Consider the following 70,712-nt stretch of genomic DNA (forward strand, 5'->3'; position numbering starts at 1 on the left):
AAGAGTCCCTTGTAATTCCACTCGATGAGATGGGGGACATTTTCACAATGGAAGTGATGTTGCACTGAATTTTGAAGGATGGCAATAGATTTCAAGTGCAAGCAAGAAAGGGTGGGGTGGGTATGACTTTGGTTGAGGGAATAAGATGCCCAAAAGCTTTCTGGCACATCAGGGTATGCTTTGGTGGCAGTATATTTAGTCTATGTGGCTGAAGTATGGAGACATGGTTGGAAGCTTGAAAGACGAGGCTGGAGATCTAAGAAGATCCTTGATTATCAAGGTTGATGTAACACTTCTTGAGTGGTATGAGGGGATGGTGGATTTATTTAGTTGTAATATGGAGCCAAGGATATGATCAGATTAAAAGGTTTAGGAAGATCAATGTGCAGTATGAATTTTGTAAGATGGTCAGTGTGACTTGTCATGTCCTGCCATTCAATATCCATGATAACCTTGTTTTCAGGTGCAGTTGAGATGGTTCTAAGTGACAGCAACCCTATCTACAGCAGAATGCTCCTATATTATCATTGTTATATCTGAGCCCATTGTTATAATCATTATTTTGCTACTCTTAACGGATTCAGCATTGTGAAGCATTATATGTCCTTCTCCAAGGACTCGTTCCACCTGATAACATGACCAAGGAATTTGAGATGAAGTCTCACCTTTCTCCCTTTTAAGGCATCCTTGATGCACTTCTTCCAAGAAAGTTTTGTTTATTCTTCTGACAGTCCAGTCAATAATCTCTAGCCCAAGTCATCAGTTCTTTGTTTCTTCCTAATTCACTGTTTAGGATTCCCAGGTATATTAATTAATTGAAAAATACTCTGATTTGAGTTAGGTGTGCCTGAGTCCTCAAGGTAACATTCTTGCTTTTGAACACTTTTGAAGTAGGGTTGTCCAACAAAATATGCTCTATCCATAGCTTATTTTCTGTGGAGTCTATCTTCTCAGATTATTTGCTAGGCACACAGACTGAATAGGTATGGTTAAAGGATACAACCTTGACACACACCTTCCCTGATTTTAAACCAGGCTGTATCCTGTGGTAATAATAGTCATGTCAATAATAGGTACATAGTGTATAAAATAAAAGAGATGAGTTGACACAGTTTCCAAGACACTACACTCTACCTTGTAGGATGGTGCAGGGTTGCACAGTGTTTCATTCTCTTGTACCCAAGATGAATGTGACTCAAAACCAACTCAATGGCCCCTACGAACTGCAATCTGATTAAGAGGGAGAAAGATACAAGAAGATGAGGTTGTTGGGTTCTAGGTATAAGATGAAGAGCATCTAAATAGAAGCAGGGTAATTTGGAAGGTGTGGAGTAGAAACCCTTATTTGAAAAACTGATGAAATAGTAGGAGGTGGGTAGCTCAAATCCACCCAGAGGTGCTTATGTGAAAGCCCTGGAGATCTGCTTCTGAAAGCTCCCAGCCATTGGAACTTCTCTGGAACACAGTTCCACTCTGAAGCATAAGGGGTCGCCATAGGTCAGATTCAACTTGATAGCAACAAGTTCGGTTTGGAGTTCAGATGGGGGAAAGCTGGTTGTGCTCAAAGAATATGAGACATCACAGTGTGGTAGGAATGTAAAAATTCAAAATGAGTTCAAGGAAGTAAGGACAGTTCATATCATGTAAAGCTTTGAAGGGCAACATAAGGAGCTGTGTTATTTTTACTAAGGGCCACATAAAGCCATTGGAAACCTTGAATCAGAGGTGTGATATGATCTGATGCACATTTAAAAAGTACACTCTGATGTCTTCCAACAGAGTGAGATAGCATGGCATATTAGATATCTTGAGTGACTCTGACACTGAAAATAACTCACAATTCTGGATACGTTTCTATTTTAATGCTTTATAGATCTTTAAAAGATTAAGGACTTGCAGATGCCAAAATGAATTAAAGTAGGAATCTTGGGGGGTATATCTCTGAAATTAGCTTCTATCTTAGTAATTGACTTAATTCAGCAGAATGTTAACCTCTTTTGGATTGATACAGAGGACATAAAAAGAAAAGAGTGGCTAGGCCCCACTTAAGGTGGGAGAATAATATAAAATACTTTTATCAAAAATTCAAAGGAGGGGACTGGAAAGGTGCATGAGAATTAAAATCATAGTACAGAGTGAGAAATAAAACCATATAAAAACAAAAGGAGATAGCAGGTGCTCCCATACAATGTTGATTGAAGAATAACACGGAGTATGACATTTGGGAAGAAAGTCTGGAAATTTTGTATAAAATTAAACACAACTTTAACCTATGACCCAGCAATTCGACTCCTGAGGACTTTACCCAAGAGGAATGAAAACACATGCCTTCCAAAATGACTTGTATGGGAATGTTCATAGAAGCTTTATTTATAATAGCCCCAAATTGGAAGTGCCCCAAGTGTTCATTAACAGAAGAATGGATAAACAAATTGAGCTAGATGTATACAATAGAGTGCTCAAACCAAAAACCCAAACCCACTGCCATGGAGTCAATGCTGACTCATAGCGACCCCTGTGGGTTTCCAAGACTGTAACTTGAGGAGTAGAGAGCCCAGTCTTTCTCCTGCAGGGCTGCTGGAGATTTCAAACAACTGACCATGTGGATCATAGCCCAACTAATAACCACTACACAACCAGGGTTCCTAATAGATACTAGTGAGCAATAAAAATAAATGAGGTACATGAATATGAATATGTATATGAATACAACAGGATACTAACTATCAATAAAAGGAAATGAGCATGCACCAACATGGATACATTTAGAAAACCTAACACTGAATGAAAGGAGCCTCTGGTTCTGTGTGATTCCATTTTTAGGGCATTCTAGAACCAGTGAAACCAATCTCAAGAAGAATATTGATACCACTGAGCTAGTTATGGGTGTAGAGAAGGAATCTGAGGAAATTTTCTGGGGTTAAGTTAATGATCTATATCTTGAGAAGGTGAAACTTGAAAAATCAAGATTAGGGTATTTCATTATGCTTAATCTTAAAAAAAATTATGTGTGTGTTCAGTCTTTATCTTCCAACTGTAAACAAGCACTGAACTCAATTAAAAATGCATTACATAGTACTTAGGAGTGAAATGTGCATCACATGCAACAGGAAATAAGATGAAGGGTTGGATGGCCCAAAGAATGGATATAGATAAAGCAGTAGATATGTGATATCTATTGGATGTCACACAAATAGATTTATGATAAAGCAAACTGATTAAATTTTGTAATACAGGCATTAGGTGGTGGGTATAGGGGTATGCACAGCACAATTCTTTCAACATTTTTATATGTTTGAAAGTTTTCATAGTAAAATAATTGGAAAAGATAAGACTAAGACAGTATGGGAATGTGTCTATCTTGACTTTAGTGGTAGATGGGAGTGTGTGTGTGTGGGGGGGGGGAGAACATACATTTCCCAAAAGAAGAATTTAATTTAAATAGTCCTCACTGTTAATTAGGAGCTCTGGGAACATGTTAGTTAAGGGTTGGGCTGCTAACCAAAAGACGGACAGTTTGAATACATCCATCAACTCTGTGGGAGAAAGACCTGAAAATCTGTTCCCATAAAAATTAGAACTAACGAGCCATGGAGGTATACTGGATTACTCATTGGACTGCCATTTGCAGGGTCACTAGTGTGAAACCACCAGCTGCCCTGAAGGAGAAAGATGAGGCTCTCTCTCACTGTGGCAATTACATAATCTCCTGTCACCTTGAGCGAAAGGGTGGAGTGTAGCCTGTCAATTAGATCGTAGCTTGATGAGCTCATTTTTGGAGGCACAAATATAGATCACTGGAAGCCAGACCCACCCTCGTTGCCTCCCCTTTCCTGCTGTTGAGACACTCAGACAGCTGGAAGAGACACATGGAGACCCATGGCAGCACGGAGATGCTTCCACTGCCACTGGATCCACAAGACCTATTCATTGGCTTGTGATCTTCCTACATTCAGCATCATTGCATGTGTTGTGTGAGTCTAAAGAGGAATTTACGGACTAGTATCAGACAGATGGGCTAATATAAGACATAGGGATGTGAACTGGATTGGGCTGGGATGTTTGCTCAGTATGCAATTACTCTTTCATATAAAGCTCTTTCTTGTACACAAATGAGTGTGTTTGAATTTGTTTTTTAATTAACCTGGACGAACACATTCATATTCCTGTAAAGATTTACAGCCTCAGAAAACTGCAGGGTCAACTCTACCTTGTCTTATAGTTTGCTAAGAGTTGTAATCAACTCGAGAGCAGTGAGTTTTGAGTGAGAAAGATTATAGCTAAGAATTCTCTAAGGGGCAGTTGTATTCTGTCATATGGAATGGCTATGAGTTGGAATTGAATAGACCATTACAAACATCAGTAAGGCTTTTAATGCCCACAAAGCAATTGGGAGAAACAAATGTAAGAAGAGTGCTATTTCAAGGCAAGGCTGAAAGGAATCCTTCAGATAACATGTTAAGCTCATAAACAAAAATTTCTCACAAGAGGCCATGAATGAGGCCAGCAGACATAAAACGATCTCTGGTATTTGCATGAGCAGACAATGCTTTAAGTTTAATGCGTTTAAAGGAATACCGAGTATGAGAAGTTGCGTATGATCAAGAAACTGGAGATTCTAACATTTCAGCAAGCAGATTAGAGAAAATTCAGCTAGACAATTTAAAAAGCATAATGACAGGAAAATCAAAAGGTAGTGATAAATTAATCAGTTTACTAGACTTAATTTTATTTCAAAAATTCCCCATCGTTGAACAAATGGATCTCTGCATTCTGAGTCCCATCTAGGCAAATTTGCCTCACTTAAGTTTCTATTCATTCAGTCTTATTTATATTAGTCTAAACACCCTGTTTTACATTAGTCCAATCCAATCCAGTCTCACCCAATTCATTCTGTCTCATCCAACCCTACTTATTCCATCTAGCCCCTTTCAATCCTATTATGTCCCAGGCACTGTGTAAGTGACAGGACAACGAAACTCAATCCTAACCTAATTCTCATAAGGAGTCAGTCCCTGGTCTAGTTGGGCCACATACAGAAGCTCTAGAGTTACAACAGAGTAACCAGTTATGCACGCTGCCTGGGAAGATCAGGCTGGTTTCTTTGATGCTGTAACCATCAGCCAACCTTTTCTTGCTCTTCCTGGGAGAAGATTATATTTTCCCAATCCACTGAAGTTGAGCATGGCCATGAGACCCGCCTTTACCATTGAAACAGGGGCAGTGATAGAGGCAGAATTTGAAGAGCCTTGTGTGCTTTGCCTTAATCTTGTTCCCTGTGTTACAGATTAACCACATTCCAGAGAGTTCTTCCTGGGTTATCTCGGATCCCAGAGTGACAATGAAAGTGTGGAAGGCAACTACAATGGGTGTGTAGATTGAGCAGGATTCAAACTTTATTATTAGAATCTACTGTAACTTGATGACACTTTTACACTGTACATCCTTGAGAATTGATCATTGGTCTGTGGATGACTCTTCCATAAAAAGAAATACAAAGCAATGATTTAATAAAATATTTAGGAGGTGGGGGCACCAAACTTTCATGAGCAAGGAAACTCAATACTTTTATTCCAAAGGAGAATATATTTTCTTTCACAGCAAAGCCTGGTCTTGTCTTTGAGGCTGCTTCATTCTGAAAAGAGCACTCCAACCCTCAACTCCCTATAGAAACAGACTGAAGAAAACCCCAGCAGACTCTGGAGAGCTTCCTGGAAGTCCTGAGACAATTTCTACATGTTCCTAGACTTTCATTTTAGACTGTCTCCTCGCTCCTCAAACTTCTGTATTTTCTTCACCATTCTCATACTTTGTGAATCATTTTACTTCCTGTTTCATCGGGGAGAATATTTTAATCAACCAAAATAAGAATTTTTTACTGCGGTACCAAGCCCAACACCCTCTCTTTATCGGTATCCCTGTAGTTTGTCTGCTCTCCTTTCCCACTAGTGACTGGCAGAGTGCAATTTGTCCCTTTGAACACTGAGGAATTCTCTCTCTAAACCCAATGGAGTTGTCTTAGTGCTGCTATCCTCTCGCCTGTGTTAAATATATTCCTCTCTACCAGATAATTCTCTTATGATACATAAGTACACGCTAGTATTGTCCTACAGTCCTCCCCTTTGACCTCAGTTTGTTCATTCTCTGCTTCCCTTTACAGAAAAAAATCAACCCCTGTCAACTTTTGTCTGTACTTGCCATTTTTTTCTTTCATCCCATTCATTATAGAACCAATACAAGTAGGCTTTTGTTCCAACCCGTTCACAACATTTCTCCCATCAAGAGCAACCAAACCTCCATGTTTCTTTCTTCCCTTCTTCCTTCACCTGTGAGCACCATTTGGAATAGTTGACCACTTCCTCCCTGTTGAGGCATTTTCCTTACTTGACCTCCGGTTTTCCTCATCAGCTACTTATGCTGACTCCTTCATTTAAATGCATATTATGAATATGATCATGTTTCACCCCTCCTGTTAATCATCCTAGTCTGAACCACCACCATCCTTTGTAAAGGGAGACTTCTGTAATTGCCTATAGTCTCCCTGTGTCACTACTGGTCTCACTCTAGCTTTTCTCCATATTACAGTTGGATAACCATGCTGAAACATTGTCATGTCATGCCAGTCCTGGGCTCGAAACCTGTTGGTGGCTCTTTCTCTTGTTCAGAGTCAAATCCAAAGCATTCATGTTGGCCTACAAAGTTCCATGTGCTCAGGCTGTTCCCTGCTACCTCCCGGGGCTCATCTACCCATCTGCCCCCTTATTGTATCATCTCACTGCACTCATTGTCTTCCTTACTGTCCTGTGAAGACATGAACCACGCTCCTATTTTAGAACCTTTCCAGGGGTAGTTCCTTGTGCTTGGAATGACCTTCCATCTTGTGTCAACATAGCTTGCTCCATTATTCCACTTATGACCATCAGAGAAACTCCTCAGACCAGCTAACCCCAAATACCAGCCACCCATTTCACCTTTATCATTGCCTTTTCCCCGTACCTTGTTATTTATCATTAACTTTTATTATCTACCTGAGAAGTATTCATTAATTTTGGTATTTCCTGGCCCCAGGATGTAAACTCCATGAAGACCAAAGCCTTGTTTGCCCCCTCCCCTCATTGCTTTATCTCCTGGTATGGATTTAATTTTGTCCCCTCAAAATGATGTTCAAGTCATAGACCCCTGGGACCTGTGATTATGGTCTTACTTAGAAATAAGGTCTTGTTGAGGCTAGAGTCCCGCTTGGGCACTGGTTATTGCCTTGGTGTGCTAGAGCCCACGAAGAGTAAGTGCTGACCTTATTCACTGGCCGTGCATCTCGTGGCACAGTCAGTCACCAGGTTAGCTACATGCCTCAGAAAAAAAAAAAGAAAAAAAAAGAAATAAGGTCTTTGCAGATATAATCAAGTTAAGATGCAGCTTTACTGGATTAAGATGGGCCATAATTCAATACAACTGTGTCCTTATAAGAAGAGGAGAGGGGACACAGACATTCCATGTCATCAGTTGAATTGTGTGTCCCGACCCACCACCCCTGCCCTTCTGCTGCTCCCACTATGTATGTCAACTTGGTTGGCCATCTAATAATATTATGTAGCAATTATGTGATGATCCTGCTGTATAAGCTTTAATGCATTAATAAGAGGATAGGGGTGAAATGACACACCTTCCATCCTATTACAGACCTGGTCTGATATAAGAGAAGTTTTTCTGAGGTGCGACCTGCAATACCTTTTATTTTACAAGTGATACAAGAAAAGAGAAGTGAATGGAAATGGGAGGGAATCAGTATCAAGAATCCCTGGTGCTGCTGTGGGTTAGGCATTGGGTTGCTAACTGAAACACTGGAGTTCAAATCCATTAGTGGCTTTGAGGGAGAAAGATGAGGCTGTCTGCTCCTATAAAGACTTACAGTCTTAGAAGCCTGTTGTACTCAGGTCAACGGCAGTGACTTTTAGGCTTTTATTGCCACTGAGAGAGAACAGTCAGGAATGAAGTGTTGGTCCTTTGGACCATAAGTTCTGTTGCTGGATAATTCCTAGAACCAATGGAAGATTTATGACAAGGATCTTTCCCAGAGCTGACACAGAGAGAAAGCTCCCCCGAGACCTGATGCTCTGAATTTTCACGTCTCGCCTCCTAAACTGTGAGAGAGTACATTTCTGTTTGTTAAAGGCATCCCACTTGTGGAATTTCTGTTAGAGCAGCAGAAGATAGCCAAGACCCTCAAGTCGGAGGGCATATTATGATGGAGGCAGAGATTAGACTGATGAGTCTTAAAGTTAAGGAACACTAAGGATTATCGATCACCAGAAACCAGAAGGAAGAAGGAAATAATTCTCCTTTAGGGGCTTCAGAGAGAGCATGATTCTACTGACACCCTGATTTGGGACAGCTAGTCTCTAGGACCACGAGAGAACACATTTCTGGTGTTTCAAGTGACCCAGTTTGTGGTTGTCGTGGCACCATTAGGGACTCACATCCCAAAGGCCTAAAACAATGCTGAACACAAAGTAACAGCAATTAAAAATAAATAGCTTCATGTTAGTATGTGTTGACTAGAGAAACAAATCCAGAGACACTCATATGTGTAGTATCAGAGAACTTTATATCAAAGAGCAATTGTAGATTAAGAAAACATCCCAGCCCAGTCCAGATCAATTCCATAAATCCGATATTAGCCCATATGTCCCATGAAAGTCTATAAATTCCTCTTCAGACCCATGAAACACATGCAATGATGCCGAATTCAGAAAGATCACAGGCCAGTGGGTAGAAAGTCTTGTGGATCCAGTGGCAGTGGAAGCATCTCAGAGCTGGTGTGGGTCTCCATGCGGCTTCTCCAGCTCCAGATCTTTGGTTGCATCAGCATGGCTCCATGTGGCTTGTCATCAGGAATATGAAGCAGATAGAGAGTGTGTGTGTCTGGCCTCCAGTGAGCTATTTTTCTCCATTGAGCCTCCAAATGAGGACATTGAGATATTACCTGATTGACAGGCTACACTCCACCCCTTGGCAAGTTCACTGATTATGTGTAACTGCCACACCTTGCTTTATATCATTGTACATTATGAGGCATCATCTCTGTCTTATTGAGAAGAAAAGGAAGACTCAGAGAATTTATATACCTCACCAAAGGTCACACAGCAGGCAAGTGGCGGAGTCAGACACAGTCCCAGGTCAGTCTGCTTCTAAATCTGTTGCTTCCAGCCATCACATACCAATGACTTTGTCCTGCATGATTGTGTTAGTCTGGGTTGACTAGAGAAACAAATGCAGAGGTGCACATATGTGTTTAAGACAGTTTTATATTAAAGAGAACTTGTATATTGAGAAAATATCCCAGCCCTATTCAGTCAAGTCCATAATCCCCATATTAGCCCATATATCTGATACTAATCCATAAATTCCTCTTTAGACTCCTGCAGCACATGCAATGATACCGAATGCAGGGAGATCACAGACTGGTGGGTGGAACATTTTGGGGAGCCAGGGATGGAATCATAAGCGCTGTTGTGAGTCTCCATGGGGCTCCAGAAGCTCCAGGGCTCCCGGGCTTTGGCTGCCATCAACATGGCTCCATGTGGGTTGTCAACAGAATGTGAGACACAGAGAGAGAATGCCCCCCCCCCTCCTGGGAGGAAGAGAGGGATTTCCCAGAATCCTCATGATTAGGCCATGTCTACAGGAGACATCTTCAGACTGTGACCTGGTTGACAGGCTAAACATCGCCCCTTCGCTCTTTTATTGAGTTGACATGATATTGTGTAACTCCCACAATGATGTTGGCAAACTCCCTAGTGAGCTATCTGTTAATGCACTATTAATCAGAACCTAGAAGTCAGATCAGATTAATAAATATGACCTTCAAGAAAACCTAGATGGGCCTTGAGGATTATGAGTTTTAAGTGAAATAAAAAATTTATTTAGGGGTGCTATTGACTCTCCATATTTCATATTGGATCTAAAACTACCCACATGGTGGTTAAGCAATGACAGGATAGCAAGCCTGACTCCAGAACTATCCAATGCCCTTGACTGACCTGAAAGACAAACCACCACCCAACCAAGGGGTCAAATTGGTGACTGACCAGTCTTTGACCTTAAGAAATTAGGCTGTCCCAAAGGGCAGTAGTATGCTGAATGCATCTTCTAAAATTGCTTCTTGTCTAAGCTACCTGGTGATGTAATCGGAATGTTCTCAGAGTGCTGTGTCACCATGAGCGTATTCTGTTTCTCTGGAACCAGGGCAGTGTTGACACTGTCTTTTCCACGCAGCGGCATTTCTTATTAATAGAGTTCTTTCTCCACAGACCCATGGATTATTGATAGAACTCACTGCTAGGCAAGGTCTCCTGTCACAAGCGACACACATGACACAGCTCTGGAGTCCCACTTCCACAGGCACAGATGTCCCCTCTCAGATGCCATATGCCCAAGACTTTGTGAGGGTGGCTGTCCTTCAAGCTGCTGCTCAAACCTGGGGGCTTTTCCCCTGGCTAAACAACCGTAGAAGTGTCAGGTGAGCTTAAAAGATGTGGCAAGAGACATTGGCAATTATTGCTCCTGTCCTAGACAGATGTCATTTCTGGGTGTTTCCCTGTCTGGCCAAGTAACTCTCTCTGGACACCGTACCTAGATTGTACCTTGGTTGGACAAACATGCTTTTTCACCAGGATTTCTCTTATGTCTTTCTTCTCTTAGTTTAGGTGCTTTACTGCATGTGTGGGTGCTCTGAAATGCACAACGTTCCATAGATCTATTGTCACTAAGGGATTGCTCAACAGAGCCCTGGTGCTGCAGTAGCTACACTTTGGGCTCCTAACTCAAGGTCAGTAGTTCAAAACCTCTAGCCACTGCACAGGAGAAAGAAGGGACTTTCTATTCCCTTAAAGAGTTACCGCCTTGGAAACCCACAGGGGAAGTTCATAATGACCCACAGTTCATTATGAGTTACAATTGACTCAATGGCAGCGAGTGTTTTAGAAAGAATGGCCTGTTTCATGATTCGAAAAAAAATCTTTTTCAACCCATTACGTGCTCCCCTGTCAGGAGAATGGTGAGAGAGACTTCCACTGAAATCACAGAGTTAGTGTTATCACAGGAATGAATTCAGGGACTCTGGAGGTTACCTATCCAAGCGCCTTACAGATGAGGAAGTGGAATAAAAAGGGAGAGATGTGCCCAGGCACATGATGGAAATTATTGGTACGTGGGCTGAGCTATCAGTGGGTCTCCACTATTTCTCTCATTGGTATGGCCAGCTGGTTTTTTTTGGACCTGGGTCTCCCCCCCCACCTTTCATGTTATGATTTCTTCAATACCTTTTAGATCTAGCTATTTATCCTTTGATGTATATCCCAATTCTGGAAATTTAGACCACAGCTTGGTATCTGGCAAGTTGATTATCACATGCTGCAAAAGCGCCACTCTCCTAAGGAACTGGGTGATAACTTATGTGCAACAGCTATTTAACATAGCCTCTTGATATTTGGATTCCTATTCTATTATTAAAATTAATTCAGCGATGTGTCAGGAATAACTTCTTGCACAGATATCTTCAGGGGTTCTGCCACTCAAATTTCAAAACACCATTTCTTATATTTTGAGAATGAGCAAATTCAGTCACAGAATGAGGAAGAGAGCTACTTTGGAAAATTAAATATTGGTTTGAAAAATACCTGTTGTGGGTTGAACTATGTCTGAAAACATATGGTGTGGGTAGGGGTTGTTTCTCAAAGCGTGGGGGAAAAATGCCATTTTCTTTGAATACCGTTTTCCCACAAATTTTTGGAAGCCCCCTTGTTGTAGGTTGAATTCCTGGCACTGGGACTTGTGGATGTGATCCCATTTGGAAACAGGGATTTTCTTTTGTTGTGTTGTAGTCATACTGGTGTAGACTGGGTCCCCAAACTAACCATTTCTGGGTTGTAAAAAGACATGAACAGACACAGAGCCACAAAATGGGCCCCATCATAAGGACAATTGTGAGGATGGTGTAGGAGCGGGTGTGTTTTGTTTGTTAAGAGGAGGAACCAACTTGACGACACCTAACAACAACCAACCACAACCACAACTACCACTGCTACAGGAAGCCCTGGTCTCACAGTGGTCAGGTGTTGGGCTGCTAACCTCAAGGACAGCAGATAGAAATAACCAGCTACTCCGCAGGAGCAAGACAAGGCTTCCTACTCCCTTAATGTTATACTCTCAGACACCCACAGGGCAGTTCTACCTGCTTCTCTAGGCTCACTCTGAGTTACAGATGATTCCATGGCAGTGAGTTTCGGGGCCTTTGGGGGTTTTTATTCTGGCCGATAGAAGAGTAGAATTGTAGAGCAGTCAAGAGTTGCCTCCACAGTACCCAGTTTGAATCCCTAGCCCTCAGGCAGCAAGCATCATAAAACAGCTGTGGTGTTACAACATTTTGGGTGTGGACTCCTTGTGTTTTGCAGGTAGTACTTGACTACTAGCCCAAAGGCTGACGTTTCAAGCCCATTCAGAGGCACTTTTGAAGAGAGCTGGCGACCTGCTTCTGAAAGGGCACAGCGTTGAGAATCGTGTGGGGCAGCTCTCCTCTGAACTCATGGGGTCACCAGGAGTGAAAACAGACCTGGCAGCGACCTATGACTACGTGTCTTGAGTGGTTTAGGGCACTACCACGGAGAACCCAGACCCCACAACCAACCTGTTGCGGGAAACTCCCCAGATTCTGACTCCCAGCAACCCGATAGGACGGAGTAGAACTGTCCCCAAAGATTCCCATGGTCATCTTGACAGAAAGAAAGTGCAACGTCTTTCTCTGGTGGAGCAGCTGGTGGGGTTGGACTGTGGGCTTTTAGTTAGGAATGGAGCGCAGAACCATGGAACCCCAGGTTGTTACGTAGAGAAGCGCAACAGTGAAACAACGCCGTCCTTCCCTTTGTTCCAAGTTACAATTTTTCACCCCGTGCTCCATTGTATTTTATGTCCCACTAACAGAGAATACCGCACTTCATTCTTTGATGAATTTGAATGTCATTCTGGAGCTTCCATGTATTAACTGACATTTCCTTTGTTTCTGGAAAATTGATAAACACATACTAGGTACACTTAACTGGACATAACTGGAATCATGTGAATGATTGTATGCTTACATGGCAAGACATTCTCCTGGAATGATCATAAGAAAGATAACCAATTGATAAAATAATAAAATTACAAACTTTAGGAAACCAGCCACCAGAATTTCAGTCACTCCTACCTCCATGATATTAGAGATTTTAAAAAATCATTTCTTCAAAGACCTACTAAAAATGAGTCATGTCAATGAGGTGTTAGTTGTCAAAGACTGATTATTACACAGAAACAAAATTCCAGACACAACATGTCTTCTATATAGGAAGTGCCAAATAAGGCTCAAGTAAGGCTTGACGTTGATATCAAGCATGGATTATCCAATCAGGAGGTAAGTGTGGGCTTACTTGTGCTTCCTTACTAATCAATGGCGAAGACTCTCATATGTTTGTCACCTCATCACCCATGTGAAGCTGTTGACTACAGTTCACTACCGATTAGTAAGTAAGCACAAGCAAATCCATACTTCCCTAGATCCCTGGGTCCTCTATCTCTGTAAGGGATTGTATGTTTTAAAAAGAGCCTTTCTATCTGTAGGCAGGAAGAGACAGATGGAAGCCATAGTTAGAAGCAGAAGCATTGATGCCCTGAAGAAATGTGAGGTTCTTCCCTACTGATGAGCACAAGTCAGCTCATGTGTACCTTGCAGATCGGATCATCTAACACTGATCGAGGTTGTTGCATTAGAAAAGAAAGATGGCTAGAAGGTGAACAAGCGGCCATCTAGCTCAGAAGCAACAAAGCCCACATGGAGGAAGCACACCAGCCTGTGCGATCACGAGGTGCCAAAGGGACCAGGTATAAGCCATCAGGATATATATATATATATATGCTATATATACCATAGTGAACGAAGGGGGAAGTGCAGAGTGGAGACCCAAAGCCCATTTGTCGGCCACTGGAGATCCACTCACAGAGGGGTTTAAGAGAGGAGATGGTTCAGTAAGGGTGCGAGGTAGTACCAATGAAGAACACAGCTTTCCCCCAGATCCTGGATGCTTCCTCCCCCCAACTACCATGATCTGACTTCTACCTTGCAGGACTGGATTGGGCAGAAGTTGTACACTGGTGCATATGGGAGCTGGAGGCACAGGGAATCCAGGGTGGATGATACCTTCAGGACCAGGGGTGTGAGGGGCGATGCTGGGAGAGTAGAGGGTGAGTGGGTTGGAAAGGGGGAACCGATTACAAGGATCCACATGTGGCCTCCTCCCTGGGAGATGGACAGCAGAGAAGGGGGGTAGACTCCGGATAGGGCAAGATATGACAAAATAACAATCTATAAATTAACAAGGGCTCATTAGGGAGGGGGTCGCGGGGAGGGAGGGGGAAAAAAAGAGGACCTGATGCAAAGGGCGTAAAGTGGAGAGCAAATGCATTGAAAATGATTAGGGCAAAGAATGTATGGATGTGCTTTATACAATTGATGTATATGTATGTATGGATTGTGATAAGAGTTGTATGAACCCCTAATAAAATGTAAAAAATAAAAGAAAGGTGGAACAGGATTACAACAGAAACACCAGGACTAACTCTGAAAATGAAAACTTTGCTGTTGAGTTTTGAAATCTAATTTGCAGACTTCACAGACAACATCATTTATCTACCTGGGGCTGTGAAGCACTCCTCTAGCTCAAGGGCGACACTTCATCTTTCTCATGGACAGAACTTATCATTCTCATCCAATTATTCACTCCAGTAGCCAGACTATTACTTAATACTCTGCTAATTCACAATAGCTAGAAAGGGTTTGTCCTTTCTGGGATGAAGTTTCTTTCTGACAGGTTATAATCTATGTCGATTTCCACAGAATACACCCAGAAGGTAGTGATTGATCTTGACTGAGAAGATAGTTAAAATGAATAAATCCCTGTGGACAGCCCTTGCCTGCAATATTTCCCCCTCATCCCATGAACCTGAATTTAATTAACTACATAAAGAATTCAAAACATAGTGGGTAGGAATTCCTGTACAATCAAAAATCTGTTTGGGAAAGAGCCCTGGATGGCAGCCCTCAGCACTGGTGGCAGATCCTTCTTGGGAACAGCAGCTATTGTAATAGCATGTTGGCAGCACCAAGGGACTTCGTTGAATTTGGTCAAATGTTCTGGGCTTCTGCAGAGGAGAGCCAATTTGGCTAACCACACAGGGTGGTCCTGAAGAAACCCTGTGCTTCTGGACACTTCTTTGAGTGGCAATTAAGAAGTGGAGATTGCCAAACCAGAAGTTCGACCCAGGTAGGCCTGCAGGGTGGCAGCCTGAGGGTTCTCCTTCTCTGTTAAACAGCGGTCCTCAAGTCCTTATTGAAAAATTAAAGACAACAACAACAATGATATTGTTATAAAATTTCTGGTGACTCCTGTCGGTGACCCGAGTGCTACAGAGGAGAACAGTGTTCCATAGGGTTTTCTTGGTCATAATCGCCAGGTCTTTCTTCCAGGGACCCACTGGGTGGGTTTGAACTACCAACCTTCAGGTTGGTAGCTGTGGCCGTTAGATTTTATGTCAACTTGAATGTTTCTGTGAACGCATACGGATGGAGTCCAACCTATCAATTAGGTCGCAGCCTGAGGATGCCTTCCTTGGGGTGTGGACTTTTAAGAGGAGAGTGGCTGGGAACTTCTCCTTCCTCTCGGGTACTTCATCTTCCTCTTCATTGGCACTTCACGTCTGCTTCCAAGGGCAGCCCCATGTGGGCTGCTGACATAGAGAGCTGGTGTTGCCCTGCCCTGGACCCATACAGGTTTGCAACCACTGGCCTGTTATCTCCCTGCTTCTGTATCATCAAGCTTTGGCCATGTGAGTCTAAAGAAGGCCCTGGCTAGCATGGAACCTGTGGATTCAGTTGCCTGCTTGATATAACGTCCTGTCTTATACATTGTCCTTATATCACTGTTTTCTTCTCTAGACAACCCCGCCTAACAAAGGCTGATCATAATAAGCCACTTGCTCTCCCGAGATAACCCCCAGGAACCCATGTCATCGAGTCGTTCGGACTGCTAGTGAACCTACTTAGGGTTTTCAAGATTGGGGATCTTTATGGGGGCAGAGAGCTTTAGCTTTTCCCCGCCAGAGGGGCTGGTGGGTTTGAAGTCAAATGCCAAGTCATAGCGCCATGAGGAATAACAATTCCCTTGATTATCAAAATCTAGCGTCAACCAGCAGTGTTAGTAGTAGGTAAGTGAAAATAAGAGTTTCAAGTGTGAAATGAAATGTCTCTCCTATTTCTAGCATGTAGATGTCTGTCCAGAGTAGAGACGTTGGATCCCATTTCATCCCACAGAGAAGGTGATAGATATATCAACTCCGAGAGATGGCAGCCATCGGCATTCTGCCTTTGCTAGGGGAGGCGTCTCATGTTTTGGCTAATTCAGGGCCCTGTGGTCCTTCCTCACGTTACTTCCTATAAGCCTCCAGGGCATCTCATGCCTTCGGAAACGCACAGGCTGATTCAGGAGGTGCTGCCTCACCAGAAGCTAGGATGAATTTTCATTTCTTGATAGGTTTCAGGGCTGAGTGTGTAAACAAACATTGTTTCAACGGTTATGATCCTTCCTCACACTATGATGCTGAAATGTCTTCTTCTGAGCAAATCAAGAGACAAGCACGGTGCCAAACGGAGCAGCTGGGAAAGATTTAAAGAAGAGAGGATACAGATAACGGAAGGCAGGGCCGAGAGGGAAGAAAGACAGCTGGTAGATTTAAGGGATGCGGCCTGGAAGCAGCTGAAAGAGACAGCCATCCAGGAAGACTGTGTGCAAGATAAGAGGCTTTGTGCTCATTGGAGAAATATGCTAAAGATGATAAGGAATTCAGCTGTTACAAACACATGAATTAAAAAATGCTCAGGATGCCCGGGACACACGGATGTCCCACATGTGTGCAGCCAGGACAAACATGGTGACTCCTTCAGCTAGCCTGTTCCACCCCTTAAATCCTCGCTCCTCTGGGGCCCTGTGCCTACCCCCTCAGTCACTCCTATGCTGCCCCTGATCACACTTCCTGGGTATTGTTTGTGTGGGCTGCCTTTGTGTCAGCCCTCAACTCAGGGGCACCCCATGCACAGAGGGACAATTCTCCCTGCCTGCCTCCCTCTCGTCCCTGTGATGGCTGGTCCATAGTCCTGTTGTGGTCTGTAGGCTGCTCACTGGCTGATTTCCCACAGTACATCCCCAGGCTCTTTCTTGCTCGCTCATGAATCAGAAAGCTCCACTGAAACCTGTACAGCGTCCTAGCAACAGACAGCCTCCACCCACAGACAGGTGGTGGACTTGCTGGAGATGAATTGGCTGGGTACTAGCTTGGGTCTCCCACATGAAAGTCAAGAATCCTTTTTTTATTTTTTCCCTCCCATATGTTTGAAATTAACTTGCATATCACAAACTACTCCAAGTCCATCTCTGTTTTACCTTGCTTACCTTTTTAGTTATTCAGACCAATATTTCAATCTGAGGGGTAAGGAATCTGAAGGATTTCTAAGGCTGTTGGTCTTTACAGTTGCCTTTTCAATTTAAACTTTGCTTTCGAAAGCAGCATATTCTATATACTCGAGTATAAGCCGACCTGAATATCAGCCACGGCACCTAATTTTACCACAACACCGCATAAAAATGCGCCAAAAAACCCGGCTTCCACACGAGTATATACGGAAGTTGTACAACCTGTATCCACAAGTGAAATCAGTAATAACAGCGCACTAAGCCCTCGACCAAGGTGCTCTCTGCTTTTTGTTCCCTCCCATGCCTCTTGCTGTCCTCTATCATTTCCTGTCCCTCCCTGCTTCCTGTCCCGGCCCTCAACCCTGGCCTCCATGTGATCTTCCGAGTTTTGTTTTTGGTCGGCAAACCACTTTTCTTTTTCTTTGTTTTCCTTCATAATAATGACGTCACTAAATGCTTCTCTTTATCAGATTGATGATGTTTGCTAAGCATGATGTTCTCTAGCTGTGTCCATGTCTTGTGGTGTCTAAAAAAATCCTGGTGGTCTTTTCTTGATGCATATTATTCCACTATATGAATGTACGTGAATTTGCTTTTCCATTCCTCTATAACCAGAGGTTTGGGTGGTTTCCATGCTTTTGCTATGATGGCAATTTCTGCAATAAACAGAGGTGTACATATGTCTGTCCATGTTGTATTCTTTATTTCTGGAAGGTTGAGAGAGAATTGTACCCCTGGGCCACCCTGCCCTCTCACCTGCTTCTGGCATGGCTTCACCTGTCAAGTCTACTTTTCTCCACAATCGCCTATTTTAACTAAGACCCTCAGTCTATTGTTGGCAGCTGCCCTGATTCAGACCCCTCCAGTAACTATATCCTTCATTTCTATCCACTGTTATTTTTGTGGAATTGGCCAGGCTGGTTAAACATTTGCTGGTCAAAAGTTTGCAATTACTTGGCATCATGTAATATAACCTGAGATCTTCTCTGATTTGATTTCATTATAACTTATAATATTAAATCCTAGTATTAGCATAATGTCCCATCCCAAAAACCTAAGTGGTACTGGTGATGTTTGCGCAGCATGATGAATGTAATCAATGCCATTACATTGTATATATTAAATCATAAGTGAATTGTGCTTCAGATGGCTAAATCATAATTATAATCATTAACACTATCGTTCAACAAACATGGTCAACAAAAACTAAATCAAGAGAGTGAGAATGGAGACTTTTGTGCCACAAAAAGGGCTTCCATCAAGTGGTGTTAACTAACCCAAGGACAAGGGAATAACAAGTGATCCAAATCGGTGGTAAGGAGTGTATAGGAGGCCTGGTAGGGTGTGATCAAAGGTAATGTAACCAAGAAGAATTACTGAAATGCAGATGAAGACTGAGCATGATAGTGGGACAAGAGGACAGTAAAAGGAAATAGAGAAAAGGACTAGGAGGCAAAGGGCATTTATAGAGGTCTAAATAAAGTCATGCACACATGTAACTATACTTATATATGAGGATGGGGAAACAGATCTCTGTGCATATATTTATAGGTTTAGTAGTAAGGTAGCAGATGGACATTGGGCCTCCATTCAAGTACTCCCTCAATGCAAGAATACTTTGTTCTATTAAACTGGCATTCCATGATGCTCACCTTCCTGACACAATCGCTGAAGACAAAGTAGGTGCATAAGCAAATGTGGTAAAGAAAGCTGATGGTGCCCAGCAAGCGAAAGATATAGCATCTGGGATCTTAAAGGCTTCAAGGTAAACAAGCAGCCATCTAGCTCAGAAGCAACGAAGCCCACATGGAAGACACATATCGGCCTGTGTGATCACAAGGTGTCGAAGGGATCAGGTATGAGACATTAAAGCACAAAAAAATAAAATCATTGTGAATGAGAGGGAGTGCAGATTGGGGACCCAAGAACCATGTGTAGACAACTGGACACCCCTTTACAGAAGGGTCGCGGGTAGGAGACAAGCTAGTCAGGGTGCAGTGTAGCAATGATGAAACATACAACTTTCCTCTAGTTCCTAAACGCTTCCTTCCCTCCCCCAGCCTCCCACTTCCACTATCATGATCCCAATTCTACCTTTCAAATCTGGCTAGAACAGAGGATGTACACTGGTACAGATGGGAATTGGAAACACAGGGAATCCAGGACAGATGATCACTTCAGGATCAGTGCTGAGAGTGGCGATACCAGGAGGGTGGAGGGAGGGGAAGGTGGAAAGGGGGAACCAATTGCAAGGATCTACATATAACCTCCTCCCTGGGGGGACAGAAAAGTGGGTAAAGGGAGACATTGGCCAGTGTAAGGTATGACAAAATAATAATAATTTATAAATTATCCAGGGTTCATGAGGGAGGGTGAGAGTAGAGAGGGAGGGGGGAAATGAGGAGCTGATACCAAAAGCTCAAGTCGAATGCAAATGTTTTGAGAATGATGAGGGCAACAAATGTACAAATGTGCTTGACGCAATGGATGGATGTATGGATTGTGATAAGCATTGGATGAGCCCCAAATAAAATGATTATATTAAAAAAGAAGAAGAAGGGCTTCCATCATGTGTGGTGTTTAACTTGCTTAGGTGCCTTGGTTTGGGTTTTGACTCCAGAGCCATAGAACTGCAGGCATGTTTTACTAAACCTCCCGTGTGACAGAAGACACAGGTCCTGGGATGGCGAAAAGCAATCCAGTGACAAGTAGGCTCTGGAGTCAGCCAGACCTGGGCTCAACTCATAGTTCTTCCACCTTACATGGTGACTTCAGGCAATTTACACGAACTTTTCTGTACAATACAGATACGCGTGTCAACAGTGAGGGTGCACGGATTAAAGATAAGACAGTGCCTAGTACAAATAGAGACTCAGTCCATTGTAGCCAAAAAAAAACTAGATACTATAACAGAGAGGAGGGGTTATTCCCAATGCTCCATCCTTCATATAGACTCAATGACATGGGACAGCTCTCTAAAATTGGAATGCAAGGAGTGCAGAGAAAGCCTCAAACCTACCCCCTCAGTCTTCATGGGTCTCCAGATACTTTCTTCAACTTCACGTCTGCCTGGGGACACGCTCCCAATGTGCATCTTTCTATTGGGAATTGCTTTAAGCCGAGCACATTGCCGACTTTGATAGAGCCCATTGTGTACTTTGAAGGTATTATTGAGGAAGAGGTTAATGAGCTTGCTGTTAACTTGTAGATATAGTGAGGAAAATGCACATCAGAAGTCTTTTTTTTATTTAATATGGTACTCCAGTAATAAGCAGGCACAAAAAAGTACAATTCATAGTCAAGGCAAAGGCACAAAGAAGGGATTCAACCGGAACTTGGAACAAACTAAATTTGTTCAGGGGAACACTGGGAGGCTTCTTAAGACGCACTGGAATCTTCTGTCCCTCCTGTCCTCCACCCCAGAAATTCATCCCCACGCAGGAATGTCCCCCAGGAAAGCCCTCAGTGTTCACTAATAGAGGAGTAGGAAGCCGCCGAGGGAGGCGACTTTCATGCAAACTTTAGTTGCAGATCCTTCCATCTTGAAATTCAGGTTCTGAACCAAACTAACACTGAATGTGGGTGAGCTACCTGCTGCCTCGGTATGTGTTTCTCAACTGAAAACTTGGGGGTGATAGTACCTACCTTGTCTTGTGGTGAGGGTTAAGTACAAGTTCCTGCTGCCTGGTAGGTAACTTAGTGGTGTTCAGACTATTTTTTTCCCAGCTGTTGATGCATTCACTGAGGGCCCTGTGTGCTAGATTGGGTTCTCTGGAGAAGCAAGAGCAGTGATGCTTGTATGTGTTGTACAGAGAAAGAGATTGACATAAAATATGGCTTTTACAGTTTTAGATATAGTCGGTCCAGTTCTGTTCAAGTTAGGCTTCTCTTGACTCATGGAAGCTGGTAAGCAGGAAGCAGAACAACGAAGCAACCGCAGCAGGAGGCACAGGCTGGTCACTGTAGGAGTCAAAGTCGGCGGGATAAATCCACCATTGGATCCTGGGAGACCAAGGAATCAGACGCAAATCCAGCCCCGGCCAAAAGCCAGAGGGTTTGATTCTGCTCAGTCATTCTCTCTTATGATAGCAATGAAATCTCATCAGGCTTCAATGCAACTGATCAGTGGAGCTCCAGCCCTCCCCTTACCCAAGAGTTGACATTATCATTAACTATTATACCCATCACCAGACGTAAACCCTTGGCAAGGCAGAGGCACCAAAGCTGTGTAAATACAGACGCGTTGCCTATATAATCTTGCATGTATCAGCTACATATAATTTTGTTAAAATTTTGAATCAAAGTCTACTCTGAGTCAAATACATTTTCATTCATCTTTCTCTTCCCCTTTTTCCTAGGTACTTGCTGGTCGGCATAAGTTGAGCATTATTGGCAGGGAAAATAAAAAAATGGCGTATCAGACATCAAAGAACAAAAAAGTCAAATCATTGTGAATGAGGGGTAGTGCGGAGTAGGGACCCAAAGCCCATCTGTCAGCAACTACAGGACATTCCCTTACAGAAGGTTTTGGGGGGAGGAGACAAGCCAGTCAGGGTGCAGTGTAGCAATGATGAAACACACAACTTCCCTCTAGTTTTTTAATGCTTCCTCTCCCCCTCTCCACCCCCCCACCCCCCGCCACTAACATGACTCTACTTCTACCTTACAAATCTGGCTAAACAAGAGGATGTACACTGGTACAGATAGGAACTGGAAACACAGGTAATCCAGGACAGATGAACCCCTCAGGACCAGTGGTGAGAGCGGCAATACCAGGAGGGTGGAAGGAAGGTGGGGCAGAAAGGGTTAACCAATTACAAGGATCTGCCTGTGATCTCTTCCCTGGGGGACTGACAACAGAAAAATGGGTGAAAGGAGACATCAGACAGTGTAAGAAATGGCAAAATAATAATAATTTATAAATTATCAAGGGTTCGTAGGGGAAAGGGGAGGGGGCGGGGAAGGAGGGGAAAAATGAGGAGCTGATACCAAAGACCCAAGTAGAAAGAAAGTGTTTTGAGAATGATGACGGCAGAAGATGTGCAAATGTGCTTGACACATTGGATGTATGTATGGATTGTGATAAGAGTTGTGTGATCCCCAATAAAATGATTTTAAAAATAAATAAATGGTTAAAACCTTAACTTTAAAACATATTCTACCTCTAATCCCTTGAAGCCTCCTCACTCCCCACTATCATAATCCCAGGGCTGCTTCCCACGCTGGACTGGACAGGAACATGTACATGGGTAGAGGCAAAAGATAAAGATCACAACACATGGAACCCAGGAAAGAAATGGGGCAGTGATACCAAAAGGGGGAAGAAGTGAGGAGAAAGGGGGTACTGATAGCAATGAATGGCACATAACTACATACCCCCATCCAGGAGAAAGAACAACAGAAACCTGAGGTGAAGGGAGACAATAACCATCTGTAATCTATCAAGGGGCCACGAGGGTATGTGGGCGGGAAAAGGAGCTGATACCAAGGACTCAATAGAAAGTAAATGTCTAAAAAAGAATGATGGCAATAGATGTCCTAATATGCCTGATACAATTGATGTATGGATTGTAATAAGAGTTGTAAGAGCCCCCAATAAAATGATCTTTAGAAAAAGAATGGCAGTATTCCCTGTTCCTGGAGACCTGAAGCCCGTGAGAGAGCTGCATATTCACCTACCAGGCACCAGGATCGTGTGTCCAAACATTTTCAGTTATGAACAGCCCATTTTTTAAAACTTCTAAAGCATTGTCCAAAAACTCAGTTGTCATCCTAAGTACCTTTTATTTAATAAAGAGAAAAGGGCATTCCTAATTTGTCATCATCAGGCGTTAGCGTCTGTGCAGCGGGTCCATGACACTTGGAGACCCTGCACACACTGCAATCAGGCCCTAAGGTTTCCACTGGCTTCATTTGGGATCCTTCGTCGCATTACTTTGTTTTAGAAGTTGATTGCCAGATCTTCTTCGTAGTTCATCTTAGCCTGGAAGCTCTGCTGAAAGCTGTTCCTGTTGGAAGGCTCCGCTCCCCGTCAGGTAGTGGCTGTGAATGAGGTGCAGTGTCTGGGAATGGAGCCCAGGCCGAAGATGAGAATTCTGTGAGCCACTATATGCCTCAAACTAAAACTCACTGCCATTGAGTTCATTTCTACCCAGAGAGACCTCACAGAACCAGTAAAACTATTGCCCTCATGGGATTTTGAACCTGTAACTCTTTAGAAGAGCGGAAAACCTTACCTTTCTCCAATAGAGAAGGGTGGTTTCGAACTGTTGGCCTTGATGTTAGCAGCCCGAATTGTGACCATTAAGCTACCAGGGATCCTACTATTATCCTCATACATACCTAATTGTTGTTGTATGCTGTTGGGTTGATTCTGACTCAGAAGGCCCATGTGACAGAGTGAACCGCCCGGTAAGGTTTCCTACAGCATCATCATTACGGGAGCAGTTTTTCTCCTGTGGAGCTGCTGGTGAGTTGGACCTATTGATTTAGTGGAAGAGCGCTAACCACTGCTCCAATAGGCCTCCTTTAAGTACCCTCCCCACGCATCCAGGAAGTCGCCAGTCCATTCAACACCTGACTACTCCCTCTCTTCCTGATGGGGCCATCTAATGGCCAGGGACCTCATATGATCTGCCCACTGAACTCTTTCATCTATGTTTAGATGCTTTTGCCCTTAATTTCCATTTTCTTCATCATTTTCTTCTTTCTGCCCCCTTTACATGCTCCCCATTTCTCAAATGTTGCTATCTACCCAAGCCATGATAAAATCGAACATGTAGACCCTGACTCTCCGCAGGGCACCTGCTGTACCTGTGTGGCTTCACCCCAGGCCACTGCAGCCCACGTAGCAAAGTGAACAAGTTCAGGCCTGGATCCGATTGTCAGGTGACAGGTGTTCAAAAAATGGGGCAGCAGCAGAATATCTAGTTGGAACAAGTGTGATTTCTGCAGAACATTGAAAACTCATTCTGGAAGACACTTTCAGATACCTGCCTTTTTACAAAAGAATCCGTTCTCTGAGCTTCGCAATGTGGGGACAGGAACAATTTATACTCCGTCCATCGTATAAAGCACACTGCATGTGCTTTAGCAGTGGCAACATGGAAAAACAGTGCTTACTCTTCCAACTGACTTAAAATATATTAGCTTAGTGATAATATTTTTACTAAAAAAAAAAAAACCAATGCCATTCATCTTCCCTGGGACCAATGAGCAGAAAGGAAAACATTCCACTTTCTCTCTAGGAAGAAGATGGTGAAGAAGGGCTTAAGTGGAGAGCAAATGCTTTGAAAATGATGAGGGCACAGAATGTACAGACGTGCTTTATACACTTGATGTATGTATAGGTATGGATTGTGGTAAGAGTTGTATGAATCCCTAATAAAATGTAAAAAAAAAAAAGAAGGTGATTGGGGCAGAGAATGTACGGATATGCTTTGTACAGTTGATGTGTGTATATTGTGATGGGAGTTGTGTGAGCCCCTAATAAAATGTGGGGGGAAAAAAAGAAGAAGAAAGTGACTCCTGAGAGCAAGACTATCAATCCAGAGACTTTCTTCCTGATCGCAAAGCTCTAAGAATTTCTTCCTTTCTTGGGATTTTTCAAGACCACGACTGAGCCTCTAAAATGTAACTGGGAACCCATACCCCAAAGTGAAACCAAGGGATTGGAGCGAGAAATCAAAGACAAATTTCCACGAAGCAGCCTGGAACTCTTGAAGGAAAGAGGGCACAGGTCAACATGAAAATGCCTTTATTTATGTTTGGGGCACCTCTTCACCTCTGCCCCTCCAGACCTCAGGCTGTCAGCCTAATGAATGCTCTCCAGCTTCAGAGGGAATTAAGAATAGTATTTGACACGGAGTGAGGAAAGAACTAAATATAGTTCCCCTGCGTGAGAGAGAAATGCTTTCCACAATCTCCTCCCTTACCCCTCCTGCCGCTATCTGGGCAACCTCTCCATCTTTTGGTGTTATTTTTGTGCTGTTTTTGTTGTACGGCAAGTTTAGCTTACTTGGTTGCGTTGAAGATCAGCACCAGCTGACACAAGCTTGTCTTCTGTTGACAGGATCATCTCACATGTGAAAATTAAGATCCATTCCCAACTCAATACTGCGCATATTCTCCCTGTGTAATAATTAATAATTTCCACTTGCACGACCCTTAGAATTCCTAAAGCGCTGTTCTGTTCTGTCCATCCATAGTATCAGTACAACCTGAGAGGCAGTCAGGACAAGTGTGTCGAACACTCTCTCTCACTTCTCACCCGCTGAGAGTGGTTGAAGGTCACCCCGGTGGTGCCTGATGAAGCCGGGACTCAGCCAGTGCTTCTGTTTTCAGAGCCCTTGCTTTCTCCAAAGGGACACATGCTTTCCGCGAACTCCACCAAAGCCTGGGGGCCTGGCTAGCAGTCCTGACCATTCTGATCAGGACCACCGTTGAGGGATGCTGATGGAATCGGAGGAACAAAATGCAACACAGAACTCAAATTCTTAAAAAGTCCTAATTTCCGGGACAGAGTGAAACGAGGGGATTCCCTGAGCTGATCACCTTAAGGTACACTAGACCCCAAAGATACATTTTAAAATGCCAATCAAAATGATTCCTGGGATCACCTTTTAGCTAAACAACAGATTGGCTCATAAAATCAAAGAGCAGCACCCGTAGAAACTCCTTTGAAAATCACCCATGGTCATACATGACAGGAAAGGCATGAAAGTTAGAGGACGGGAGACAAGAAACTGGAAATGCTACAAGCAGACTAGAAGGAGTGAGAACAATGACATGTTGTGAAAAATGTAACCAACATCACTGAAACTTTGGGGTAGAAATTGTTAAGTGGGCACCTGCTTTGAGGTGTAAATTTTCCCTGTAGCCACTCTATATAGTTCTATAAACTATATAGTTACATGTTATATAGAATCCAATAGATCATGGATTATATATAGTTACATACATGCAACTATACCTTAAGCACACTATTCCTTAAACACAATATGTGATAGTTTCATACATGTAACTATTCATACTTATATTTTATATACATATATGCACATATAGAAATATATGTATAAAACATTCACCTTAAACACATTGTGTGTGTATATATAAAAATTTTAAATACAAGCAGTGTGCCTGGCCAATATAGGTATGCCAGGACTACTGTCCCATTCCATTAGATATTAAAAACTTTAATTTTTAAAAGATTAGCCTCGAGGTACATTAGCAAAATAATCTTAAACATTCTACTCTCTTACGATTGTTCATATTGATACCAGTATAGATCAGGAAATGCCAACCAACAAGGTTTAGCCGGTGGAGGTGGATTTCTGATTTTCCTGAGTGTGGCTCCTGTTGACAGGCTTTTCCCAGAACAGTCTGACCTAATTTTAATCGATAAATCAAATAATCTTTCATTTTAAAGTGCACGCGTCTATGGCTCTTTGAGGATAACAGTGACTTTCTTGTAAATCTGAAAAACTAAAACCCATTACCTTTTAAAGAATAATCATGAATACATTGACTGACTTAAGTAACATGAGAATTATTTGGCTGACCCAAGATTCCTTGGGATGCAAAAAATAGTAACTCTCCCTTGAGAAACGATACTATGTTTCTATGGAAAATTAAAGGCAATTAAAGTTTTAAGATAGCGATGGTCCTTAGAATGTCAGTTATCAGAATCCCATCTGCATATGGTTTTTGAAAACGAATGGAATCCAATAGATCATAGGTTTGAGAAATATTAAAACCACCCATTCCACAATTGACCTAACATATATACCTTAGGACAATATGGCAGTCACTAATTTAGCCATCCCAAATACACACCTTATTGGCACATTCCTATGGACAGAAGTTAAAAAATGAAACACCCCAATCCTTCCTCACTGGTTCACTTCATGACAGGGCATAACAACTGCTATCACTGATAATAATCCTGTAGCAACTGCGTCATCCCATAGCTGACTCTGCACCAAGGAGTTGACATATTATTTAGTACTTAACGAACCATGTGAGATGGTTAGAGCCTCATAATAAAGGAGAAATATCCATCAAATGCCTCACCAAAAGTAGATTAGAAAATTGGCTTTTAGTTCACACTGCTAGAAACGTGCTAAAGAATCCAGATGCCAAACCATTCATCTGTCTCAGAGTCATTGGCTACCCTTTGTTCTCAAAAGGCTGGTGCCCTCTAAATCTGTCATGATCAGTTAACTGACTCCAGGCAAGCCTGTATGTGTAAGAGTAGCACTGTGCCATATATGGCGCTCAATGGCAGATTCTCTGTTGATTGCCAGGCCTTTCTTCCATGGTGCCCAGGGGTGGATTCAGACTACATCATTAGTGAGAAGGGCATAGTATTCATTTGCATCATGCACCACCCACGGGCTCCTGGTCCTCTTTCTATGCCACTCCTTCCCAAGAATCTCCAGTTAACCGCATTTCCGTGATATGACAAGTCCTTAAGGGATCATTGAATAGAATGGTGATGATGCCGAGTTAATGAGATGCACTGCAAAGGCTTAAGGACAGGGGATCCAGGAACCTTTAAGCTCACTGCAAATGTTACGTGATGAGTATAAAATGGACTGTTGGCTCTGAATGCCCATCACCTGGTTCACAATAATAAAAAGCCCTTCAAAATAAATATGATAGATTACCATACCAAAAAAAAAGAGGTGCAGGTAAATGGAGGCCACTAATTCTAGTTAATGGGGAGCTATGGTTTGCCTTTACTACAAAGTAAGGAGCCCTGGTGGTATCGTGGACACAGATTGGGCTGCTAACTGGAAGGCCAGCCGTTTGAAACCGCCAGCTGCTCTGCATGAGAAAGCTGATACTTTCTACTCCCATGAAGAACGACAATGTTGGAAACCCACAGTGTTTGATGTGTGGGGGGCTGTGAGTTGGAACTGACTGGATAACAGTGAATTTGGGTTTTGAGATTATTAGACACGCAGAGACAATCAATGCAACAGTTTTTAAAAATTATCTTTAATACAAGTGAATAGATTAGAAGATCTGAAATGTTATAAAGCAATATACACAAGGAATAAATAATTTGCACAGGAGAGTCATGTCTACATTACATAACACTGTCTAGTACGGGAATACTTAAAAAGTAAATCCAGTGATGATGGAGAAAGTCCATAAAAATGCTAACCTGTCTTCCCTTGTATGAAATTGTTCAAGTATAAAAATCCAATACAGTGTAAAATAGTATTCAATTTAGTTTAAGAATATAAATCGCAAGTATTGCAGTTTCAGAAGAAAAATGTAAAGCAGCATTTAAAGACTACGTGAGAAGGAGTGTTAGACTAACGAGCTACCCAACAGCAAGAAAAAACAACAAAACCGAAAAAAGATTTCCAACAAGCGATAATCAGAGGCAGGCGCACGAAACTAGAAATACAGCCTGGTTGGGGGGAAAAAAACAAAGCAAAACAATAACACCTACTAGCTAAAATAAACTAAAATGTGTTCATGTAAGAGTACTCTCTTATTACAGTGCAATATGAATTTAAATAAATCCAAGTCAACATCTTTCGTTGAATAGGTTAATATTTAAAATGCTACATCTAGACCTACTAAATAATTTATGCCATGAGATGAATACATAATTTTACAGTGTCACATCTAAAGTTCCTCTCTTTAGAGTGCAGCATAGTAAAACTTAAAAATAAATATTTTAAATAGCGTTACTATTAAGGCACAGTATAAACCACATCATTGCTAATCTTTGAAGAATTGTCATCTCGGTAGCCTTGCTGTCTCATGTCCTGTCTTCGCTAATAAATAGTTTTAAATATGACTCTGAAATAGATTACGAAAAAAGTGTAGAATTATTCCAAAAGGGGAGGGAAAAAAATAACTGCCCTTAAGACAGCTCTTAAGGGTTCAGAAAGAAACCTGCAAACATTGCGTGCCTTTATTCATAAGCCACGAGTCGACACAATAAATAGAAAGAGAAGGCTGTCGTTAGTAGTAAAAGCCTGATCCTATTTCAGAATCAGAATTGCTGACACCAGCAGATACAAGTTTCCCAAAATTGAAACAGGATGGGGAGAGGGATTAAAATGTGACAAGCTCATCAAACAAGCGCAAGTGATGTGTTCTTTCCAGAACTGTGTGTTATTGATTGTCTGTAGAGCTGTTGCCCCCATTATACCCACATCACTTGCTCCACCGTGCCGCACACCCCGAGCGAGGACAGATGAGAGAATCGCTTTGGTGCCTGTCCACCACTTCACCCACGGCCACGCTCCTACGTTGATTGTTCGATGCCCCGGTTTGAGATAGTTAAGAACAGTACCTCCTTACTCAGAAAAGTCCGACAGTGACTGCTGAAATTGACCATCAGTCAATTTGAAATTGCTTTCAAACACGATTTGTCTTTTTAAAAAAATCTATAAGTAATTCAAGCTACATATTGCTCATTCTGCATTCCCTGGTTCAACTAGATTCAAACGTTTTTCTAACTGGTAAAAAGGCAGTTTGCTTCCCTGATGCTATAAAAAGAGCAAAAACTATAAACCCCGTTATAAAAATGAAGTTCCACCGCTACTCCTGCCCTCGTTGCAGATAGGCCTTGTGTTGACTCAGGGTCTCTGGGATAATTTTCCAAACCTGCACCTACTCCCACTCATTCCGACCTCGTTCTCCGAGTATTATTTCCGCTCTGCAGTAGCGTAGCTTCCCCCTCCCCCCTTCTTCTGCTTCTTTTGTTTCTTCTCCCTAAAGCTGTTCAGTCACTGTTAACGCTCTGATTACCGACTCAAAATTGGGAATTTGGGGGGGAAAGGGGGCAAAGGGTGGAGAGGGAGAGAGAACAATTCAACTTTGATCAGATGGCTGGTCTATTGCATTCGGTCTGTTTGCAGCTGCTGAGGCTGATACTGGCCAAAAGCGGCGGCGGCAGCAGCTGCAGCTGCAGCGGCGGCAGCTGTCCCAGGTGCCGCGGCGGTGATTGGCTGCTGGACTGCATAGCCATAGCCCCCAGCGGTGACATATCCTGCAGCAGCTGGGGAGGCTGCGTAGGGGTACTGGTCATAGGCGGCGGCGGCGGCGGCAGCTGCTGCTGCTGCTGAGTATTGTGCATACGCAGCTCCAGTGTAATCAATGTAAGGTGTGGTGGAGGCAGCAGCTGCTGTCGGCTGGACATGCGGAATGACAACTCCAGGCTGCACAAAAGCCTGTGGATAGACATAGTGGGCAGGTATCCTGTTGAAAAACGGAGAACAAAGTCAGGCAGCCATTACTACCGCCTCTCAGCAGCGTTCATTGTCCAGAAAGAAGACAAACTCAAATTTAGTGGTTATTATGAGCATAGGGTTGCCACAATATCTACTTGTGAGCGGTCCATTGAAATTACTCTGACCGTAACCACAGTCAGGCAGCTTATGTTTTTTTTTTTGGGGGGGGGGCGGGAAATTCAAGAACAAAAACACCACAATACCCACCCACCCACCCACCCTCACTTTGATTTTTATTAATAATTATCCAGGGCCATTAAATGCCATCTATCCAAGATTTGGGATAGAAGTCAAGTGCACAAAGAGCGCCATTTTAGCAAATAGGAACGTTCTTTGCAGCGACCACGGGGGTTCCCCATCATCCGTGATCACTCAATTTCATGGGGCCAGTTTGTCAAAACGAGAACCAACTTTGGGCTTCGACCACATATGCTTATTATCATGGCAACCCTACTTGAAATTGCTAGGCAGACTCAGCACACATTAATCTCTCTGCAACCTCAGTCACCCTGATTATAAAAAATAATAAAATAATCACTAAAAAGAAGCAGGCGACAAAAAAAAAGAATGTAAAAGTTCACAAGTGTGGTAAACACAGCAGAATCACACTTCTCAAACGAATTGTAGTGCAGCTCACTCTTATCACAAGGGCTGTGATGGGAAGCTACAGAAATGCTATAACATTCACTGCAGTGATTCCAAAGAGAGGTGTAGCACACTTTTTTTTTTCTTTCTCCTCTGCTTGCCCCTAAATATTCATCAGGACACAGAGGGCCTTCAAACCTGTTTGCCTAGCAGGCAAGTGAGGGCCAGCCAGCTTGTTTATCTCTAATGTCACACAGATAAAAGGATTTGGGGTGGAGGGCACTAGGAGTTTGAGGGAAGAGAACATACTATCTCCCGCATTAATATACACGTAGCTGGCTCATACATGTTTTGTGAACGACAAAACATTGTTATTCATCCTCCATACGGCAGCAGAGATGAGCCTGTTTGTTTTTCCTCTGCCCTAGTCCCAGCTACTGTATCCAAACAATTTGTATTCTAAGGCCCTGCCAGAAGTTCAAAGACAGAGGGGGGGAAAAATCAACTATCTTTTAAAAATGATCTATTCACAGATTGCCGACAAGAACTGATGCCAGAGGCCTTTCTTGACATTGAATCTGTTTAAAAGAAAAATCGCAAAATAAACAAACCAATCAATAAAAAGGAGCCACGTGGTTCAAAGTCTTAACTCTTGCAGGTCTGTCGCACATATTGCAATACTCCTACGGATATTTGATTGATCTTCATCGTTCGGTCAGAAGCCTTCAGGCTTCCTCAAGAATGGCACCCCAGCGCCAGGTGGTTGTGGGCCAAGCGCCCCCTTCCTCTCCCCCCCCAAAACGTCAAGCAAGTGCAATCACAAGGTGACATCTTGCCTGCTGGTGCTCCCAAGACTTTGTTTTGACCTTCCTAGCATTTCACTAAAGACATTCATTAAGAAAGACAACCCCTGGAAAAGATGTATTTATCACCCAGGGCAGCAGGCTCTGCCCTGGTGATGAAAATACACTGCTTTTCACTAGACGAGTGGCTATTTCCCGGTGCCAGGAGAAACCACGTCACCGGGGTGTTTCTGAGGACAGCCCAAGAGATGTTCTTTAGTTGCTTGTCAGAAACCAGACTCTTGGTCGGACACTTGCTCTAACCCTTTCTGCACCCCGGATGGCTGGCTCATTGGAAGCAACAGGTGTGTCTTCAGAAAGCACGGTCCCTGGAGGCTGCCTCAGCCACAGTGTGGGGACCTGGACGAAAGACGGCCTGTGCTCATGCCAGTTTACATGTGGTGATGGACAGCAGGGGCTGCGGCCGGGCTATTTTTGATCCTGTCATGCGACAAGGGTTTCCAGCGAGTAAAATGTCTTTATAAGGCCAAAGGAAAACATCTATCAGCTGCAAAGGCCAGCCAGCAAGAAGCTCACTGATACCATGACATTAACCCTTCCTACTCCCAAAGTCCCACAGAGGCAGGATAAGATTGTATGTTTGTGTGTGTGCACGTGTGACATATGCATAAAATTATAAGTTTACAAGCAGGGTTGCTTATAGCAAATCTTCCTAAACTGGGAAGGTGGGGGAATCCATGATCCCCAAATGGGGTTGAATAACTGAAGGGGGCAAAAGAGTTTTGAATGTGCAAGGCCCACGAGTTAATTCAAAATCGAATGCATAGCCAACCAGAGGCGAAGTTCTCTGTGGAAAAGGGGTCCAGCAGCCTTGGCTTAGAGTCCTCTCATCTCTGCACTGACATTCCACTAAAAGCTCATCTTGCTTTGCGAATGCAAACCACTGGGGGGTGCGGGGGTGCAGTGCAGGGGGTGAGTTTTCCCAGAAGATCAGAATTCTACATGAAGTCCAGCAAGAGTAGCAGGATGGTTTGAAGTCAAATCAGAGCCCAGAGCCCTTTAAGGTTCAGGGAAAAGGAGAACCCAAAAGACTGGGAAGGAGCCTAAAATAGACAGGGAGGGAGGGACGGAGGGAAGCAGAGTGTGACAGAACATTAAGGGTGGCCTTCCGGAATCAGATCCTGTATTAGAAGTCCCTTTAATAGCCCACCGCTGTAACCACCAGTTGCCACTGAGCCAATTATAACTTGTAATGGCCCCTTGAGTATCAGGAAAGAACTGTCCCCGCAGAATTTCCATAGGTTAATTTTTTTTTCAGAAGGAGATCGCTAGGCTTTTCTTCCAAAGGCACGGCAGGGTGGATGGGAAATGCTAAGCTTTTTGTTAGCAGGCAAGCAAGTTAGCAATTTGTACCCCCTGAACCGTCTAAGGAGCATGCTGACAGTTACAAACGGACACACATGCAACGGAGGCAACACCTGAGCTATTTTCAAACAAATCCTTACATTTCCCTTTTTGCCCATCTCTTTCGGTCCCTCGGGACTTCTGAGTTTTGAAACAGCACATTAACTGATTTCCTCTTCTAACCAACTGCACAATTTTGACAGTCTGCCTCTCACTGGCTGGCTCAAAGTAATCCATGGCCCCTCCTATCCTATCAAATTAAATGCGAATTTCTTAAACTTGGACACTCCAGGTCTTTTGTGAGTTTGGCTCCAAACAGCCTTCCAGTGTTCCTTTCTAACTTTCCTTGAGCCTAGGTCAAGGCCAGGCTCTTTTTTATGTCCTGAGCGTGCCAGACTTCCCTAGATGCTCACTTTGGCCCAGCCCACTCTTCATGGTCAGGGATGCCACGTCCACCTGTGGAAATCCAAACCCTACCCACCCCCACTCTTGTGGTGGTTATTAGTTGCCCTCCAATGGAATGGCTTTCAGAAGCAAATGGCCCGGCCTGCTTCTGAGGTGCCTCTGGGTGGGTTTGAACCGTCAATCATTGAATTAGTAGCCTAGTGGATAACCATGCGCACCATCAGGGGATGCCTAGCTCATTGCCGTACTGCTTATGTGTAGGTTTTCAGCAACTTGCTTTTTCCTTTCAGCCTCACCTTTCCCATCTGTGAAACGGGCCTAGCATTTTCCACTTTGAGTTGCTATCGGGCATTTAATCAAACGACCCGAAGCTATTAATATGAACATAGCAGGTTGTGTTCATTTGTTGCCATTGAGTCCATTCCACCTAACTGTGAACCTGTATAAGACAGAGTCGAGCTGCCCGCCAGCCCCGGTTTACTTCCAAGGCTGGTAGAAAATGCTTTTCTTTCTCCTGTGAAGTGGCAGGTGAGTAGAATGTAGAATCATGTGGGAAATGCCTTTAAAACTTCAGTCAGTACACTTTATGTGTTAAACTTGTGTTCGTTGTGTTAACACAGTGCTAGGTGCTATCCTACCTGCTAAGCAGGCAGGGAGGGTTGTTATTAACATTAACGGAACATCTGCTGCATGCCTACTACTGATAAGGGATTTCCATAAATTACGTAATTTCATCCTCACCATTCTTTGACAGAAGGCACTGTGAAGATCTTTTCCATGGGTGGAAAAACAAAAGCAAAAAAACCAACCATAAAAAAATAAACAACTTAAGACACACAAAGGTTAATTAGGAAGTGATGATGGAGTCAATTTTTTTCAGACTCCTGGTCTGCCTGACCTTGAAGGTTGTATTTTCTCTCTGTGTGTCAGGGTGTAGCCCCAAAGGCAGGACTCAATCCAGAGAACTAAGGAACTCCCCTGAGGGCTCTTCAGTGCAGCTTCAGATAATGAAGAGCAGTCCCCTCGGGCTCATCCTCCAGGAAGGCTTCAAGAAGGAGGTCAAAGGTGACCCAGGTGTTGAAGGATGATGGAGCTCATTCAGAGAACCCATTTATTGATAATTACCTACTATATTAGGAGCCCTGGGAAAGGAAGTATCGGGAAACTTCGTGGCATAGTGGTTACTCGTTGGGCTGATCACTGCAAGGTCAGCAGTTGGAAACTACCAGTTGCTCCAAGGGAGAACAAAGAGGCTTCTTCTCCCAAAAAGAGTGTCAGTCTGGGAAACCCACAGGGTTTCTGAGGAAGCCATAGGCTGCCATGAGTGGGCACAGACTACAGGACAGTGAGTTTGGATTGGTTTGGGTGGTGTAGTGACTTGCCCATTGGGCTGCTAAGAATTCAAGCAGAAAACGTGTCTTCCAAACACAATACATTTTAAGATATACTCTTATGTAAATTCACACCTGTTCATTGAGTTACCTCAGAAGTTTCTTGAGACCGACTGAGGTTTGGTCTCAAGATTAGAGAGAAACCTGGGACCACATTTTAAAAAAAACAGTAATTTTTTACTAGAATATCAAATATCTGGGGTAATTCAGAAACGTCCCCAGTGTCTTTATGGAAGCAGCCCTATAGGCTTAAACTAACAATATGTGGTACTCAAAAAACGAATGGAGGCCAAGCAGGTGGGATTTCTTAGGGCCAGACTCGGGTATGAGCACAAGGCTGGAAGGCCCCTCAGAGAGAATGAGGCAGTTTGCTTGTTTTCCTCTGGAACGCGATCTATCTCTAATACAACTATCAGCTTTAAACAGCTTACCAAAACTGTAATCATCGCCATCCCTCATAAAGACCGTGAGTATTGAAAGGTTTCTATCCAACACAGGTGACTGAAAATGTCCGCCTGACAGTTGACTCTGGTTGCGTGTACTTGCCTCACTCTACTTCTTTCTTTTCCAAGGATCCATACAAGACCATCATGGCACATCTGAATGTCTGCGTCTCCCTCTTAAGAAGCCCCTGCCTGCCTCCAGCAGTCTGGTTTCTCTACGTCGAGAGTCATTAACCACTCTGTGTCTTACTCACATTCACTTCACCAGCCTACCCTTTCTTCCTTCCACCTACCCAGCCCATGTGCACTTTCCCCCAACACCCCCAGCACATCTACATTCATGCTTCTCTGAATTCTTCTTGAACTTGAAATGATTCCAAGTGATTTAGCAAGGAATTATCCCTGATAGGTTTGTGTTAAAGTTATTTTTCAAACTATAGTACAGTATCTTCCTTTTGTTGTATATACTATCACAGCACACACACACACAAACACACACACACTCGTGCATGCTAACAATAGTGGTTGACTGATTTTGCTTTCTAACTGTTTCAAAATTATGAGTGTAAAATCACGATGAAGCTCACCATTGCTTCTTAAGAGGTACTCTCTCCTCCCTAATTCTACCTTAAATACAGTAGATTTAAGGGGTTGGCAAATTAGATCAGGGGTTGGCAAACTTTTCAGCTGGAAAAGCCTATCTTGTTCCTCACAACTGTTTAAAAATTATTTGAGAGCTATAAATATATTTTTACAAACAAATGAAACTTTTCAATTATACGTTACAGCCACATGTATAGACTGCAAAAGCCATATATGGCCCGTGATCCGTAGTTTACCAACAGTCCCTAGTCCACAGTTTCCCAAATGTATTTGAGCTCCCTTTTCTGAAAAAAAAGAAAGAAAGAAAATTCTCAGGAACCCCCCTGACATTGAAAACTTTTTAGTTATAAACCCTGTGACAGTTAAATAATCTGGTGTCAGTTTAAGATGAGAGGATTAAGAGTGAAGGGGTGGGGTCTAGCCTGTCAATCCGGTCATAGCCAATGAGGCCTCTGTGTGGGCACGGCCTTCTCCTGAGGATTCTGGGAACTCCTGGATTTCCTCCCTGGAGGCAGGAGAGACACACACTCTCTCTCTCTCCTCACTCCCTTGGGGATGCTCTACTGAAAAGACACATGGCACTAGGCAGCTAGACCCCATGCCCTGGGAACTGGAGAAGCCACGTGGAGACCCCTGCCAGTGCGGAGATGCTTACAATGCCACTGAATCCAATGACTTTCTACCCCTGGCCTGTGATCGTCCTGTATTCAGCGTCATTGTATGTATTTTGTGAGTCTGAAGAGGACTTTCTAGATTGGTATTGGACATATGGGCTAACATCAGACTTATGTGCTTGGATTGGACTGGGTTGGATGCTTTCTTAATGTACAATTACTCTCGATATAAAACTCTTCTCTTATACACATAGGAGTTTCTATGGATTTATTTGCCTAGTCTACCCAGACTAACACAACCTCATAATCCAGGATAAAGTGTGAGTATCTGCTTCTACAGCTCCCATAGACAGTCCAGCACACACACACACCCGCCCCATGGGGCAGTATCATCTACTTTGGGAAACTCTGGTGTATAGACTAATGAGGGAACAGAATCCCACAGAAGTAGTGAGACTATCACTTCACTATTTGGGGTACAGGTCCAGCTTTAATAAAGAAGTTAAACAGCTTTGATAAAAAGTATGTGTCTAGGAAGGCCTTTTCTAATCCTATCAGATAGAAGACTCTCTTCTATGGTTGAAAACACAAAGTAGAAGTTGTCAGTAAAAGTCAGGTCTCTGCATTTTAAAGGTAAGGTTATAAGAAGTCATTTGGGGAAGAATATAGCTTGATGCTTCCAAATCAGAATATTACTACCCTTTTGCTCTCCATTCTTAGACTCAGGACATACATTTTCATAAATACAGACAGGTTCCACCATTCCAGGTTACAAGTATTGAAAGTTAGTTCTTGAACTAGAGGAGAAATTATCACTGAGAATAGAAACACCCCTTGAACAAATAGAACTTAAGAAAAATTTTTAAAAGAACATTTAAAGCTCTAGCATTCAAATTACAGGGATGTTGGTCAGGTAGAACACCGCCAAACTAGACTCTAATGTTCAGAATCCACTTAGGAGGTAGGTGATATCCTACCCATATTATATCTGAATTGGAGGGACATTGGGAGCTCAGGTAAGGAAAGCTGTTAATCACAGGACGCAGAGGTAACTCAGATACATGAGCAGGCTGTTCACCTGGGTTAGCTCCACAAAGTGAGAGAGGTAGTGCTACTCTATCCCCCACGCTGGCTATTGTTAGCGAAATCTGATGAGAGGCATTGAACCTTTAAAGTAGAAGGCCTAAGAGCAGAGCCATATTACAAAAGAAAGAAGTCCATTCTCAGAAAATACCCCAGGGAAACAGAAACGTGAAGAAGACATGCAAGGAGTCTGTGTTCTTATAGAGAGATAGCACACATATTGAGCACTCACTACAAAAGTACGGGTAAGTGCAAGTCACAAGGAACAGCTTAAAAAGCAAGGGGGGGGGGGAGGGAGTTAGGGCCCTTTGCTTCCCATGGCAAAGTCAAAAGTCAACACTCCTCAACACCCTCGCCCAAACCCCAAAACACAAAGAGCCCCTTCCCCGAGGAAAAAGAAAACACTTTCGCTATAGCTCTTTTCAATTAAGTAAGAAAGCACACAGTTTAGCTATCAACACCACTTCATTACTGTAATCAATAAAATAAAGCACACGAGGTCTATTGACTAGTGTGAACAAATAAAATAAGGTCAAATAAAAAACAACACCAACATTCATGCATCATTAATCACCATCTGAGCTTGTGTGTCTGAGTCTACTGGTTACAGAGTTTAATTCCAAACAGAACTATTCCACCTCTTATCACCGTATCCTTCTGATCAGTTAGCTTAACTGTATACGAGCCCTGTCAGGTTAAAAAGAGATAAATACAATTGAGTCAAGTTGAACAGCAGTAATGGTGAAGGGGTGCAATCACCTTGTACACAAATCGTACCTGGTGTTTTTCTTTGGTTAATCAAAAGTTCAAAACATGTCTGGTTGGGAGGCTGTCTACTTGGTCCCATAAAACTTGACTCATCGAAAAATATCTATCGTATCCACAATTAAAGAGACACAAGCATATAGAAATATGTACAACCAGGACAATTTTATGACATGATGTTTTGAGGGTATATACATCACAAAGAGGTAGCTTAACAAATGATTTGACAGCTCTACGGAAATGTTAGGAAGGCCTAGGTCAATGGACTTACCCAAAAGGTCTTTGTATAAGGGCTGGATGAAGCTGTTGAACACCAAAGGCAAAACCTAGCAACAAAACACACCACATTCTCTATTTGAACACGGTCACATTACTGGGACACATAGAGTGCAGTCACTTCCAAAGGTCACCATTTCACTTCAGAAAGAAAACTTGCACTCAGAAAAGTGTGCATAAATATGTATGTGTATGTGTGTACAGTCAGTTTTATAAATGCTACCATTGAGCCCAAATAAGGATTTTAACGGGCTACAATGGAAACTTAAAAAAATAAAAAAGGCGAAGAATTTGCCAAGTTTACTTGACAGACATAGAGAACAGAACAGAGCCCCAAAAGAAAACTAGACCAGGGGAACCTCTGTCGAAATGGAAACAAGCAACAGCAGGATTTGATGATGGAATGGCACGGCACAAATAGTCCTACCACCCTGAACTACAATCTCTAAAAAGCCTCTGCAATCCGGGGCACTGATTTTGGGATGCTTTTGGACAAGGCTCTGGAAGAACCGGGTCGTGCAGCCTATAGTGCTCAAAACTCAGGAAAATAAATTCTCCTGCTCTTCTGCATTCTAGAAACATACATACTGAAGCAGACAATTTGATTATTATTTGTTGATGATGATGATTTGTTGTTGTCGTTAGCTGATTTGGACTCCTGGGGACCCCACGTGTGCAGAGCAGACCTGCTCTACAGGGTTTGTGTGGCTGTGGACTTTTAGAAGGGGATTTACAGGACTGCCTTCGGGAGGTACCACTAGATGGATACGATTCACCAACCTTTGGTTATGGATGAACACTGCCCAAGTATTCCTTATGTCCTATTTAATGCCGTTGAATGTGTGCACATGTTCTCCCTGGACAACCTACCATATCTACTCATGTATAAGCCGAGTTTCTCAACACATTTTAAAAATGTACTTTTTGTGGTAAAATGAGGTGCCTTGGCTGATATTCAGGTTGGCTTATACTAGAATGTATACGGTAGTTTTCTTTTTCTGTCAGTTTCGATGGAAATCTCAAGCTCTTTTCAAAACTTCAGATGGAAGACACTTGAAGAGTCTGTGATCTAATAGGGCCTAGTTGCTCACCCGAGAGAAAATGAGCACACATTTTTAATAGCCAGCCCTTCATCATTTGTAATAAAACAAAGGGCAGTGGAAATATTACATAAGGTCATATTCTCACACAGACAACCATGAAGGCTCCCCTTTGGTGACTAACTGCCACCGAGCTTTGGAGAAAATGATTTCGCATCTGTAAGCGTCCACTGCTTCAAGTGGAACATGAAGGTCCTTGACTAGGGATACTCGCTCGATTTTTCTCCATTGCTGCTATCTGGGGGTTTTATATCAAAGTGTTACCATCTTGATATTAACCCCATCCCCATACTTCCCTTGAGTTGGTGTTCAAGTCAGATTACCTGCTCTGAGTACAGAGGCGAGACTTGTAAGGAACATAACTGGCTACAATTGTCAACTCTGGCCCACATAGTCCACCGGTGAATCATCTACAAGTGGCTAACGGCTAGAAAGTCAAGAGTGGACTATGCATGTACAGATGAGTCAAGTCTCAACCAGGGTGCAGCTGAACTACCCAGACCCTCAGAAGCTATTGTAGCACACTAGAGGACACCCTAGACAGGTTCTTCTTGGGTCCTGAAAACCAGTGTTGGCAGCTTTCATGTATTTTTCACACCTAGTTAGAATAGCTACCTTGTGGCTCAAGTTCCCTAAACACGTCTATAGATTCGAAGGGAGACAATGTTTTGTGAATTAGGAATTCTTCCTGTTCAGAAATGATGGAAGAGGGTGGGCTTCTGGTGTGTGTGTGTGTGTGTGTGTGTGTGTGTGTGTGTGTGTGTGTGTTTGGAGGGGTGCTGGGGGGGGGGCACATGACAGCCATCTCTCACCTGGTTGCATGATCCTGGGCTTTGCTCCCAAGTATGCCAGATTCACGTTGGCCTTTCTGCCATCGATAATGGGGTTGGGATCCTTGCAGGCTCTTTCGGCAGCAGCCCGGTCAGCCATGGTGACCTTAGCAACACATACACACACAGACACACACATACAAAGCTCGAAATTAACCCCTAAAGGAAAAACCAAGACCCAAGCCAGTGAAGTGATGATTCATGGTCAAACTGAAAGATTCTCAAACTTACTTTCTTCTTATTATTTGTCCGTTTCTTTCTTTCTTTCTTTCTTTTTGCTGGCTTTTACTACTTGATCACCTTTCCAGTAACCCCCACCCAACCCGTAAGTCTTCAGGTGCTAGTAGGGCCTAGTTGAGATCTGGAAGCCTGAATTTGCTCTGAGAATGTTTCTAGAGCCTCCCCACTCCCAGACTCCCTTCCCCCACCCCCCAGCTGCCACAGAGCCACTGTTTGCATTAAAGAAAGTCTAGCCTCTTTGCGCCCAGCCACCTGCAAATATATCCCCAAAGACAATAGCTATTGTCCTACTCTGTGGCTGGCTGCTGCTCAGCAGCTGAATTTTCGAGCTCCTATCTCCAGGAAGCTTAAGATGCTCTGTTTTCGGCTCCGCAAAGAGAACCATCTTTTAAAGGACATACCTTGGCAATTATAAAGAAGGGGTTCGGTGGCATGAGGGGAGGGCCTCTTGGGGGTGTTCTTTCTCTGGCCCATCAGGAACGCCAGAAGACACACGCAGTTTTCACAAAGCAACAACTAGAGTAACCGCCAGCCGCCAGCCCAAGAAGCAGGGTTGGGGCCCCTCTCACCCCCACCATCCGCACCCCTAAACCCAAGGGTCATTACTACAATGCCCTTGCACACCAGCTGCGCCCTTCTCCCGACACGGCAATCCCACCCCCACCCCCACTCCGGGGTCCCCTTGGAACCTCCGAAGAAGCAGTTGGTGCTGGCTCTCCCTCCCCTAGCCCAACACACAAAGTTTCAGTTGAGCCCAGAGAAGAAGCGCGCTCACGCCCGCAGGTCCTTCCTGGTCACCCGGTGGGTCCCCTCCCTCCAAACTCCGACTCTGGGGGGCCAAGAAACCCTCCGTTCTTCCCTGGCCCCCGCGCTGGCAATCGTCCCCCTGTGCCCTTTGCTGCCCCCACCCCCATCCGCGCAACTTACAAATCCATAGCCCCGGGACTTGCCCGTCTGCCGGTCGGTGATGACCACCGCCTCCTCGATGTCGCCGAAGACCTCGAAGTATTTGCGCAGGCTGGCGTCGGTGGTGTGGTAGGGCAGCCCCCCGACGAAGATCTTGGTGTACGTGGTGTCCTTCTGCGTCGTGTGCATCTTCGCGCCCGCCCCGCGGCTCGGGCTTGGGCTCGGGCTCGGGCTCGGGCTCGGGCTCCGGCTGCGACTGCGGCTCCGGCAGCGGGTGCGCCTCCTCCTCCGGCTCCGCGTCTCCCGCACCCTTTCGCGGCCGGAGGGAGCCAAGGGCGCGCTCGGGGGCGAGGGCGGCGGCGCGGCGGGGGCGAGCAGCCCGGGGAGGCCGGGGGCGGCGGGCGCTGCGCTGCCGAAGTCGCCAGCAGCCTGGGAGACTTCACTTGGCTCTCTCCTGCCGCCCCCTCTGCCGGTCACGGTCCAAATTCTTTGGATCGTCCGGTTCTGGAGAAGGTGGTAGTGGTTTCCTCTCGCCTAGCTAGCGGGGAGGCCCAAAATGGAAAGAGAGGGTGGTCCTCCCGCGGAGCAGGGGGTGCCCTGAGAGGTAGATTTCTGCGTCCTAGCAATTAGGTGGCGGGGGGGGGGGGCGGGGGGAGGCTCGGCGGGGCGAGCGGCCGCGTGCGGGGACCGGGGGCGGGCGGCGGGGGCCGGCCAGGGGCGCTCCGCTAGGCTCGGGCTCCGGCTCCACTGCTGTCCCTCCCGCCGCGGAAGCTGGAGGATGAGTGCCCAGGGCCGCTCGCCGCCTCTCTGCTCCCTTCCCCCGTGGCCCGGGGGTCGGCGCCTGGCTGGGGAGGGGCCGGGCCGGACGTCAGCGATTGGCCCGGGCCACACCTGGGGCGCCCGGCGCCGCCGCCCCCCAGCTGTTCGGAACAGCTGCTTCTCCCTGGCGGGGCGAGGCGCGGCGCTGGCGGCCAGACTGGGGCTCTGGAGCCGGCGCTGGGGTAGGGCTGGGGACCGTTGGAGGCGGCCTTGCTCTCGGTTGTGCTGTTTCCAAGTGGCCAAAGTCCTGGAGACCACCCCCACCCACCCTGGGTGGCTCCTGCCTGGACCCTAGGAGAGGGGACTGAACTGGAGGGCAGAGGTGCGTCGCTGGGTCTTTGCGCACGGTCTAGGTGGCCACCAGGGCTGGGACCTGTACTGGTCTGCTCACTCAAAGGCTACTTCTAGCCTAGATCTGGGGTTCCAGCAGCCCAGACACAGATACCCAGCTGCATCCTCGGGAGTCTGAAGGAGGACCCCGACCTTTTTGACCCTAAATAGAGGTAGAGCCAGAAGGAAATGCAGGTCTTCTTGCTTGAGTGTGCCTGGGAAAACCAACAGGTTTAATGACTCAGGAACCAGCTAAAGAGGAAACAGGAGACATGGCTGTCTATCAGGTGCCTTCTATTACAAAGCACTAAACGTTAGTACTTCACTGCCACTCTCACCAGACTTGTGAGCCTGCTCAACTTAGTTATTCTGGGTACAGATTTCTGACCATAAGTTACCGCCCCCACCCCACTCCCTGCCCCTCCTAAACAAATAATTTATCTACTTCCTTCTATTTGAATCGCAGGAATCATCTGTTTCATCTGGATGCAATTGTAATACGTGTAATTAAAAAAATATATCAGCTTGTTACATAACCCCTGCTTTCTATCAATAGCTCTTTAAAGCATTTGTAGACAGAAGTCGTGCACCTGAAAGATATATGGGCATGGGTATTTAGCATCGGTGTTTCTGTTTTTAGCAATTTGTAAGAATTGAGAGTACGTTCAATGAGGCCGTAGAATCATCCAGTCATATTGGCAGTCTGAATGAAAATACTGTCATATTGGCAGTCTGGATGAAAACACTCAAGCACTAAGACCTGGATGAAAATTCAAGGGAGCTGAATGTTTTATCCACCACTGTTGACACACTGTCATGAGTGACTGTCAGGCTGCTAGGTTGGCAGTTAGAAACCACCAGTCACTCCACAGGAGAAAGACAAAGCTTTCTGCTCTTGGAGCGAGTAACAGGCCCCGGGTCTGCCCTATCCTGTAGGGTTGCTCTGAGTCGGAGTCAACTGGATGGGTTTGGGCAGTTTAGGTTGATGTTTTTAAGGCGTTTCCATCAGCAATGTGCTCTGACGTCTAGACATATATTGTCCCATAGCCTCACCGTTTATTCCCTTCAAACAGTGAAATATGTTAACCTTTTAAACCCAAACCCGATGCTTTCCTGCTGATTGACTTTCAGTGACCCTACAGGCAGAGGGCAGAGTAGAACTGCCCCCCACCTCCGGGTTTCCAAGGCGGGACATCTTTATGAAAGCAGAACACTTAATCTTTCTCCTACAGAGCTGCTTGTGGGTTTGAACCACCAGCCCTTTGGCTAACAGCTGAGATACTTGAACCACCAGGGTTTGTTGCGAAACCTTTCAGAGAGGCGCATATAGCGAGAGTGCTCCGCGGAGGTAAGACTTCATCTATGATACTTTGGACATGTTGCCAGGAGAGACCAGTCCCTGGAGAAGGACATCATGTTTGGTAAAGGGGAGAGGCGGCAAACAAGAAGAAGGCATTTTTCCCAATGAGATGATGGACACAGTAGCTGCAACAGAGGCTCAGGCACAGGAACGAACAATCGTGGAGATGGCACGGGACTGGTCGGTATTTTGTCTGTTGTGCATAGGGCCACTATGGGTCAGAACTGATTCAATGGCGCCTAACAACAACCACATACTTCAGTTTCTCTTTCCCAGGCCCTTTTGCAGTTAGCCCAATTGGATGAGAGAGGGTATGCACACAAATCATTGTGGATGGAAGCATCCTTGTGCGAAACGTTGAATTCTTTTTGGGGGTGAGCTTGCTGAATTCTGCATAAGAGCGACCCTTTGCGGTCATCTGCTTCTCCAGGTTGAAACTCCCCGTGGAGATGGGCAGAAATAAACCCAAATTCATCTGGAGTTTTTGTCTTTTAAATCCAATTGAAAAACAATACAGGTGAGATGAGAGCCAGAGAGGGACATCATAGACAACAGCCTTTCCTTCTTGTTTAAGAAAAGCACTGGTTCAAAAGGTATGATGAAAGATCATTTTTTTAAAAATGAGAAAAACTAAGCAGTCTGTGAAATGGAGGGGGCGTGTCTTCTCAGATTCACCATCCATCTTGCAGATTCCCTTAAGTCTTTTGGTACTTCCATGACGCTCAGCATCATTTTGTCCCCCTTCTTATTCTGTGAGGAGAAGACTACTGGCAGAAGGACTACTTGTGCTACTGTTCCTCTCTTCCTGCGTGGCCAGGGAGTACTCCAGAGAGGACTGTGATCATATCTGGGAAGGAGCAGGTCTGGCAGTGTCACCAGTGGCTTGGATGTTCTCTGGGTAAAGGGGTGAGGTGGACAAGCAATGCAGGTTGGGACACTTGAGATGGAGAACTCACTTCTGGAAATAGGATGCCTCGCTGCCAGTGTGCCAGGGAAAATACCACAGCCTCTTCCCCCTCGGAACCCATGCTACCCCAAACTGATGCACATTCATTCTTTCTCCTCAACAATAAAAACCTGATAGCTTCTTTCAAACTGCCTTTCATTTTGCACAAAATGATGTCTGGGTGTCTTTCTAATTTTGTTTTTGGAGACTGAGAGCACTGGTTGTTAACCTGATTTCGCTGAGAACAAAGGTGAGGAGGAGAGGAAATCCCTTATTCTCCAAGCTTGTTTAAACAGAGGGGACATTGGTAGAACAGTGGTGGACTTGGACCCTTCACGCTGGAGATCCGGCTTCACATCCTTTGCAGCCACCCACTGCCTATCAGTGGGGTTTGTGTGTTGCAGTGGTACTGAAAAGGATTTGCAGGAACTACCATACTAAGACTGACTAGGAAGAAAGACCTGGGGATCTACTTCAGAAAATCAGTCCATAATAAGCTTCTACATATAACTTGGCACCTTTGAGATTCCGTATTTAAAAAGACTTTAAAAAGCACGCTTACACGGGTGTGACACATACACATGCTAGAACATCACAATGGTCAGATCTCTAAACAATCATGAGAATTTTGTAGGACTGGAAAGCATTTGCTTCAGTCATGTATGGGTTTGCTATGAGTTGGGGCAATGTGACGCCATGATTTTTCCGTCATCCAGCTCCATAAACCACCTCTGTACCTACCACTCTAGGCATGGCTGACACTTCTGGTGGGATTTGTTATAGCTACACAAGCTTGGCTATAATTACAGTGGCCAGATCCATTCCTGGTAGATTTATTAAGTTTCTGGAGCGGGATATACCTCTGTTCTTGCTACACAGTGCTGAAAGAATTCATGTCACAGAAGCACTTTGGTATCCAAGTGAGTTTTTATGAAGGAAAGGAAAAGGTTCAGATTTTACAGTCTCAAAAGGGTACAAGCTATTTTTGGAAAGTGTTCCAAGCGGCACAGAAGTCACGCTGGGGTTCATAACTGGGTAAGAAAAATCATGGGGAATAGAACACCCGCACGTGTGGAACTAGGGAATCCGGGGACCAAGAGGCTAGGAACCCATGTGGGTCCTGAGTAGGTCAGGAGCAAGCGCATGCAGAGGTAAAGAGTGCCTGCCTTCCCTGCAACCGAGGTATTTGACACCTCTGGCTGGGGAGGCTTGGTTGAAGGTATTGGTTCACACCCTTGGCTGAGTTTAGGCCTATCTGTGTGATGTACCTAAAATCGGTGTGCCCAAGGTATTGTTTTACCTGGGCCTAGGCCGCTTGTTCAGTTCTGGATTTTCCCATAGGTGTCCAATTAGGGTGCCTGATCTCTTTAGAAACCCTGTGTTGTGGGGCCCTATGCAGGCATTGGAGAGACACCCCCACCCCCGGGCCTGGGTCCCTAATCTAGCTGCCTAACAGATTTATGATCTTGAGCCATTGAACCATGTAGCCTTGGGGCTATACATTTTTCTCTTCCGTTCTTTAAAAAAATTAGTGAAGAAACTAAATACCTGTGCATGGTTGTTGTCGCGGTGGATGGGTGCCAGGTACTAGGTTCTGATTCCTAGTGACCCTGTGTGTAACAGAAAGAAAGCCAGCCTAGGCCTGTCCCATGCTCACAATTGTTCTATTTCAGTGTGGTGTTGATACCACTCTGGCAATCCATCTTGTTAATGGTCTGCCTCTTGTTCGATGACCCTCTACCCAATATGATGTCCATCTTCAGGGACTGATCCCTCCTGATGACATGTTCAAAGCACGTTATAAAGTCTGGACAATTGGGCAATATGCACAATTACCCATTACTAGTGCGGGATTGACAAACAATATTAGGCATGCCTCTTGCTTTCTCTGCTGCTTGTAGTAATTTGATGTACAATATGATGTGAGCTTCCTTGGAAAGAAAGAACCACAAAATACTTTAAAAGTTATAAATAGGTTCCAAGCTTGCCCCATCCAAATTTGTGCATATGGATGGCCCTGCATCCTTGTTTCTACTCCATGGCAGGATCAATAATTTTTTATTACTTACAGTAAGTTCCTGTCCACTTTGTTCAAAATCTTTATCTTACCATTAAAGGCCAGACCCAAACTCTCACAAATTTCATATTCATTTATCTATTCCTGCCCCCTCTTGAATTAATCATGGGAAGCAAGTCTTAGCCCACAAACATCAAGAAGGAGTTTAAAGACAGAAATAGTTCATGAAGGTATAGAATCATCATTTTGGTTCCTAGAGGCTTCAACTTCAGATAGGGCATTACTTTAAACAGTAAGCTACCAGAGGGCAGGGGTGCACTCTGGATCTCAGACTGGTCATCAAATATGTAGAGTTCTACACATAGTCCAGAGGCACAGAATACATATTTACAGAAAAGAATTGTTATCTTAAAGACAGCTACCTGCAAGCTTAATGGGGTGGGGGGGAGGGGGGATACATTTTTTAATCTGACTACTGGCCAAACAGAAAAAATGCCTTTAAAAAACCAACTACATCAAAAGCACAAATGACTTTTGTGGAGGGAGGGAGGAAGGGAGAAGAAGAGAGAGAGAGAGAGAGAGAGAGAGAGAGAGAGAGAGAGAGAGAGAGAGAGAGAGAGAGAGGAGGAGAGGAGAGGAGAGGAGAGGAGAGGAGAGGAGAGGAGAGGAGAGGAGAGGAGAGGAGAGGAGAGGAGAGAGAGCATTCTGCTATAGAACCAACAGGTCTTCTGGCCTTTAGAGAAATCCCATGACTAGCTGTATTTCTGTTTCTCTGGTGCTTTGATAATTCCCCTTAGTACTAGATAACAGAGGTCTGTAATAGGTTATGCTGCTATTTTAGTGTGTGGAAGAATCGGCAGCCATGAACTCAGGGAGCACACCTCCCTGAGATGCACCTCTGGGAGAATTCTATTCAGGCCACAGTAAACCACATTGGATCTGGTCAGGTCAGCAGAGTCAAAGGGGAATTAGTCACTGTTGCCTAAATTATTAAAGACATCGTGCCTTTTTAATTTAAAATATCCAGGAAACAGTGTGGTGTTACTTGAGGAAATAAGTGAGGGGCAGAGGGTGGCGGTGCGTGAAAGAATGGGGAACAGACAGTTCACCACCAACGGCACTTGTAGAGGCCACCGCTTTCAATGCAGCCACACTAGGAATTCCGTTCTGTCAATCTGACAGGTAAGAAATAGGAGAGCAAACACATGAAAGCCACTGTCCACTTCTTCACATTTTAAACACAGGCTGCATTTAGAGTTGCCGTCTTTACACACTGAGCCGCCAAGCCTGACAGGTTATTTTTAGAGGGCTGAGGATACTCTCCAAGTGTATTAAATGACACTTTCCTGAGGACGGATTCATTCTACTGACGTTGCCCATGCACTGGGCAGAAGGCACAGGGTTGTGGAAACAGCCCTGGATTCCAAGACACCTATGATTTAGTCCAGCCACTCATGAACCAGGATATTCTCTGGTTTACTGCCTTCAAGAGCATGAACGTGAACAAGAAACTCTGAAGACCTGAAGATATCATACATAACATCTCATTCAACAAGTAGACATACCCTTGGTGGGGGTTACTAGTGATAGCCTTTACTTACTGATGGCTATATGTCGTGGGTAGTTCAAAGCCACCTACCACTCCACACGAGGAAGCTGAGGCTGGCTGCTCCCATAAAGAGTGTAAGTCAGTCTCTGTCCTATAGTGTGACTATGAGTTGAAATTACTTGATGGCAATGAGTGAGATAGATTCTATTATAGATGTTCACTGCAGCTTTATAGGCTGGCCCCATGTTAATACTATGCCTGTGCATAGATTCTGATCCCTGGCAGCCCTTTCGGTGGGATGGAGGGTGGTGGGGGGAAGTAGACTTGCTCCAGACTGCAGGGCTATACCTCTTTAGAAGGAGATGATCAGCTCTCCAGGGTGGTTTCGAACCACTGTTTACATCACTCAAGGACTCTCGTTCATACTCTAATGGTATTTGTTTACTTTAGAGTGTAAACAACTTGGGAACTTAAAAAAAAAAGACTCTCTCTAACACAAAAGAAAAGTATAGGAGCTTATGAGAAAGCTGGACGATGTACAAAGAGGAAAATCAAACTCACCCCAAATTTTATTGTTGCTGTTAGTGCCATCAAACCGGTTATGATGCAGGGTGACATCATGCACAATAGAAGAAAACTCTGTCGGTCCCAGGCCTTCTTCATGAGCATTACCTCTCTCGTTGAGCATCTCTTGTCGACCACATAACCATTCACACCTAAGTGTACCCACATGAGCTGCACGTGCCATTCTGCTTACCATCAGCTTTTCTGAACGTAATACTAACATGGTGAATAGTTTTAGATATGATTACAACTCTAAATGCCTAAGAAGCATTTTATTATGTCAAGGTGCCCCAAGTTTTCGAAGCCATCCCCCTTTGTTGGGCATTTATCTTGCTTCCAATTGTTTATTGTTGAAAACAAAAACAGAACAATGACATTAACATCCTTGAAGATAAACCACTTTCCACACCCTTGATGATTCCCTGGCCATCTCCAAAGAATCAAAACCTGGTTCTGTGGCTTCTATACCCCTCACAAGGGATCTGAGTGGCACAGTGGTTTCCAGTTTGCTGGAAATGGAAAGGTTGGTGGTTCAAACCAACCCATTGGCTCTGAGGAAGAACAGCCTGGCAATCTGCTTCAATAAAGATGACAGCCAAGAAAACCCTATCAGGCAGGTCTACTCTGGAACTTGTGTGGTTGCTGGGAGTCAATAATAGCTTACAAGAGCAGTATCCCTGATTTCCAGAGCAGGGTTTGGTACATGATGGTGTTAGGTGCCGTCGAGTTGGTCCCGGCTCACAGTGACCCCATGCACAACAGAATGAAGCACCAGCCGGTTCTACAGCAACTTCAGTTTTATTCTAGAAAAACTTGTACCTTTTTTAGAGTAAAAATACTCCCTAATTACTGGATTTTTTTTTCTAATACATTTTCTCTTGAGAAGTGTGTGTGAATCTGTGTGTGTGTGTTAATGAAGGGTTTGTTTGGTTGTTTTTCTTTATTTGTAAGAATACGTTAGAGAAAAAAGTTTGATAGTCCTGTGCTAGGTAACTTAGATCATTCAGTCTAAATCCTCCTTTTAGAAATGAGAAAACTCAGACCTAGAGAGAACTGACTTTAAAGAGGTCGTGTACCTAGCAGATGACTAAACTTGGTTTCACATGAACTCTTAAAAGAAAATTACTAGTTAAATTTAGATATAACCGGCACACTTAAGGGGTCCCGGGGTGGGGCAAACAGTTAAGGTGCTCAGCTACCAGGGAAAGGTTGGAAGTTGAAGATTGGCACCCACCCTGAGGCAGCAAGAAAGGAAAGCCCGGTGCTCTACCAGTAATCAGTCAGTGGTGAGAAATGTGTGGCACACGGTTTGACTCTGGCACACAGGAGGTTGGCATGAGTTGGAGTTGACTTGACAGCAACAGGTGTTTTGTTTTGTTTTGTTAGGATGCACTCAAGTGCCCGAGTCTAAATAGTCTGCTTGATGTTACATACAAGGAGACACCACAAAGTCTGTGGGGGAAATGGGCTTAAAAGATAATAGAACGTTTCCAGGAATATTTTGAAGCTTCCCTCATGTACACTTATGTAACCAATACCCAGAACAAGATGTATGACGTGCACATTTCCATCTACTCCCTAGAGTCCCATGTACCTCTTCACACTCAGTAGCCTGTATCCCCACCACCACCACTACACACAAAGATAACTATGATTCTGACTTATATCACCATGGGTTTGTTTTGCCTGTTCTCGACACACATAGAAATGTTTAATAAAATGTTTACTTTTCCTGTTTGACCTCTTTTGCTTAATTCAAAATCATAGTCAGAGATATTACCACCTCTTTCTTAGCCATTGAAGGAAACAAGCTTAGGGACAGGGGACGTTAAGCTACAGGACAGCCTTAGCAGAGTCTGCTAAGAATCTCTATGGACGATCTTGTTGGGATGCTCTTTCAGAGTAAAGGGAGGTGAGCCTTCACACACACACACACACACACACACACACACACACACACACACACACCATTGACCACTTATTATATAAGGACCACTATAGAAAGGAGGCATGAGCTTGGGCAATTGGTGTAGTTACATAATCTGGTGCCAATACAGAGACTCTCTGCTTCGTCTTCCTTCTGAGAAGACACAAGGAGCTAGGTAGAGCCCAGAAGCTGGGAGGAGCCACGTGGAGATCCCTGCCAGCACTGGGATGCTTCCACCACCACTGGACTTTCCACTTACTGGTCTGTGATCTTTCTTCCTGCATTTGGCATCATTGCATGTACTGAGTTAGTCTAAAGAATAATTTATAGATGGGTGTTGGACATATGGACTAATATCAGATTTATGGACTTGACCTGGACTGGACTGGGGTGTTTTCTTTATGTACATTTGCTCTTTGATATAAAGGTCTCTCTTACATACATATGAGTTTCTATGAATTTGTTTCTCTAGTCAACCTTGACTGGCACCGCAAACCAGCTTTCTTTAAACAATGAAGTCCCTCTATGGGGCTGAGAGCACCTGGGGAAAGAAGTCCTTCATTGCTGAAGGAGAATCTGGGCAGTGCATCACAGAGTCCATTCTAGATTCTCTTGGATCTACTTTTTATATTTACGGAGCAGCCGAGAGAACCTAGAAGAGTGGAGGTAATGGGATGAGATGCAGCGCCCACTGCTTTGGGAGATCTCGGGACTGAAACGGTTCCTCATCTCACTTCCTTCACTATCTTTTCTAGATTTCCCTCATCCTCAGGTGGCCCACTTGTTGGCCTTGGGGGCTTGTCTGTAGATGGCATCCCGATATGCATCTCCACGAGCACCATGCCTCTGACAATAGACCTGCTGTTCTTATCCATTCACAACCAAACCAGGGCAAGGGAGAACCCGGAGGCATCTTAAAAGGAACACCAGCACTCCTGACTTCTCTAGTGTTCAACTCACCAAAAGATTGGCAGTTCAAACCCTCACAGCAGCTTGTGAGAGGAAGAACTTGTGATCTTTTCCTGTAAAGATTATAACCTCAAAAACATGATGAGGCAGTAGGTGTTCTGTCACATGGGGTCACTACAAGTTGAAATCAACTTGACTAACATATTCCTGCTCCCATTGAATAATGCATCCCTATCTCCTCTTAATGTCATTTTCAGTCACTAACACCTGGTGACCCCTGTGTGCCTAGTGGAACTGCTCCATCGGGGTTTCATAGATGTCCCTTTTTGAACAGAGATTGCTAGGCTTGTCTTCCACGGTGCATCTGGGTGAGTTTGGGGCGTCGATCTTGCAGTGAGAGTGTGATGTAACTAGTGGATTCCATGCTCCTAAGCTCAGCCTCAAATGCTTTCCTCTGTTGCTGTTTTGTGGGATCCGGTGCCAAATGGATAAACATTGTGACTGAGGACTCCATTAGCAGAAAATACAAACCTGTACCCCAAATATATACTTGTTCTTGTCCAAGTCTCTCCGCCTGCCAGGGTAGAAGGAGCCTCATGAAGCCAATTTGCCATGGGGGCCCTTTAGTGTATTTGTTCTGTGTTTAGAACCAGGCTGGTCTCTGTGGGTGACAGGTTAGATGTTTGACCGGTCTTGGTAAGAGTTGTATGTTGTATGTTGTATGGGTGTTCTGCATCCCTATCCCCCTGGGCAGTCTCTTCCTGTACCCGTTCTGAAATCACAGAGGAGACGGGCTGGCTGCCGTCAGCTGGTGGAGTTATTTTGTCTGCGTGACTGGTGGATACATTTTGTGGTGGCTATATTCGGATGGGCAGTAAGATAGGATACTACAATCTTCACACGCTGTGCCTCCTGCCATACAGCTCACTGGCTTTCCCTCTCAAAGCTTCCTAGTTCCTGATATTCAAAGCTTTCTCCTTCTGGGGTGTCGAACAAGAGCTGGAAATATTTGCTGCCATCCAGCGTCACATATTCTATTCTTAGTGTACTCCTCTTTCCACATTCAGCGGATGGCCGTATGCAGTTCTCCGAGCCCTACCCATTGGCACGATTCCTTTCACCATCATCTTTCAAAGTCAACACTTCGTGGGGTTGCCATCCATTTTTTTAGACTGCACCCCATGTAACAGGCTCCCAACTACTGAACTCAGCTGAGAGATGTTTAGTTTCTTTCCACAAGTTATAAAGGATTACGCTACGTGGGTGTGCTGAAGGCAGTGTCGTCGAGGAAGGTGTGGTAGTGAATACCCCTTGTGTGTGTAGGTTGTTTGTACCCTCTGTTCTTGCTTATACTCACTTCTCATTGCCTTAGAACTTGATGCATCTGATAAAACACAGTTCGCGACAGAGCATTATAGCTGCGTGATCATTTGGTGTCTACTCGACAAGCGTTCTTTCTCTACCCGGAATGGTTTTTAGGGTGAGGCTTTTAAATTCTGCTCTTACTCCTAGGAAGCATTTCTCAGTCGGATAGCATGCACTTTCTGGCTTTTCTACTGAGTGACTGAGTGTTCATCAGTGTCTTTCAATTTTGTGAAACTGGAATTCCAACATCTCTCAAGCATTCCAAAACTTCTGAAACTCCTGCTTTGTAATTAGTCTCCAAATAGCTGCTTTTTGTAAGATTCCCCTCTTTGGATGACTGTCCTGCTTAGTTTAACATCCAAGGAGAATTTGTAGGTAGATTTTTTCAGGCCTCTTTATCTTTACTTATCCCTTATCTGGTACCTTTCTCCCCTATCTCCTGCCCAAAGCCCAGTCCTGTTAGCAGATTTAAATTCTGATCTGTTTCTTCTGCCTAATGAAATGAAAACTCTGCCCTCTGATTTACTCCTCTGTGCAAAATACCTCCAGGGAGCAAATTGGGGTGAATATGGGACTCATCTGATACATTTTCACTCTTTCAAGAATTGTAGCCTACATTACTTGCTTCTCAATGGCATACAAATATAGTTTATTCAATCTTTATAATGCTTGTTTAAGGATATAAAGGGAAGTATGATATTACCTGTTTTATTTTGGCCTGAAACAAAAGTTCTTTAAGTCAATTATAAATGAGGATCTTTTTTAGGGGGGTCGGGGTTGTAAAAAATTAGCTTACACTGAAAACATTGATATATTTCTTTGTTTTTGTTCATTAAACAAATACTCTATTGGATTTCCAGCAAACTCTTAACAAAAATGCAAGATATTCCTTCTCCTCTCTTAGTAAGGTACATACTTATGCAGAAATAGCTATCAGCACAAATAAATGAGGACAATAAAGATAATGTTTTCCTATCGTTACATTTTGCTTTTGCCCACAGACCAGGAAGCTGTTCATTCTGATCATCAGAATGATAACATAAGAAGGAAATCAATAAATCAGAGGCTCGTTCTCAGATCCGCTTTCTCATCTATCACTTTCTAGACAGTTTTGCGTAAAATAGATTGTATTATCCCACAATTGCGTCTATTGGTATCAATCACAATACTCAGGCACAGGGGTCAAGCACTTGGTGGCTAACCTAGAGTTTAGTGGTTCAAACGTACCAGCAGCTCTGTGGGAGGGAAGACCACGCAATCTGCTCCTGTAGAGGTTACTGTTTAGTAAACCCTATGAGACAATACTGTTCTATCCTGTAGTTTCACTATGATGAGTTAGAATTGACTCCAAAGTACACAACAACAAAGATCAACACCACGTTACAGGGCCAGTGTGGCCCTCAATTCATCTCTAGGCTCAATTGAAGTCTTTTCCTTTAACTCAAAGATGCATAGATAGATTCTTTACAAATGCAGATCATGGCGTCCAAACATGGAGATTTAATGCTCATTAGTATAATCAATTGGATAGGTGTACATGGGAAAGTTTTTCTTAAGGAAAAATGACGGGGAAGAACCACAAGACCATGTACATCCTTATTCTGTCTCCAACAAGACTGGCTGAGATGGGACATTATCACGGAGGCATATCAGATTCCTAGTTGTTGTTGTTAGGTGCTATTGCCTTGGTTCTGACCCACAGTGACCTTATGCACAACACAGCGAGACACTGCCCTGTTCTACACCATTCTCACAATTGTCCCCATGCTTGAACCCATTGGTGTAGCCATGGTGTGAATCCTTGAGGTCTTTCCTCTTTTTTGGTGCTCCCTCCATTTTGCCAAACACGATGTCCTTCTCCAGGGACTGGTCTCTCCTGACTGTGTCCAAAGTATGTAAGATGAAATCTCACGATCCTTGTCTCTAAGGAGCACTCTGGCCACACTTCTTCCAAGACAGATTGGTTTGTCCTTTTTATCATTCCATGGTACATTCAATCTTCTTCTCCAGCACCACAATTCAAACGCACCTATTCTTCTTCAGTCTTCCTTATTCCGTGTCCAACTTTCACGTGCATGTTTCCCGATATGTGCACCTTATGCGTAGCTGCATGATTCTATGACAGTAAATACATTTCAGCAGATGTTCCTGCTAAGATGGGCTACAAAAAAAGGTCTGATGATCTACTTCAAAAAGCCAGCTGACGGAAGCCAGCATTCTGATCTGCGTCCAATGATGGAGCAGGCATGTTTCATGTTGCTGTGCCTGGGGTTGCCATGCATCAGGGGCTAAAAAAAATACCTATCACTTTCCAGATGCACCATTTTCTTACTTAACACTAGCTCGGCTGTCTCTTTGCAGATGAAGTTTTCTGGGCTTTAAAACATTATTCCAGGTTCTTTTTTGCTGTGTGAGTATTTTTCCTTGCTCCCCCTGAAATATCCACAACTCCATGTCCTTGTTGTAAACGACTACTCCAGATATTTGGAACCTGGAAAAAGAAATAGAAGCTACAGCACAGCAGCCATTTGATGGAGTGCAGGAGTGTCAATTAAGGCAGGCAGACACTCTGTCTTAAAGTACTCCAATTAGAAAGTAATTCAGCAGGCTCTGCCAAAGCGACAAGTGCCAATAAATCAGCTAAAAGGCATACCAAAGAGTCAAAGCACACAATTTCTGTCAGAGTCAAGAAGTGACTCTGAGAGACCCTTATGCAAACCAAGAATTGTTCTACATTGTGTGTTAGATAAAATAAACAGTGAAGTAATGTTATAAAAGGACTATACATGAATAATCATAATAGACATTTATTTAAATGCACAAAGCAGAGGAATTCACCCAATTATACCCACAGAAAACCTCATGGAACAATGTAACTATTTTATAAAAATCTATATTTTTTGTTTATCTGCTGTTTCTATTTATATTACGCTGCATGAAAGTAGTTCCAGTTTATATGTGGAGCAATATTATTTTCCATCTACACTGAGAATTCATCACAAGGTAGTATATCATAGTTAAAGCTTTAATTCTTTTAACTTAAAAGAACAATTCAAGTGATGAATCAGTGATAGAAAGTTATATAAGTAACTAATTGCACAGTTGGATACTTTTCTAATTTTTGGAAGATGGTCATTAAGAGATTTTCTGTCTCATTCAAAATATCACTGTTACTGAGTCATTTCCAACCCACAGCTACTCTGTGGGTTTCTGAGAATGAACAAACATCTTTATGGGACTACAAAGCCTTTTCTTTCTCCCTTGGAACTGCTGGTGGTTTTGAACTACGGACTCCCTTGCAGTTTTAAATACCAATTCCCTGCCCCTTGCCCCCAACTTCAGCTTTTCTCCTTGTTTTTACACATTTATGGGCTTAAAAACCTAACAGATGTTTTCCTTGAAAAAGAAAAAGACCAACAAGTAATATTACTTGCAAATAAGCACTTTCTTAGGATGTTGTATACTTTATTATTATTTGTATAAATAATTTTATTGGGAGGACCTTACAGCTCTGATAATAATCCATATATCAATTGTATCAAGCACATTTGTACCTATGTTGCCATCATCATTTTAAAAACATTTTAAAACATTTTTTCTACTTGATCCCTTGGTATCAGCTCCTCTATTTTCTTTCCTTCCCCCACCCTCTCACCCTCGTGAACCCTTGATAAATTATAAATTATTATTATTATTTTCATATCTTACACTGTCTGCTGTCTCCCTTCACCCACATTTTTTTTGTTCATACCCCTGGTGGGGGAGGGCCTATACTTTGATCACTAGGATCCGTTTCCCCCTTTATCCCCCATCTTCCCCCTCCTTTCATGCTATCACTACTCCCATTATTGCTCCTGAAGGGTTTATCTTCCGGAATCTTTGTGTTGAGAGCTCTTATCTGTACCACTGTACATGCTTTGGTCTAGCCGGATTTGTAAGGTAGAACTGGGGTCATGATAGTGGGGGGAAAGGGGGGGGCAATAAATAATTAGAGGGATGTTGTGTGTTTCGTCGGTGCCTTACTGCACCCTGGCTGGTTCAACCCTTCTTTGTGACCTTTCTGTGAGGGGATGTCCAGTTTTCTACAGATGGGCTTTGGGTCTCCACTCCAGCCCACCTGGTTCTCATTGATATGGTTGTTTGTCTTGGGTGCTCTGATGCCTAATACCTAATATTGTCAACACCTTGTGATCACACAGGCTGGTGTGCTTCTTCCATGTGGGCTTGGCTGCTTCTCTGATAGATGGTCACTTGTTTAACTTCAAAATCCTTTAAGACTCCAGACACTATATCTTCTAATACAGGCACCATCAACTTTTTTCACTACAATTGCCTAGGCACCCATTTTGTCTTCAGCGATCATGTAGGGAAAGTGAGCATTACACAGAATGCCAAGTTATTAGAACAAAGTGTTCTTGTATTGAGGGAGGACTTGAGTAGAGGCCCAATGCCCACTGTTACCTTGATACTTAACATAGAAATATATGTACATAGACCTATATCCCTATCATTATATTAATATATTTACATATACACATTCCTATATTTATACCTCTGTGAATGTCGTTTGCCTCCTAGTTTTTTCCTCTATTTCCTTTACCTATGCTCCTGTCCCACTATCCTGTTTGACCTTCATTTGGTTCTCCATCATTCCTCTCAACTACAATGCATTTGATCAAACCCAACCAGGCGTTCCACTCCCTCCTTGCCATCCATTTTAGATCTTGACTTTTCCCCTCGTCCCTGGGTTTGCTTGCTCCCCCATCCCTTTCCCCCATTTTCCCCTCTCCCTGTCCCCCCTTGTAACCATTGTTCCCATTGTTTTCTCCTTGGAATTGTTTATCTTGCCTATCTTATATGGATAAGGATGTCTTATACTTTATAGGAAATATATGTAGCAAAATAACTTTGAGTACATCTAAAAAGTATATGTATGTTTGGGCACTACATATTTTCATTTTCTTGGACAAAAATACGTATGTACATACACATAGATACCCAATGGTGATGTTGTGTCATTAGGTTAACCATATTGACAAGGTGTGAAAGAATGAAATACTTCTGAATAGTAAAATATTTCAGGTGAGGAGAATTTTTAGAATGTTAGGAACCCTGAATCTAGTGCTTCAATTTTCCTGGAATCATCTTAAATGCTTCTATCAGAAAACATTCCTTTCCAGTTGATTTCTCTTGGTTTGAAGGTTTATGATCATTGTCTCATGAGGCAATTCAGTCCATTGGCATGATATATTTCATAAAGTTTATGTTCTACATTTTAAGTGGGTGAATAGTGTCTGGGGTCTTAAAAGCTTGGGAGCAGTTATCTAAAATACACCTTTTGATTTCTATTAGTCCATTCAAAAAAGTCTTAATGGCATGATGTTTTAAGTGATGGATTATTAGTTGCATGCTAGCAGTTCAAACTCACCAGCTGCTCCATAGGAAAGAGATGGTGTTGTCTATTTCCATAAAGATTTAGCCTCAGAAACTCCTTACATGATCATTAAAAGTCAGAGTTGACTCAACAAACAACTCCCACTGTGGGCGTCTGAGACTGTAACTCTTTGAGGGAGCAGAAAACCTCACGCTTCTCCCAAGTAGTGCCTGGTGGTTTTCAATGCTGACCTTGAGGTTAGTAGCCAGTATGTAACCATTGCATCACCAGGCTCTGACAATGACAGTAGGTGTTAGATTCATCTAGAGCAAAGAGAAAAGGATCAGACTGTCAGACTAATGGTCTCTGTGAAGTACGGCTTCTGCTTCCTTGAGATCAGAGGAACTAGATGATGCCCAACTGCCACTACTGAATGAATAACCTGATCAGGGTTACAATAGATGGATAGATCCTGATAGAAAGTGGGGGTGAGTGGGTGGGAAATGTGAAACAGAACGTTAAATTCTCAAAGAAACCAGACTTACTAGACCCGTTGAAACTGGAGGTATCCCCCAAACTATACCTCTGAAATATTCATTAAACTTGAAACCAAAACTATTCCCTGAAGTCACATTTTAACTAAATATCAGTTTAACTAAAACAACTAACTAACTAACTAACTAACTAACTAACTAACTAACTAACTAAGCAAGGCCATTTGTGAGTACTGTGCTCTTTTAAAATTTTATCTATATAAGACTAAATGGACAGCTGTTATTCTATATCAGCAGTTCTCAACCTGTAGTTCTTGACCCCTTTGGGGGGCTGAACGACCCTTTCACTGGGGTCGCCTAATACATCCTGCAAATAAGATATTTACATACATTACAATTCATCACAGTAGCAAACTTACAGTGATGAAGTTGCAATGAAAATAATGTTATGGCTGGGCGTCACCACCACATGAGGAGATGTATGAAAGGGCCATGGCATGAGGACGGTTGAGAGCCACTGCGATACATAGATGGGAGAGTAGGGGGCTGGGTAGTAAGGTTAGGTTAATAAGACTGAGAAGGCTAGAATGGAAATATTGAGAATAATGACACAAGTTGAAGAATGGAACCAACATAATGGAATATTATGTGTATGAATTGTTGATTGGGAACCTGTTTGCTGTGTACACTACTGTGTATACAAAAATGCAACAAAACATTAACCAGTCAAACAAATACCAAAATGTATTAGTTAAGGATTATCAACATTTTATAGCTTCAGACAGATGAGTTAAAAAGTTGGCTCGCTCTGTCTTATTTTCGCTCTCATTGCTGTAAGAGGGAAAAGGACATTTTTGAAAAAGTGTGTAGGATGTGCATTAGCCTCTTGATTTCCATTCCACTTTTAAATAGTTTCTGAATGGTTATGCTTGTGCAATTTTACATTTTAGCTCAGCCAAACCTTCTTAAGCTATTATAATCAAGCGGAAAGGGGGCAGCATGTGAAGATTTGAGCAGAAATGAGAAGAAGATTGGAGAAATAAACTTTTAATTAACTATAGATATCAACTAAGGAGCAGGCAAAAGAATTGTTTTATTCACATGGATATCAATTTGCTGCTTAGCGTTATCCATTTGCACAAGTGTGCCAAAACTTACAATGTGAAAATAATATTCTTTTCAACAAAGATAACCATATGCACATGCAAGCAGTGGAGCCAAACTTCTACTTCGAACACAGTTGACTTAAATATAAGAGTTAAAACTATATAATCACTCTTAGAAGCGAACAAGAGTGTGCTCTCATGATATTGAATTCTCAAACCAAACTCACTGTTGCTATAGAGTTGATGGCCAAGTCATAGCAGCCATATCGGACAGAGTGGAAATGTCCCTGTGCTTGCCCAAGATAGTAAATCTTTTGGAGAGTAGAAAGCTTTGTCTTTCTCCCACAGAGTGACTAGTGGTTTTGTACTGCTACCTTGTGGTTATCCACCCAACACATAACCTGCTATACCACTAGGGCTTCTTTTGATTTTACATCACTGATTTTTTTTTAGATAGGACTCTGAAAGTACAAGTGACAAAGGAAAATAAGACAATTAAAATGAAAAAAAAAACAAAAACTAACTTGTGGGTTTCAAAGAATATCATGAAGGAAACAAACGAGAACTCATAAGCCAGGGGGAAATATCCACAAATCCAATACCAAGAAGGATTTTTTAACTCCCCAAACACAAGGAACCCTTAAAAGTTAACAGGAAAAAGACAAATAATGGAACAGAAAAAATGAACAATGGATTAGAGTAGGCACATGAAAATATGCCTAACATCATTCGTCATTCGGGAAATGCAAATCAAAATCAGGAGATATGAGTACACAGCTACGAAGATGGCATTGAATATCAGGCAGGACAATGAAAAGTGTTGGTATGGATATGGACGACCAAGGACTCTCATCCATTGCTGGTAGGAATGAAAAATGGAAACATTTTCAGGGAAAACAATTTGACAGTCCTTCAAAATATTAAACATTAAGTTACTAAATAAACTAGTGATTTAGTCTGGGTACTTTAAAGAAACAAATCCACAAAAACTCATGTATAAGAGAGAGTTTTATATAAAGGTTAAGTGTGCATCAAGAAAACATCCCAACCCAGTGCTGCCCAAGCCTACAAGTCCAACATTAACCCATTAACCCATATCTCCGACACCAATCCACAAAGTCCTGCTCCATCTCACAAAACACACGCAATGATGCCAACTACAGGAGGAAAGCCGAGTCAGTGAGTGTGTAAGCATCTCAGCACTGGCAGGGGTCTCCACACAGCTGCTCCAGCACCCAGGGCTGCATCGGGTTAGGTCCATGTGGCTTCTCCTCAGGGATGTCCTACAGGAAGTGAGCCTTGTCAGCTAAAGCAGGGAACTGGCTAAGGAAGCTGCACCCTGGACCAGCCATCAGAAAGCAAAAGACCCAAGAACTAGAAAGGCAAGGCTCACCGATCCATGTATCCCTCTGCACTTCAATTAACCCCACATGCATTTATCCACCAGGTTGGCCAAATTAACTAACTCAACTAGGAACCCCATGCCCATACATATAAACAGGCAATTATGAATGCGTTCTGTTTCTCAGTCATTCTTTATGCTGAATTAATGGGCAACTCAGCAAAGAAAGGCATGGTTCCTAATTAATGTCAGTTAATCAAATGATTGTCTGAATAGATAGTATGCAGTGTTGCTTTCTATGCAAAAGAGAGGACCAGTAGGGTCGTGGGCTACATGTTGTGCTGCTAACCACAGGTCAACAGTGCAAAACCAGTTGAGAGAGATGAGGCTTTCTACTCCCATAAAGAGTTACAACCTTGGAAACCCACAGGAACTTTCTACTCTGTCCTGCAAGGCCACTACGAGGTGCTATTCACTCAGGGGGCAGTGAGTTTGCTTTGGTTTTTATATGCATAAGAAAACACTAAAAAATATTTCAAAATCCACTAAACCACCTTTAACATAATAATACAAAAACAATGAAGGCACAGTAATTATGCTTGGATATGTGTCACCAAACAGCTCTCATTTGTTATCAGACACTGTTATATGCACCCTGAATTTTCAACACAATAGATTTTAGAGGGAACCCATGGGTTACAACTGGGAGAAAGCTGAGGCTCTATTCTCATAAAGAGTTACAGCCAGAATCCAGGACAGATGAACCCCTCAGGACAGTGGTGAGAGTGGTGATACCGGGAAGGTGGAGGGAAGGTGAGGGAGAACGGGGGAACTGATTACAAGGATCTACATACAGCCTTCACCCCGGGGGATGGATAGTGGAGAAGTGGGTGAAGGGAGACATCAGATGGTGTAAGATATGACAAAATAATAATAATTTATAAATTATCAAGGGTTCATGGGAGAGGAGGAGTGGGGGGGAGAGGGGGAAAATGAGGAACAATACCAACGGCTCAAATAGAAAGAAAATGTTTTGAGAATGAGGATGGTAACATATGTAAAAATGTTCTTGAAACAATAGATGTATGTGTGGATGGTGATAAGAGAGTTGTACAATAAAAATATTTAATTATTAAAAAAAAAGAGTTACAGTACAGCCTTGGAAACCCACAGGGGCGGGTTTACACTGTTCTATAGGGTTGCTATGAGTCAGAATCAACTTGATGAATGGTGAATTTGGTTTTGGGAGTTTCATGGGTTGAGTGTAAAACAGACATTTTTAATCCAGGGACTGTCTATCCACACAAAAACCTTCCATCAACGTTCACGGCAACATTATTCATAACAGACCCAAAGTAAAAATAACTCATATGTAGATCAATTGAGTACCAGGTAAAGGAATATATATCTGTAGATGGTCATTGTTAGGTATTGACAAGTCGGTATATACTCATAGAGACGATAGGTAATGAAACATAATGAAACACTGCTTAGTCCGACACATCTCTCACAATTGTTGCTACCACTGTGTCAGGGCATCTAATTGAGGGCCTTCCTCTTTTTCACTGACCCCCTACTTTACAAAGCATGATGTCCTTCTCCAGAGATTGGTCCTGCTTGATAACATAACTAAAGCATGTGAGACGAAGTCTTGCCATCTCCCTTCTAAGAAGCATCTGGTTGTACTTCTTCGAGGCAGATTCGTTCTTTTTTCTGAGTTCATGGTACACACAATATTCTTCACCAACACCATAATTCAAATGCATCAGGGATTTTTTTGCCTTTCTTGTCCATTGTCCGACTTTCCCATACATATGAGCCGCTTGAAAAATACCATGATTTGGGACAGGTGCACCTTATTCTCAAAGTGATATCCTTGCTTTTTAACAGTTTAAAAAGATTCTCCCCCCCACCCCAAACCATTTTATTAGGAGCTAATCCAGATAGCATACTATTCCTTAGTTTAATCACATCAAGCAGTATTATACCATTGCTACCAAAATCAATTCCCAGACAGGTTTTTTTCCTTGCTGAACCCCTTGATATCAGCCCCCCCTTTCCCATGACATCCCCACCATATCCCCAGGAATCCTTAGTCTAGTTGTCTCCATAGATTCACCTATCCTGGGTTTTATAAACCAAAAAGCATAGAAATACACATAACAAAAATTCAATGACAAATGTCCACAAAGATACATTCCAATATGAAAGAAAACACGGAAAACATTAACAACCAGATTAAGCACAAAGTGTGCCAGAGAGGAGATCAAGTGGTGTGGTTTTAACTGTTCCAGCCAGACCGATCATTTTAATCTACAACAGCTGTCTTTACAATACTCTCTGATAACCAGGTTATTTCCATCGCTCAGCTTTGGTCAGAGGGAAATCCCCAGAGGCTTGTTCCCTGTGTAGATCCTGCAAATGTATCTTGGACTTCCACTCTCATCTGTAGCCGTCTGCACATCAGAATCGCACAATTTTAACCCTGATGTTATTTCCTTCTTCGGATTAGATAGTATACAATTCTTGGATCAAGAATGTTTGTGTGCTTCTTCATGTGAACGTAGTTGATGTCTCACGTAGATGCCTACTTGTTTGGAAACAAGCCTTTAAGACCCCAGGTGCTATTCTGTCTGATAGTCGGTCACCATTTAGTTTCTTCATCACACTTTGCTATGGCGCCCATATCTTCTGAGCTTTCTTCAGAAGGGCGAGTGGCAAGCAGGGCCATGCAGTAAGAACCAATTAATCTTAGATTGGAGGTAGGACTAAGTGAAAGCTCCACATCCATTCCCGAATCTATGCTTTTCCAAAAATCTGCCTCTGGTTCACCTTAGAGACAGCCTGGTTCATTTCTGATAGAGAATCTTCCTGGCCATCTCTCTAGAGCGTAAGGGCATTCTCTTTATAGTCTCATTGATTAGCCAATGGTACTAATTCTTAAAACGCTATGGAGAAAGGGAGATTGAGCAAGTGTAGGCCAATTGAACATTGTAATCCCCGGGTTATTCACTTGTACAGAATAAGTCCTTGTGTGACTGGATGCTATTTGCACAAACAAGAGTTGGTGGTCAGGCAAAACTTACAATAATCTTCACTGACAAAGTCAGTCCCGGGTGTGCCAGAACAATACAGGTCTAAATACAGCAAGAAGGACATTGAGGTAGTAAGTAAATGTCAGTCCACCTACCGACAGTTCGGTACTCTTGGTATAACTGTCTTCTTCTTCACACACCAGTTCATCTCAGTTTTAAGTCCTCAGGTTACAGGTGTGTTTGAGGTAGAGTCTAGTTCACCGAGCTAGGTTTCCACATCAAATTCCTCTGCTAAAGCTTTTGGAGTGTGTTTTGTCCCTTGAAAATTCAATTTCAATGCCCCTAAAAAGAATATTTGTAGCAGATGTAACTCAGTGTAGTATGTTATCTGCTTTCTAGCCTACCGTTTACATAGGCAACTTATTGTGGGTGTAAGCAAAATGGAATCTTTGACAGCTTCCATCTCTTCTCCATTTATTATGTTGCTGCTGATGGGTCCACTTGTGAGGATTTTTGTTTTCTTTATGCTGAGGCATAATCCACACTGAAGACCTGGTGAACACATTTTCTGAGCCCTTGTGGTGTAGTGGTTATGAGTTGGCCTGAGATACACAGGGTCAGCAGTTTGAAACCACCAGCCACTCCTCAGGAGGAATACTGGGCTTTCTACTTGATTAACGAGTCATAATCTTGGAAACTCACGGGGCGGTTGTACCCTGTGCTAAAATGTCGCTATGAGTCAGCATCGATGTGGTAGCAGTGAGATTTTGTTTGAGTCTCCTTTTGTTCTGTTCAAATGACTACCTGTTGGCCTATGTACAGGTTCTGCATGAGCACAATTCAGTCTTCTGGAATAATGGAATATTATTTGCTCATAAAATGGAACAAAGTGCAAATGCATGTTACAGTATGGATGAGCCTTGAAAATGTATGCTAAATGACAGAAGTGAACTATAAATGGTCAAATAATTACGATTCCATGTATATAAACTGGTCAGAAAAGACAAATTCATAGAAACAGAAAGGAGATGAATGGTTGTCAGGCACTGACAGCCAGAGAAATGGGGTGTGAGCGCTAAGGGGCACAATACTTCTCTTTGGATGATGAAAATATTCTGATTTGATGATGTTTGCACAGCCCCATGAACATAATCGAAGCAGCTGAACTGTACACACAAAAGGCTGAATTGTATGTATGCACACTCTATCTTAATGAATCTGTTATTTGAAATGTGGGCCGAAGTCCACATCCTTATGAGTGCTGTTTGGAAGAGACCCTCGGGGCTGTAGAACACGGTGTGACAACCAAATGAATACAGACTAAGGTGACCTTTTAGCGAAACAAGGAGGCATTTTTACATACAGTGTATTATATCCACGGGCATCAGTTGGATGGGGGGCTATATGCTTATTTGAATGACGCTGATCCTGCCATTACTGACACGTCAGACTTCCTTCTTTGGAATTGCCTATGGAACCAGTGAGCGGTTCTTTAGCTCGTGCTCAATGGTGCCAAGCATTTCACTGGGAGTTGTTGTTAGGGGCCATCGATTCAGCTCTGACCCACAGTCACCGTACGCACAGGAGAACGAAACACTGCCAGGTCCTGCCTCACCTTCACAATTATCCCCATGCTTGAGCCCATTGTTGCAGCCACTATGTCCATCCATCTCGTTGAGGGCCTTTCTCCTTTCACTGTCCCCTACATTACATACTGGGAGTAGACTGGCTTAAATATTTCCCTGATGGAGGATTGAGTTTTCTTCAACGAGCTCAAAATGAGGCACAGCCAAGTGTAAGGAGTTAGGTGGAAGGTTAAACTGAAAAATTAAATACAACCATTGTATGTTAAAAATGCTTGGTGGTGATTTTTCTACCAATGGCTTTTCAACGGACTTTTAGGTTGGTCTCTGTGCAGGGACAGTAACTTCTACTAACACTGCAGTAGAATGGGCACCTGAAGATGAGCGACCATGCCATCAACTGCCTGGTACTAAAACTGCAGTAGAATGGGCACCTGAAGATGAGCGACCATGCCATCAACTGCCTGGTACTAAAACTGCAGTAGAATGGGCACCTGAAGATGAGCGACCATGCCATCAACTGCCTGGTACTAAAACTGCAGTAGAATGGGCACCTGAAGATGAGCGACCATGCCATCAACTGCCTGGTACTAAAACTGCAGTAGAATGGGCACCTGAAGATGAGCGACCATGCCATCAAGCTGCCTGGGTTTTAATCCAGCTCCGACACTTACTGGCTGCGGTTAGAAATCACCACTTATGAATATTTCTTAAATACCACGCAGCTGTGAGGAACATCCAAACTAAAGCCCACTGCCATCATGTTGATTTTGACTCATAGTGATCCTCTAGGGTTGAATAGGGCCGCTATACGGTGTTTCCAAAGCTACAAATCTCAGTGGGAGCAGGAAGCATCTTCTTTCCCCCAGAGCAATAATCATTCACTGCATCATTGAGGCCACTATGACTTCCAGCAACCCTATAGGAGAGAGATAGAGATTATAAATCTTTACAGGAGCAGACAGCTCATTGAAACTGTCTACCCTTTTGCCCGGTGATTGACAGATACAGCAAATGGGGTCTTAAAGGCTTGAAGATAAACAAGTGGCCATCTAGCAGGGAAGCAACAAAGTCCACATGGAAGAACACACCAGCCTCTGTGACCACAGGGTGTCAATGGGACCAGATATCAGGCATCAGAAGACCCAAACAAACAATCACATCAGTGCAAATGAGGGGGGTCAGAATGCAGACCCAAAGCTCATCTGTAGACAATTGGACATTCCCTCACATAAGGGTCACAAGGAAGGGACGAGCCAGCCAGGGTGCACTATGGCACCAACAAAACACACAACATTCCTCTAGTTCTTTAATGCTCCCCCCGCTCCCGCGCTATCATGACTCTAGTTACAAATCCAGCTGGGCTGGAATATGCACACTGGTACAGATAAGACAGTGGTTCTCAACCTACCTAATGCCATGACCCTTTAATATAGTTGCTCATGTTGTGGTGAGCCCCCAACCATAAAATTATTTTTGTTGTTACTTCATAACTGTAATTTTGCTACTATTATGAATTAGCCGACCTCTGTGAAACAGTTGCTCGACCCCCCCCAAAGGGGTCACGACCCACAAGTTGAGAACCACTGAGATAAGCACTCTTGACATGCAGAATCCAAAATATATAAGCCCCTCAGGAACAATAATGGGAGTAGTAATACCATGAGGGTAATTGGAAGGTAGGGGGCGAAACGGGGAAAAGATCGCGGTGATCAACCTATTAACCCCCCCGCCCCAGGGTGATGAACAACGGAAACAAGGGGGAAGGGGGAAAACGGATGGTGTAAGACATGAAAATAATAATAATTTATCAAGGGTTCATGAGGGTAGGAGAGGAGGGGAGGGAGGGGAAAAATGAGGAGCTAATACCAAGGGCCCCAGTCAAAAGAAAATGTTTGTAAAGGATGATGGGAACATATGTACAAATGTGCTTGGCACAATGGATGCATGGATTGTCATGAAACAACAACAGACACTGCCTGCCGTTTAATTAGCAGCCCAACACTTAAGCCACTGGATCGTGAGGGCTCCTCGCAATGTTCTCTTGATGCTGTTAGTCGCTATTGAGTTGGCTCCAACTCAAGCAACCCTAGGAGACCAGCAGGAAGCACAGGCTTGTCCTGCGCCATCTTCCCAAGTGTTGAGCCGATTGTTGCATTCACTGTCTTAACACTCCTTATTATGGACTTTCCTCCTTTTTGGCTGACTTTCTGCTTTACCAAAGATGATGGCGATTTCCAGATTCCAGTCTCTCCTCCTAACATATACAAAGTATGCAAGCAATGTATTTAAAAATATAAAAACTTCAAGCACTGCTTTCCATCGAGTCGATTCTGACTCATAGTGATGCAGAATAGAAAACGCCCTGTGTATTTCGGCAGCTGTAACTCTTTGCTGGAAGAGAAAGCCTCATCCTCTTTCAGAAGAGCAGCTGCTGAGTTCAAACTGTTAACCTTGCAGTTAGCAGCCTAACCTGTAAAGGGCTCCACCACCAGAGCAACATAGTTGTGTCGAATACGAGGTATTTATTAGTCTGGCCAAGGAAAGCCTGCCTATAGGGCTGGGGATATTTTTAAGAAGTCATATATTTAAAGCTCTAAGGAGTGATTGTGATTACCTAGAAGGGTAGTTTAAATAATATATTAACAAACATCTATGGACACAAATTAAAGCATGACCCACTGTTTGTTTGGAAAACTAAAGACAACTAGAGACTATCGTGTTCTATGAATAGATTTTTATGGAGACATTTTATTTTATTCCACCTGCCAAGAAAAAGAGCAAAGCAGAGAGCTTGCCAGCTCACCAAATGTTACCAAGCCCTGAATGCGCCAGCCTCGACGTAATTATACCCTCTTTATTTATTGATCGACACCATATGCCTATCATGTCAGAGAGCAGAGAATGTCAAGGAGATATTTATTTGACCCTGCTACTAAGCCTCGCTCAGGACCTTCCACTTTGTTCCTCCTCCCTTGGGCTTCAAGTGTGAGGACCACTAACTGGAGGGCATTTACAACCAGGTATTCAACTCAAGTAGTATGTCTTTCAGAGCGGAGCCCTGGGTGGTGCCATTAATATGCAGCTGACAGTCTCTCAATGATTTGCCGTGATGCAAAGGCATCGTGTTTCCGATCATTCAAAAGTGAGTAAATGTCAACAATAAGAGGTATTTACAACCAATTCAGAAGTGAGTTCCTTTGAAACGCTATAGTCTTCCTAATTATAGTTTACACAGACTACATTTAAAGTTGATTTTCATCTCCTAAGTCTACCTAAGCTAGAAAGGAGGGAGTCTGGTATGGTGACAGATGGTAGGGTGATACTCCCTTGGGATTAAAAGACATTGTGGTGCCTCCAATTAAGAAGAGCACTGCTTTGGGTAGATAAGCATGGGAATGCCTGGGAGGAGGACGATAAGAAGAAAAACAACAACAACAACAACAACAACAATAGCTAATAACTATGTGCCACATGTTCCAGGTACTCCATTTTAATCAAGTCCTTGCGCCCTCATCACATTCATATTGAAGAAACTCAAACTCACTGCCATTGAGTTGATTCCAACGTACACTGTGTATGATGAACAATCATTTGGTTATGTGTTATCCCTCTCATTTTATAGATGAGAAAGCTGAGGCTTAACGAGGAAAATAACTTGAAAATAGTTACACAGCCAATCAGGGGCAGAGCTGAGCTCTTTATCCATAGACAGTAGATTTGAATAGGATTT

General features: G+C 43.5%; 1 protein-coding gene and 1 non-coding gene across 2 annotated transcripts; one reads left to right on the forward strand and one right to left on the reverse strand.

Annotated features, from left to right (window-relative positions):
• The first annotated feature begins 7,220 nt into the window (after window positions 1–7,220).
• Window positions 7,221–7,350, forward strand: LOC142437671 (small nucleolar RNA SNORA3/SNORA45 family). Its single transcript, XR_012782210.1, has one exon. It is a non-coding gene; the product is annotated as a small nucleolar RNA SNORA3/SNORA45 family (small nucleolar RNA).
• A 21,264-nt stretch (window positions 7,351–28,614) lies between these two features.
• Window positions 28,615–42,881, reverse strand: RBM24 (RNA binding motif protein 24). The gene is made up of 4 exons (XM_075540623.1): window positions 42,281–42,881; window positions 41,096–41,219; window positions 39,179–39,233; window positions 28,615–30,779 (listed from the first exon to the last, which is right to left on the reverse strand). Exons 1-4 carry the CDS (start codon window positions 42,446–42,448, stop codon window positions 30,416–30,418), a joined length of 711 nt encoding a protein of 236 aa, XP_075396738.1. The 5' UTR covers window positions 42,449–42,881; the 3' UTR covers window positions 28,615–30,415.
• Window positions 42,882–70,712: the final 27,831 nt, after the last annotated feature.

This window comes from Tenrec ecaudatus, chromosome 1, assembly GCF_050624435.1.
Source record: "Tenrec ecaudatus isolate mTenEca1 chromosome 1, mTenEca1.hap1, whole genome shotgun sequence".
Taxonomy (NCBI): Eukaryota; Metazoa; Chordata; class Mammalia; order Afrosoricida; family Tenrecidae; genus Tenrec; species Tenrec ecaudatus.

Coding starts and splice junctions, on each gene's coding strand:
- RBM24 (XM_075540623.1), bottom strand. CDS start 42,448: ATGCACACGACGCAGAAGGACACCACGTACACCAAGATCTTCGTCGGG. Junction 39,234..41,095: donor GCCCAGGATCATGCAACCAG/GTGAGAGATGGC, acceptor TTTTGTTGCTAG/GTTTTGCCTTTGGTGTTCAA. Junction 30,780..39,178: donor CTTATACAAAGACCTTTTGG/GTAAGTCCATTG, acceptor GTTTTTCAACAG/GATACCTGCCCACTATGTCT.